This window comes from Protopterus annectens, chromosome 2.part1, assembly GCF_019279795.1.
Source record: "Protopterus annectens isolate FY-2018-M chromosome 2.part1, PAN1.0, whole genome shotgun sequence".
In the NCBI taxonomy this organism is placed as follows: Eukaryota; Metazoa; Chordata; order Ceratodontiformes; family Protopteridae; genus Protopterus; species Protopterus annectens.
The window spans coordinates 1,601,232,473-1,601,304,561 of NC_056729.1; positions in this window are offsets into that span (position 1 = coordinate 1,601,232,473).

Here is a 72,089-nt window from a genome sequence, read left to right on the forward strand (position 1 = left end):
TTTTGGGTTTAGGATGGGAAGGGAGACTTTAGGGTTAGGAAGGGGATGTTGATTTTAGGTTTAAGGAGAGATGGGGACTTTTTGGGTTAGAAAGGGGGATGGGGATTTTAGGTTTATGGAGCGATGAGGATTTTAAGTTTATGGAGGGATAGGGGACTTTAGATTTAGGTACTTGGTGGGTATTTTTAGGGTTAGGATCAGGGTTTCAGTAGGAATTTTTAAGTTCTAGGATACATGTTACTAAGAGTTAGGGTACTTGCCAAAATGAGTGAGTGGCAATGAAGATGTGACATGAGCAAATGTTTCTGAAGCACATGCATTACACATCTGAGGAGCAAAGCCTGCAATAGTGCAGGGTGTGGAATACTAGACACCAGGGTTACTGTTTATAAAGTACCATAAGGCACTTAAAAGATAGTGGAATAATGTATTGCAAGAAATTGGATGGGGGACCACTAGACACCAAGGGTGCTTTAAAGGTTTGCAAAATGTAAATGCACAGTCAATAATTTTAACAGGTGAGACTAACATTGATTTTTCATCAGATTCTAGGGATTACATGAACAAAAATATATAAGGTTTTGCAGATAAATATTATCTTATAGGTTTGTGGAAATTTAAATTTCCATCTCATAAAGGCTTCACTCCTTTTGACTATAAAAATGAAAAAAAATCATCCAGCCTAGATGCTTTTTGGGTCTTAAATAAGATTGCAAAACTTTCAGAAATTATACTTTTTCTTCACAGCCTTTCTGATCATGATCCACTTGCAGCTAAATTCTCACCCAAAAAAGAAATCTTGCTTTTGGATTAATAAAAAAAATCACTCTACAAGCAGGATTAAAATGGCTATTAAATTATTTTGGGAGAAAATATAAAATTCTAACATATCTTCTACTTCTCTGTGTGCCTCATTTAAAGCTTTATTGTTAGTATTTAATTTCAGCTAACACCATGAGAAATAAAATTAAAAAAATTAAAAATGAACCCCACAATTAGATATCATAAATGATTTATTAAATGTTAATCATACAAAATATATAACCAAGAACATTTTTTCTGTGCTTACGTTTTTTAAATGATCAAGGCAAGCAAAGATTATATGAAAAGGTAAAGCCTGATATTATAATGCAGAGACAAATTGGTCTTTTTAAAATACCTTTTTAATGAAAGAAACAAAAATTAAATTGTTTTAACTTGAATAGAACCCAAAATAAAGTTTCATAAAGAGATTAATGAAATAGAATTAATTCTTTGGCATTTTATAAAATAATTTCACAATATCTTCTTTTATTTTTTGAGAAATTATATAATCACACTCTCTTTATAATTTAATAAAAGTGCTGTTTGTTCAAACAAAATACTTTATCCAGAGCAATGCAACTGACTCTACAATTATGTCCTAATACTCAGGTGTCCATCAATGATGCCTCTTATCACCCACCCTTTTAATTGACTATAAAATGCGTTGTATGAGGTATTGATCTACCAAATTAATTCATCTGATTATAAATAATCAGTGAGTCAGATGGGTGGCATATATAGACAATCTGCTGCTAATAACAAGTGCTTACCTTTATTATGGCATTTATTTTTTTTCAACAGATAAATTATTTCACTGGCTCTAATATTAATTTTAATAAGTCAAAATTAATGGTTATTTCAGCCCCCAAGTGGGATGTTATCCTATTATGCTAATTCACCTGCTGAGTTTTTAGGGAGGCTGCATACTAACACCCAACAATATATTACAGAAGACCAAATTAATATAAATTGTATCACATGGAAGGCATAGCTAATAAAGAAGATAAATCAAAGTCCTAAATAACCTCTGAATTTCCTTCAAAGAAATGGGGTTTACTTTATAATGAATTTTTATACAATGAAAAACCTGATTGCACATATATAAGTTTGTTTGGACTAAGACCAAAATATAACAGGCCACACTCATCAGGTGAAAAAAATTAGTGGATATATTCACCGCAACTCAGGTCCCACTGTTCATACAACCATCACTTCCAGGCCAAAAATAAAACATTCACCTAATACCTCTCAACAAAAAACAGAACTTAAACTCACCTTACTCAATATGAGCCTAAGAATTATGTGCAATAACATCCATGACATACATGGCTACCTTGTCACATACACTCCTGATGGAGTCATAGCTACTGAAGCCTGGTTAAAAAAAGAAACAAAGGGTAATGAGATCACCCCCCAGGATACAATATGTTCAGGTATGACAGACAAAACAAGCATGCAGGTGGTGTAGCAATCATCTATAAAAATCCCTAACCATCACCTTAATTCCACAGAAAATTACCAAATTTAACGATGCTGAACTTCTAATAGCACTCCTAAAAGTCAACAATAGGAAAACTATATGTTTAACAGCAATTTATATACTACTATGGAATAAGATTGATATTGGTGAAAGCATCCTGTATTGGATAGCCCTACAAATTAACCATGAAAGTATCGTACTTGGAGACTTAAATATAGAATGGCAACTTATAATTTCCAGTACACCCACTGAATCCATATATTTGTACAACTTCAGACAATTAATATCCATATCTACTAGATTCAATAAAACTTCAGGGAGACACTCAACATTAGATTGGATTCTTACAAACAAACCAGATGAACTGACAAAAGTAGGCTGCCTCACAGATAGCATAAGTGATCACATATCAACATATGCTATTAGAACTCACCATAACTTAGATAAACATATTATTTGTAGTCAAATATGAAATATAATCAATTTCAGCAAATATATTTTCAATGAAACACTAAAACAATATAGCTGGAATGTACTTAACCATGTCACTAGATAATGCTGTAGAAGATTTTAATAACATATTCTTACAGACCTAAAATGATCTAGCACTAGTACGTAATAAAAGAGTAAAGTCTGACCCCGCACAATGGCTGATAAAAGAAACAATAAATCAAGATAAAAAGGTATAAAGCCTTGAAAAATTGGTATACAAGTAGAACTTAAAATCCTTTCCGGAAATTTAGACATCTTAGATACATTGCAAACTACATGTCAAACACAATAAGCAAAGATACTGTACCAACCTACAAGACAAATTTAAAAACAGCCCAAAAATTTTGGTCATCACTAAATAAACTACTCCACCCTGGCAGGACCGCCACTCCCTCTCCAAAAACAGACAATATGACAGATTCTATCCCCACACAGTTTAATTCCTACTTTATACAATCAATATTATCTCTCTTAGTTAGACACTAGTACATCTCCCCCCTCTCACTACACTGTCCAACAAAAAACACGCACAACTCTTCAGTTTTAGTCCAGTACCTACTTAGCTCATAAGGAAGTTGTTCCTTAAACCAAAAACTACTTCTGTAGCTGTAGACCAACTTCCATCAGACTATCTAAAAATGGCTGCAGAAGTCATAGCCTGTCCTGTACCCATACTAATTAATAGGTTCACAGCAGAAAGATATGCCCCATCACTGTGGAAAAAAAACTGCATCTTACCACTGCACAGAGGTGGCACATTTACAGAGGTTAATAACTACAGATCAATAGCAATTCTATCCCCCTCTCCAAAATATTAGAGAAATGTATCTATATGCAGCAGATGCAATACCTAACCTCAAATAACTTGCTGTCAGAAACACAACATGGCTTTAGGCCCCAGCACAGCACCACTACTGCTCTACTACATTTTACCAATATAATAAACCAACACAGAAACAATGGTCTGCTTGTGTCCACCATGTTCTTAGACTTGTCAAAGGCATTTGATACTGTCTCACACCAACAACTGCTTGTTTGACTCCCATCAATAGGACTTTCACAATACTCCTTGTTGTGGTTAGTTTAGTTCATTATGCAGATGACTTAACATTAATATGTGCAGCCTCAACAATAAATAAGCTCTAAGACATTACCCAAAATCTTTCTCTTTCAATGAAACCTGGCTCAAAGACTTAAACCTCCTACTGACCCTCAAAAAAAACTAAGTTAATGCTTTTTACCTCAAAATGTTGCCAAAATCAAAAGCAACATTTTACCATAAAGTCAGCAAATAATAATGTCATTGAAACTATAACTCACAGTAAACTTCTAGGTGTTATAATAGATGACAGTCTCAAATATGACCAGCATATATTGCACACCATTAAATCTGCACACCAGAAACTAGTCCCTTTATAGGATCAATGGATTCTTTACCGATTCTGCAAGAAAAACTCTAGCCACCACCTTCTTATTGATGACTCTCTTATACAACACTCCGATCCTATCAAACTAAAATACTACTCAGAGAAAGAAACTTGCCTCCTGCTACAATAAAATAGCTAAATATGCCACTAATCTCCCTCATAGCATCCACAATTGTCATTGCTTAAAGCAATTAAACTGGCTTGAGCTACAAAACCACCTAACATATTCACAACTAAGTGCAGCACACAGACTCAGTCATCATCCAGAAAAAATGCCCTGCACTACAAAACTTACCACTGGCCTACTGTCCATCAATGGACTTTCATTCTAGTAACAAATTCTCATTATTTATAAATAAGTCAAATAATTTTGCAGGAGACTTGCTCTACTCCCAATATATTGCTAAATGATGGAGTAGTATTCCTACACAAATAAAACTCTCTGACAAACTCAATATTTTAAACCACTGTTTAAGCAATATGTTAACCAGTCCTGGTCCTGCACATGCTCATCACCAGGTTAAGACTTTGTGTTCACCATATAATACTCTCTAAATACTCTCCTTACACAGAATACTCTCAACCTCTCACTGAAATGACAAAACAATTTTGATACATAACTGCTGCCTGTACAATCCATTAAATTGCACATGGGCTTACTCTTTAACTTGCACCTTTGTAAAATCTTATACTATATAAATGTATAAATATACTGTTTGTGTATAAATGTAAATAGAAATGTAACTACTCTGTGTTTAACTGGAATGCAATGTAAACAAATGGAGCTTTTTCCCCTGGGCGTCTGCTGAAAATGGGTATCAGCCCGTTGGACTTTCCAAGTAAACAAACAAATAAATAAATAAAGAACTTTTGATGGCTAAGGGTGATTATGATAATGAAGCATTTTGTCATTCTAATTAACATGTCTGTGAATCACATTTTCCTGTTTCATGGAAACAATCCACTTTGGCTTTAGCTCTTACTGCTAGCAGTATAGTTTGTTTGGAATCTGTGAATCCACTTCTTTAATGAAGGATGACTAAAAATAAAGGTCCAGATTCTATAATGTTTCTAGATTAGGCCTGTAATATGCAAATATACTGCAATGATCCTAGTAGCAAAACAGAATTGTCGAGCAGTATCGTCAAATTGTCTTGCAGTCAGAACAAATCCGTAATTCAAGAAAAGTATTTCATAAACCATGAAATGCAGTACCAAAACTACCCAAATTATGCAAGTCCAATGCAAGCTACAAGACATTTAAAGGAATATATATCTGCAGCAATCTGTCTAGTAGGTCTACAAACAACTATGGCTGTCTCTGTAAGTTGTGTACTAATAAAATACATTCACCCAAAAATACAAAATCTGACAGAATCCATAACATTTCTGATAAAAATGTAATAAAGGAGAAGGGCTATCACAGTCACTTCACCAGGGTAATAGTAGCTAACAAGGCGGTATTGTACTTGAAGGCCTCACCTTGCGTTTCGCGCAGAAGTGGGTGTGTCGCGAATGATTGACGAACAGGTCTGCATATGTAATGAGCCATGATTGACATGGTCTTCAAACAATGCAAACAAATGGACTTTTTTTTGCTAAAAATAAAAGCCCACTCTTGAAGAATTTTAGTTGGTTGATAAGCAATTCAAATACAAAAATAATAGCTTTAGTCAACTAATAAAGGGAACTTAGAAAAAAAAGGACACTTGGCATTTTCATATCCCCCTCCCAGACAAGGACCCACCTGCCCAAATAAGGGACTGCCCAGCCTAAAGGAAAACTGGTAGTAACCCTAAGTCAGGACAAGAATAAGAAGTGAGCTTATATACTTTATTTTGAACAAAAAATGTATCTCCCGATTAAATCATCAGCTAAAAAGTGACTATGTAGTTTACCGTTTAATTTAAAAGAAAATACACTTTGCAGACGGCCAGCTGCAGGAATAAAACAAAGTTTCTGAAATATGTCTTTTATTTAATAAATACGAATTTCTTTGTTTATATTAAAATAAGAAACAAGCAATTGTTCTTGAAGACATCACAAGACATGTACTAAAAGCCAGACAGTGTATTAGGATTCTTCGAGGGAATACATATTCATTAGTGCCCGATTACGAAACAGTATGGGGGCGGGTTTTGGGCAGGGCTTGCCACTGCACATCTGGTGAGGCCCTAAAGTACAATATCGCCGCTAACAATAGCTAACTTCTTCGTATACCTTCCTTCCTAGTATACTTACTGTATATATGCTACAGTACCACAGCTCTAGTTTCTTTATCTCTAGCATGAAATTTCCCATGGTAACCATATTGTTGTTTTATTACTTCACACATTGTTGATATTCTCTTTGACTGGTTTACATTTCTATCTCATGTTTTTGTTTGATTGTTATGTAAATGTCGAGCTTTTCTCCCCAGGCCTCCTCTGTAAATGGACCTGGTCCAGTTGGACTATCCGGGTAAACAAATGTAAAATAAATAAATAAAATAAATAAACAATGGGTGCAGGACAAGTGTGGGGAACACAAGTAATGTTCACACCCAAGGAAATAGGGAGATAGAAAACCAGATGTAGGGTAGAAGAGGGACCCACAAGACGTTTGTTGGAATAGGAAAATCTGAGGGACAGTCAAATGGGCAAGGACAAAGGCCCTATTTTTTTATTTTTTGGAGAATGGAAGGAAAAGAAAAGTCAGGAAAGATGAGGGCAATAGCAAAACAGCATGTATTAGCATATAACAAATACCACAAGAAATGACAGATAAAGGTCAGAAATAAACATAAAGGAAACACAGGGTACACAGACAGCACACTCTACAACATGGGCAATGGAAAATTGACAAATAGGGTAGGAAGGCATACCAACTATTGTGAAATGCAGAAATACATATGTACCTTTGATGTTCCGACATGTTGCAAACTGTGTGACAGTCATACTTGAATGTGTATGACTGATGGCAGGTGTGTGGTATAGGGGTTGAAATTGGTATGACAGTACAAATTGGATATTGAATCCAATACCCAAGTAGTCTGTCAGCATGCAACAGCACTGATGAGAAAATGCAGCCAATTAAATGTTGGGGAAGATGAGTAGAGGACAGAATTGAACTTTCAACCATGCACGCAAAAGGCAAACAACCAAACACAGTGCCAAACAGCAGCAGTGTAGCAAAGCACCATATTGGCTGTTCATTACATAAGTAGTCTACACAACCCAAACTGACATGAAATGGAATGCATATGTCACAGACATATGTCATGTCAGTGGCAATACAGAGGGGTAGATATATATGTGTGAACTTTATTGGCCTAACAGGAACATATTATAGGTTCATAGGTAGGTACTAGCTATTGGCCCTAGGGCCTATACAAGATTAGTCAAAAATGTACCCTGGCTTTCGCCACCCAAGAAAATTATTTTCCTGTGCCCCTGTCAAGCAGAACCACAGAAGTGATCCCCGGGGTAAATTTCCTATTACCCATCCAATCATCTAGATTTTTCTTGAAGAGTGCTAATGAGGAGCTCTGTTTGACATAGATAGGTAGTCTGTTCCAGAGTATGGGAAGTCTCTGGGACAGGAATCTATCCCTCCAGCATGTTCTGTTTATTGTGGTGACAAGGTTTAGGTCCCTAGAGCATGTAGCTCGGAGGGATTGGGATTTCTTTAAGTGGAGCATGTCCAACAGCTCTGGATTTGACATAGCTTTGTATGTTAGGCAGAGATCACCTCTGTGTAGGCGATATGTGACAGAGTGAAGCTGGAGTTTTTTGAGACGGCCTGCAAAAGGCATCTGTTTGAGGCCAGTAATCCTCTTTGTGAGGTATTTTTGCAGTCTTTCCAGTTGTTGTAGATGTCTTGTGAGGTACATACCAAAAGGGGTGTTGTACTCTATAATGGGTCTAATGAGTGATGAGTAGAGGGAAACAATGACCTCTTTTTCTCTGGATGAGAAACCTTTTGTGATGAGGTTTGCCATGTAGAAGGATTTCCTGACCACTTTGGCAATGTGATTATCAAAGTTGAGACTACTGTCCACCTGTGTCCCAAGGTCTCTTATCACACTTTCAGTGTTAAGTAGACTACCACCGATGTGGTAGTTCACGGGTACAGAATTTTTGCCAAAGGAGATGACAATGCACTTTTTGGCATTGAGCTTGAGACTATGTCTTTGACATCAGGCATCTGTCTCAGTGAGGCCCTTTTTTAGCATGTCCACATCATTAGGAGTTTCAATTATGGCTCCTAGTTTGCAGTCATCTGTGAATTTAGTTAGCCAAAGACCTTCTGTGTTAGCCTGTACTTCAGAGAAGTAGATACTAAACAGGAGAGGACCAAGGACTGAACCCTGTGGTACTCCACTTGTCACTGGTCTGAAGTCTGAGTTGGAATCTGCTACTTTCACAGCGTGGGTTCCTTCAGTAAGCCAGTTGGCAACCCATCTTGTGACATAGGGATTTATACCTAGTTTAGTGAGTTTATCTATAATTCCAGAGTGGGGGATGGTGTTGAACGCCTTGGCGAGATCTAGATAGGCTGTGTGAACCACCTTACCCTCATCTATGGCTTTGGTGACTACTTCAAAGAAGTCTATCAGGTTTAGGAGACATGATCTGCCTTTTACAAACCCAAACTGTGTGGGGTCCAGGGTTTGGAGATCTCCAATGTCTTTGTTTATGAGTTCCATGATGATACGTTCCATGGCCTTGCAGACGAGACTCGTCAGGCTAATGGGGCGGTAGTTCCCAGGGTCTGTTGTGGCCCCCCCATTGTGGAGTGGGATAACTGTCTCGGTATGCCATTCAATGGGCACAAAGCCTGAGGTGAGGCTATGATTGAACATTGTACTTAGGTGGGGTGCCAGTTCATTCTGTAATTCATGTAGAAGGCAGTCTGGGATGTTGTCAGGTCCCATGGATGCTGTGTTCTTGGCTTTGGAGAGTGAAGTTTTTACCTGTGCAGCCATGATTACAGGAACTTTGCATTCTTCCGGTATAAAGATGGGCCCTTTAGGGGGTGAGTGGGGGGGGGGTAAAGTTAACACTGAACCTATCTGCCAGGATGTTGGCAATATCAGTTGGTTCTGTATATTTAGTGTCATTGTGCTGTAACTCAGAGCAGATCTGAGTGTTGCCATTGAGATTTTTGACATATCTATAGAATGCTTTGTGATTGTCTTTAGAATCAGTGGCGATTTTGTTTTCATAACTAGCTTTGGAGGATTTTATGAGGGATCTCAGCTTCTTACTGAGGCTGACTATGAAGTTCCTCCAATCATGGGATTTTACTCTTTTTTGCAACAGTTTCTTTCTTCTGTTGTAGAGTTTGTTTATGGCAGAAGACCACCAGATTGGCTTCCTTTTTTTGGAGGATAGCATCTTGGTTCTGTTAGGGATAGCACGATCCATGCACTCGTGTAAGTGCTTATAAAGTGCATTTGTGTAGGATTCAGCAGTCGTACCTCTATTGTCCATCTGCATGGGTATCGTGAAGTTTGCCACTTCTGTCTTGAGAAGATATTAGAAAGATATTAGAAAGCAATGTCAATACACATACGCACACCAATGTCATGGAATAATAAATGGTACGAAATCGACGTTCTCCATACCGAGGAGTGCTTCGAGCATGTGCATTTTGAGATTTAAACTCCTGGCATTGAGTAGCATAACCCTCATTTTTTTATTTGTGCTGTTTACGGAGGTGGGTTTGACTTTTGAGCCTTGCCTAAAAAAGGCACTATGGGGACAGCAAGAGCCTTGGAGAGTATTTGAAAGCCCAGGGGTGACAGGTGCAAGCCATCTTTTGAGAAGCAATGAGGCTTGTCAAGCATGTCAGCCCAGGCTGACAGACACTGGATCCCTTTTGAATGACACCAGAAGCTTAGCCAATTGTTGAAATTGATAATTTTTTCTTTATACTGCAGTATCATTCTTGGTGAGGGTAGGATGCTACTCAGGGTCAGGGTCATACCCGCCTGGGCTACATGATCAGAGAGCTCTTCTATGTCTCTTTTCATGTTGTCCAGGGAGATACATCTCAGGTCATTCACACCAACATGAACAATGACAGAGTCATATTTGTACTTGTTCTAGAGTGACCTGAGTGCTTGTGTTATGTGGCGGATTCTGGCTTCCTTGTCCAGCCTTATGAGTGGGATGTCAGTGTGCCAGACTATAGAGTCGCCTATTACTAGTGTGTAGGTATGTTATTTCGCTTTAAGAGCTGTGATTGTGCGGCACACTGATTTTGTGTTTTATGTGTTGTATGGTTTGTGACGGGAGGTGCAGGTGTTTTGGGTGTCTGCTTTGGAGGTCTGTGATGGTTTTGCAGGTTTTTATTTAGAGCCTCCGAGTATGATTTTGTGTATTTATGTGTATTTTTTGCCAGTGCTGGTTTAGTATGTCTATATGAGGCTGGAGGTGTGGTGCAAGTGTTAACCTTCTCCTCATGACTGCCTGTTCCAGTCTTGGGTGGAGAGAGCTTAGCTTCCAATTTAGCTATATAATTGCATCTCTCACATATGTTAATGTTTTGTGGTTGGAGGAGAGGGTTGTCTGTGTACATGAGGCAGATGTAACATTGCCTCAGGATACCCAGGTTCACCAGCTGGACTAGAGAGTATACCTGAAATTGCCCTTTGGTCATGCCTGAATAGTAGGGTGAGCTGCTTATTCGCTTGGTTAGTGAGGGGTGAATAATGAGCCTTGCCCTACTGGGCAGTCAAGTGTTGGGGTATATTAGTGCTTGCTATTAGGTCTGAGCAAGTGCTGAACTGTAGGATGCTTTTTAAGTGCTTAGGTTGAGAGTTAGACTACTTTCAAGGGGAAAAACTGAAGAGGAGACTTGGTGGAGCCAGGAATAATTTAGCCCTAGCTAACCGGTGCTGCCTGCATGTGCAAAACTGTGCAAATGCGTTTTTCACAGCAGGGAAATGAAAGAGATAGAAATTAATCCAAAATAGCCTATAAATTGCTAACCTCTGGTGATGTTCATAGGTATATAAGTATTTATTAGGGTAATGACCACAAAGGGTCTTTTTAAGCCTGGCCATGCATCCTAAATCTCTGACAAGTTCTGATACTCTTGATAAGTGCAAGCAGGGGCCTGAGAGTTTAACCATTTATAGGTTGCCTGTGTTAAAAGCTGATGTTTTGATTATTATTTATAAAGGGTTTATGCCAACTAAATTTATATTTACCAATCATAGATGGAGTTACAGTTTAGTTTAATAATATTGCTTATGTCTTTTTATTATTATATATCAATTTAGAAATATTTTATAATAGATTAATACTGTTGTGAATAGTGTGGTGTTGTTTGTTTATATGGCCTATTGTTAATAAATCTTTTTCAAATGATTGCATTATTGAGTGGCATTATTCAGTAATGTTAAAAGCCTGCTATTTCAGAATGTTGCCTAATGTAATTCACAAATGGTACAATTGCAATAGCAAGCAGTAATGGAAAAAGGGACAGCCTTGCTTTCTGTCTTTATTAATTAATAGATTGGGAGAAGAAGGATTTAATATTAACACATGCTTTATAGTCCAAATATAAATTATTAAGTAATTTTATAAACTGATCTGGAAAGTCATGTATTGTTAAATACTTTAAATGGTTAGTCCAAATTCATTAAGTTGATTACTTTCTCTAAGTTTTAAAAAAGGCCAAATGAAATGTATAATGGCTTCCGCTGTTCTTTTTTTTCATGTTTGCTGAGCACAGTTAATGCTCTAGTGTGAGACTAGTGATTAATAGCACTGAGGAAGTGCACAACAATAGCTTGTTAAGCACCTTCATGATGTCAAAAAGGTGCTTATCTAGTGTACTCAAATTACTCCATGCAAAACAAGTTATTTATACACAATTCAGTACCAACATAACAACTGCCAGATTTATTCTTCAACTAATATCCCTATCTCTTCAACTATCTGCATATTAATTGCTTATGAATTACCTAATTTTGAAATTCATGATCCTGTTTTCTATCTTAAAGAAAAACTCCACCTTAGAACTAAAAAAATCTATTTTTTCACTTTGACTTTTTTTCCTGAGCTATAGTAACATCTCATAATCATTCTGTCTGCTTCTTATAGAATGTTAATGCTTTCTGGAAAGTGGCTGCTAATGGGGCTTGACATACCAATGTGATCTTGTTTTTTTTTTCAACCCTTTCTCTTTCCCATAATCTGTATCAAGTCTGCTTTATATGAGTCTTGCTAAACATAAGGAAGTTGTGGTGTATTTCCATCCCATTGACATACAATGGAATTAGTATAGCAATAACCCACACCTGGGTGTGGTAATGATGCTACCACGGTTGGCGTGGTTTGGTCCCCGCGGCCGGCCCCAAAAGAAAAAAACCATGTCAAACATGCAAACCACAGATTGAGTCAGCAGATGTCTGGCATCCGCGGCAGTTCTGATGTACTATGGCATACGCAGTACATCAGGAGCTGTGGGCAAATGCAAAAGCAAAAGCAAGATCTCTTCTTCTTTTTTTTTTTTTTTTGTTTTGCTTGTTTTAACATGGGTTTAAGTGAAAAAATAAGCAAAAAATAAGCCCGTTGTTTTTGTAACTGTCTCCATGTTAAACCTAATTTTTAACGCGAAAAACAGTAAAAAAAAACGGAGATTCTTGTTTTGCTTTTTTTTAAAACTCTTGCTATGCAATGTGCACGCTGGCCAATCATAGTGCACGTTTTGGGGGGGGTCATGGTATAATATCAGTAACTGTCATCTCATATACCTTTTATAACAGGACTACTTATTTTATTTCTTGGATGGTCCTCAGTTGTGTGGGTGTCTCAAAGCTTGTTTTATAGTACACTAAGAAGTTATACAGCTGCAACCAGAAAAGTAGCTGAATTGCAGGCCTTTGTTCAAAGTAACTTTTTGCAGCCCAGAATAAATTGACTGCCCCCTCCCCCCAAACACTTTTCCCTTAGCTGCCAAACCTGCCACTGCCCTAAGGAATCATTGCAATTTCACGTATAATTGACAGGTGCTAAAGGAAAATAAAGGATTTGAAGGTAATTCTGTTCCCCAGTGCCAGCACTGAAATGATTGTTAGTTTCATTCATTCATTTATTTATATAGATAAATAGTCTAAGTACTTCAGATTTCCCTTTCCTAATGTTTTAATGAAAGGACACATAACACATGTAAGCTAAAGTAAATTCAGCTGTATCTCATGGTTACTGTCAACTATTACATTTCCTTTGCTGAACAGAAAATGCTCATGCACTCCACTTGTGTAAGGACTGAATCAAAGTCATTGGAAGATAACTTTTTCCATGTATCTGTGCAATGGATATGCATCCTTCTTTGGAAGAATGTCACAATAAAGCATAAAAGACCTTCTTATAAACAGTATCAGTGCACCTAGTTGAGAGGATTGCCACCATTCTCACTTATTTCAGAGGTGTCCTGATTTGGGCAGTTTTGTCCATTTGTGGTGGGAGAGCATGAAAATCATAAATATGTTATACTTTGCAAGACTTAAAAGAAAAAAAAAAACATTTTATGACTTTTCTCCAAATGTCACAGATGTCTTTGATATTACATGTAAGTTGTCTTAAATGTAAAGTAGTATAAACAGCAAACATTTTAAGTTTGGTTAGATAAACTTTCGTTTATCTAATATAGTCCCCACTGAATCCATATCGTAGGGAGAAAAGCAACTGAAGAGTTGATTTAAACTGAAGGAGAAGCTGGAGTTTTCCTTTAATCCTGAGACTATGGACACAACTTTAGCTTCTCAAAAACAGAGAACTAATGGCATTCTGCAGTGACCACTGAGAGAGCATAACATTTCAGAGTATGTGGTTATATCTCTTCTCTCAGTTCACAAGAACATGTGCATTGTACTGACAAACTCCCACAATCCCTACAGTGTCTGCAAGGACAGCGAGCAGGTCCAGTGCTGTACAGTGAGGATGGAACTGCCATTGCACCCTGTCAATTAAATGCTCCTTAACTGCACACCAATTTAGCCTTCTGGATAAGGCAAATGAGTATGATGCCTCTACAAAAGGGGCACATCCTTCTGTTTCCTTTTGTGGAAATTAGGACCATTATCCCACTTTTCTAATCCAGAGGTACTGTCACATAAAGTACACAATATGGTTTGTTAACCATTACCTAACAATAATGTTCATCATCTTCTGATTTACCAGCCAGATCTCATTTTCACCTGCATCCTTTCCACAGAGGAAAAATGTAATTGTCATAGTGATCTCACCTACAAAAATGGATCCATTTCCACCAAAAGCTTCTGACACTGCATCCTAAGAGAAGGAAATGTCCAACAGACTCAGAATCTCCTCAGGGAGTTTCTATGACCTCTCAACCATGCTCCTAGTTGATGTCAGCATTTCTCCAGCCTTACTGTGAACCTCATAGTCAATGCTATCCTGCCCTCCTGAGCCACTGGATGGTTAGACAAAACCTCTTTGAGACATCTGACAATCACTTTATGACATACCTGAACTCCTCCCATACCCGGGCCTTCACTTCAATTAATATTATAGCTATGACCATCCGTATCTGTTGCTAGCTACTGTTAACAACTGGAGATCCCCTAAAAGACTTTCACCATTAAGTCAGATATATTCATTTAGGTGCAGAACACCACTAACAGTGTGTCATGTCTCTCTTGTTTGAGATTTTAATGGACAAAATATCAATACACTGCCAATGTCTAGATAGTGTCCAGTTCAGGAATGTGAAGGTTGCATCTTCTTTATGATCACATTATGCTTCTTAACTTTGGTTACTGTGCTGTCCAGTATGCACAAGAGGAATTCATCATTGAGTTGACAATGGCTAGGATTATAATCAGCACATTTATTGTAAATGTTCACTATTTTTAACTGTATCTTTGAGTGAAACACTTCTAACCTTGATGTTTTTTAATTCATTTTATTTATTTATTTCACGTTTCTTTAGCAGGAAAGTCAAACTGGGCCAGTGGCCTATTTTCAGTGGATGTCCTGGCAGAAAAGCTCTGTGACATACTAAAAAGAAAAAAAAAATTACAGTGGTAAACTAAGACAGTGGAGAAAAGCTCCAATACATGGATACAATAAGTAAAATAATGGTGGTAAAATGAGTACAGTACAACATTTAAGCTATTGAAAACAATAAAATGTTAAGAAAGATGACCTACTGAAACAATTAGGTATATAAATTTAACATGACATAGAAAATGATTGTCTGCTAATCCATTAATTAAACGTGTCATTAGAAGTCCTTTGCAAGTGACTTAAAATGAGAGTAGGCAACAACACATCAGAGTAATGCATCAGTATGTGTAAGTTTAGTTTATAATGTTTGAATTCACATAGGCATCAATTGAAGTAAAAGTGCAAGAAAGGGAAGATAGGCAGAAAGGGAGAAGCTAAGTAGTGGCTGGTAGATCAAGAACTCAGAGATGGAAGGCTTAGCGTAGAAGTAAGATGAAGAGGGGAACAAAGTTTAGCCATGCTTAGTGCAATAGCAAAGTCAAGTGTTGGCTATGTGTCCTTAAGTAGCAGTTTGAATCTGGGTGTGTTAGTAGTATTAAGTATAGTCTGAGGCAGAGACTTGCAGGACTTTGCTAGTTTGTTGGAGAACAGAGAATCATCATGACTATTATTGGATTTAGTTACTTTTCGTAAGAGTTAGTTGGAGTGTGGTTAAACTAAGTCCTTGAGTGCTGGGCAGTTGTCAGGATGGCTAAGGAGGGTATGAGTGAAAGTTTGGCTAAAGGATTGAAGATTAGGCAGTTCCAACCATTTTAGTTGGTGTAGTGCTGAGCAGTGGTGTGATTTCTAGAGAAGATTAGTAGCAAATCTGGCTATTTTCTTATCATAGGATAACAGTTTACTTAGGTCTGTTTTTCTCAGATTGGTGTATATTGGAGAAGCGTATAAGAGGGTAGAGAATATGCGTGTTCTGGAAATGGACTGTCTAGTGATAACAGTTATGAATGGCTTGAGTCTGTAGACTGAGCCTAATTTATTGTGGACCTTTTTGATAGTTAGAGCTAGGTGTTTGTCGAATCTGAGACTGAAGTCAATTGTGACTCCAAGGTGCTTAGTGTGGTCGACAGTTTTAATTGCAGTTTTATTGGAAGAGTAGATAATGAAAGGGGAAGGTGGTCAGGGGTTTTGCTCCTGGTGAAGCGCATGAGTTTTGTTTTGTTTGGGTTGAGTATAAGTTGGGAGTCTGAAAGGTATTTTTTGATGTCTAAGAAGGATTATTGGGTTCTTTGCTGTAGTTCTGGTAGGAAGGGAGCTGAACAAATGAGGGAGGAGTCATTGATGTATTGAACTAAGGTTGCATGTTGAGTGGCCAGGCAGAGTTTGTTTGTGAAAACGATGAAGAGTAGTGGACAAAGAATTGAGCCTTGAGGTACACTGACTGAGACAGGTAGTAGGGTGGAGTGTTCATTTTGCCACTTAACTGCCTGTTGGAGCTCAGAGAAGTAGCTGATGATCCATGAGAGGGCTGAGTTTAAGGAAGCTAGCTCATTGAGAAGTTTTTGGTGTGATACAGTGTAGAAAGCCTTTGACATATCAGGGAATATAGAAGTAATCATTTGGTCATTGTTTCTAAGCTAGTTGATTGAGTTACTAAAACTAATAAGAGCAGTGGTAGTGCTGTATTTTGGATGAAAACCATGCTGGGATGTAGATATGAGGTTGCTGCTTAGAAGATAGGAGTTGAGTATGTATGCATTCTTCAAGGATCTTAGCTATGGCAGGGAGAATAGCGATTGGTCTGTAATTTGTGAAATCAGTGGAGGTATCACCTTTGTGCAGAGAGATAATATAAGAGACCTTCTAGAGTTTCGGGATATATTGGTCAGTAATGGTCAAGTTAATCAGTATAGATATTGAGTTAGGAGATGACATCTGTTGCAAGTCTAAGAAATTCACTGGGTAGTTAGTCAGCAGCAAGGGAAAAGGGCTTTAGTTTGGAAAGAAGTTTTTTAATGGTGTTAGTTTTTATTATTTTTATAGTGAAGGGTTTATGGTTAGCTTGAGATCTTGTGGGAACAGATGGAGGGAGTTGATGTTGTTATTCACTAGGGACAGTATAGAGTTAATAAAGTGTGAGTTAAATTGAGAGGCTTTTACAAGATAGTTGTACAGTGAAGCTTTTTGTCATTTTTAATTTGTTTCTTGGCAAGGTTTTGTAGTTGGTGGTTGGTATGAAGGGAAGTTTGGCTTTTGGTCTCTTGATAATGGAACCAGGCTCTATCTCTCTCTGAAGAATTTTTTTATGTCGTTAGTAAGCTATGGTATGTGTTTAGATTTTGCACAAATCTTCCTAATGGGAGCTAGATTGTTTAGGATGGTGAGGAATTTTTCATTAAAATATTGAACAGCCAGGTTTATGTGAAGGTATTTTAAAGGGAACCAGTCACTTTGATGCAGGAAAGTTTTCAAGGGTTTTGGGGAGAAGTTTCTTTTGTTGTGGATGTGTTTGTAAAGGATGTTTTTGGGGGACATTTGCGGTACCTAAGAAGGAAGATGGTTAGGTGGTTGCTTAGACTATCTGGGGACAGCCTGACTGGTGACAGAGAGTGACTTTATTTGTAAGGGTCTAGTCTAGGATTGTTAGTTTTTTCCTGTGTTTGTCAAACCTCATGGGAGAATGTATTATAGGTTCATAGGTTCATAGGTAGGTACTAGGCTATCAGCCCAAAGGCATTTATAAGCCTAACTGTAATGTGTTGGCTTTTGCTGCCCCCTTAGATTAGTTCCCTGTGCCTCTGTCCAGCAGAGCCATTGAAGTGATCCCTGGGTAAACTTTTTGTTTCCCATCCACTCGTCAAGGTTTTTCTTGAAGAGGGTTAGCGAGGAGCTCTGCCTAATGTAGATTTGAATCTTGTTCCAGAGTAGGGGAAGTCTCTGGGACAGGAATCTATCCCTCCAGCACGTCCTATTTATTGTTGTTGTGATGTTTAGATCTCTGGAGCGTGTGGCTTGAGGGGATATGGTTTTTGTTAGGTGGAGCATGTCCATCAATTCTGGGTTGGACATGGCCTTGTATGTCAGGCAGAGATCACCTCTGAGTAGGCGATATGCAACCAAGTACAGCTGGAGTTTCTACAGTCGAGCTGTATAGGGCATCTGCTTGAGGCCAGTGATCCTCTTGGTGAGGTACTTCTGTGGTCTTTCCAGTTGTTGCAGGTGTCTTGTAAGGTACATCCCAAATGGGGCATTGTACTCTATGATGGGTCTGATGAGTGATGCGTACAGGGGCCCAATGACCTCTTTTGATCTGGATGCAAACCCTTTTGTGATTAGGTGGGCCACATAGAAGGATTTTCTAACCACTTTGACAATGTGATTATCAAAGGAGAGGTTACTGTCTACTTGGGTCCCCAGATCCCTTATTACATCTTCCATATTTAGGGGGCTACCACCTATGTGGTAATTTGTGGGTACTTTGTTTTTTCCAGAGGGGATGACTATGCACTTTTTGGCATTTAGCTTGAGGCCATGGTTTTGACACCAGGTATCCGTCTCAGTGAGACCCTTTTGGAGGATGTCTGTGTCAGCCAGAGAGTCAATTATAGCCCCTAGTTTGTAGTCGTCTGCGAACTTGGTCAGCCATAGCCCTCCTGTGCTTGCCTGTACCTCTGAGAAGTATATTCCAAACAGGAGGTGGTACTAGGACTGAGGCCTGGGGAATGCCACTTGGTCATAGGTTCATAGGTTCATAGATTAGTACTAGGCTAGCTGCCCTTGTGGGCCATTTTCAGCCTAGCCAATTACCCCATGTGAGAATCAAACCCTGCACCTTATGTTTGTAAGTTAAACACCTTAACCATTATGCCAACCTCCCACCATAACCGGTTTAGAGTCAGACCTAGCTCCCGCAATTCTTACCATGTGGGTTCTGTCCTGAGCCAGTTGGCAACCCATCTCGTGACATAGGGGTTTATGTTCAGGTTGGTGAGCTTGTCTATAATACCTGAGTGAAGAATGGTGTCAAAGGCCTTTGCGATGTCTAGGTAGGGTGTGTGAACCACCTTTCCCTCATCCCTCATGTCTTGTCTCAAAGAAGTCCACCAGGTTTAGGAAGCATGATCTGCCCTTAACAAAGCCGAACTGGGTAGGGTCCAGTGTTTGGAGGTTCCCGATGTCTCTGTTAATGAGATCCATGATGATGTGCTCCATAGCTTTGCAGACCAAGCTAGTCAGGCTGTTAGAGCAATAGTTCCTGGGGTCCACTGTGGCTCCACCTTTGTGGAGTGGAATAACCATTGCTGTGCGCCACTCTGTGGGCACGTAGCCTGTGGAGAGGCTGAGTTTAAACAGTCTGTTTAGGTGAGGGGTTAGTTCATCTTTGAGCTCATGTAGGATGCAGCCTGGGACACCATCTGGTCCCATTGATGCTGTGTTTTTGGCTTTGGAGAGGGCTGTTATAACCTGAGTGTCTATGATTTCAGGGGCACTACATTCTTCTGGTATAGTTATGGGCCCCTTTAGGGGTGAAAGGGGGGGTGGAGTTTGCACTGAAGCTGTCTGCCAGGATGCTGGATATATCAGTTGGTTCAGTTTATTTTGTGCCATTCTGCACTAACTCTGAGCAGATCTGAGAATTGCCACTTAGATTCTTGACATAACTAAAGAATGCCTTGTGGTTATCTTTGGAGTCCATGGCAATTTTTCTTTCAAAACTAGCCTTGGATGATTTTATGAGGGAACATAGTTTCTTGCTGATACTGATCAGGGATGTCTTCCCTTCTTGGGATTTTACTCTTTTCTGTACTAGTTTCCTCCTTCTATTGTATAGCTTGTTTATGGCAGGGATCCACCAGACTGATTTCCTTTTCTTGCAGGAGTGAGCCTTGGTTTTGTTTGGGATAGCATGATCCATGCTTTCTTGTAGGTGCTCATAGAGTGTATTAGTAAAGGACAGCATTATCCTTTAGCAAGGGGGCTTTGAAACTTCTCGGTCTTAAGTAATGTGAAGTTTGCTTTTGAAAAGTTTTTCACAGTGGTTTCTTTGACCAGGGGTAGTGGCGAAACGTGGATATCCAGAGTGATTTGTTTATGGTCAGATTTAACCAGCAAGGGTTTGACCTCTGTTGTGAAACACCGGTCGCCTATGTTGGTAATGGCCAGGTCCAATATGTTGTCACCTCTGGTGGGGGTGTTTACCAGGTGATCCAGGCGTTAGAGTATAAATTCTAGGAAATGTTAGACAAGGGAGTTTTGTACATGAGTAGTTCTCCCAGTTAATGTTTGGGTAATTGAAATCACCCAATATCATTGTGTTTGGTAGGACCTTTATGTTTCCCAGTGTTTCCAGGAATGCGGAGTGGGGAGCCTGGAACATGGTGGGTGAGCTGTAGCAAGCTATAATTTGAATAGCAGTTTTCCCTGTTGTTAGTTGCACGTGGATGATCTCTGAAGCATCGTGCTGTGCTACTAACCTGGAGGTGTGGGTATCCTTGATGAATATGGATACTCCCCTGCCTTTTGTATTTCGGTCTGGGTTTTGTGGCCGAAATGTATGGTATGAGTTGTAGCCTGGTAGTGCTGGGGTGCTCTCTGGAGCCTTAAACCAAATTTCTGTTACTGCACATATATCGATTTTCTCCATACTGAGGAGTGCCTCAAGTGCATGTATTTTGAGGATTAGACTTCTGGCATTGAGTAGCATTACCCTCAGTTTTCTGTTACTTGTGCTATTTAAAGCAGTGGGTTTATCTTTTGAGCCTTGCCTAAAAAAAGCATTATGGGGGTGGCAAGAGCTTTGACCAGTATTCGAAAGCCTAAGGGTGACAGGTGCAAGCCATCTCTAGCAAAGCAGAATGGCTTGTCGAGCATGTCATCCCAGGCTGACAGACACTGGATCCCCTTTGAACGACACCAGAAGCTTAGCCAATTGTTGAAAATTATAATTTTTTCTCTATACCATGGCATCATTCTTGGTGAGGGCAGGATGCTACTCAGGGTCAGTGTGATACCGGCCTGGGCTACATGATTAGAGAGCTCCTCCATGTCTCTTTTCATGTAGTCCAGGGAGGTACGGCTCAGGTCATTCACACCAACATGGACAATGACAGAGTCATATTTGTACTTGTTCTGGAGTGACCTGAGTGCTTGTGTTATGTAGTGGATCCTGGCACCTGACAGGCAGCTAACAGTAACCTTCTCCTTGTTCAGTCTAGTGAGTGGGACGTCAGTGTGCCTGACTATAGAGTCACCTAGTACTAGTGTGTTGGGTATGTTATTTTGCCTTAAGGGCTGTGATTGCGTGGCACACTGGTTTTGTGAAGTATGTGTTTCATGGTTTGTGTTGGGGCGGTGGAGGTTACTTGGATGTCTACTTTGGAGGTCTGTATTACTTTTGTAGATTTTTATTTAGAGCCTCTGAGTATGTTTTTGTGTATTTATATATATATATATATTTTTTGCCGGTGCTGGTTTCATAGCTCTATGTGAGACTGGTGGTGTGATGCAAGTAATTCCCTTATCCTCTTGACTGCCTAGTCCAGTCTTGGGTTGATAGAGCTTAGCCTCCAGTCTGTATAATTGCATCTTTCACATGTATTAGTCTTTGGTGGAAGAAGGAGAGGGTTGTCTGTGCACATGAGGCAATTGTAACATTGTCTCAAAATGCCCAGATTCACCAGTTGAACCAGAGAGTACACCTGAAACTGCCCTTTGGACATGCCTGGATAGGTACAGTGAACTGTTTTACTGATTGGCTGGTAAGGTTGAATAGAGAGCCTTGTCCTTCTCTACAGTATAGGTGGGTCTAGTGCTATGGTTTATTAGTGCTTGCTATGAGTTTTGAGCAAGTGCCAGGATGAGAAGTAAATGGTTTGAGTGCTTAAGTTGAAAGGTTGTCTAGTTCCAAGGGAAAAATTGAAGAGTAGACTTTGTGGAGCTGGGAATAGTTATACCCTAGCTAACCGGTGCTGCCTGGCACACAAAACCACACAAATGTGGGTTTTATAGCAGGGAAATGAAAGATTTATAAAGTTGGAGGGATTGTCTGAAGTACATGTGGACCAATTTATATTGGACCAATCTATTTTGAAGTCACCCATTATTATGGTTTCCTGACTAAAAGTTGAGGCACCCCAACAAAGGAGGTCTTCAATAATAGTGGGGTTGTTACCTGGTGGGATGTAAATGGCTATAATAATGATGTGTTTGTTAGGGTTAATTTGGAGGTGGGAGATTAATATTTCAGACTTCATGAGGTCGGGGGGGGTTCAAGTCATTCAAGTTTGAGGTTATCTTTGTATATTATTTCTGTGCCACCACTGCACTTATGGGTCCAATTATGCCTGTGGATATAATAACGATGAGTTAGGATTTCATTATCTTTTATATGGAGTTTTAGCCATGTTTCTGTTAGGATTGCTATTTATGGAGAACATTGCATGAGGGCTGCATGAAATTCATGAGTTTTGTTTAGTAAGCTTCTCAGGTTCATGTTTAAGATTAGGAGATCAGAGTTTTGATGTTGGAGGTTATTGATGTTAATAGGGAGTGGTATGTTAGGAGAGGGGGTTATTTGATTTAGGAAATGGGGGCCTGGATTAGGATGCATGTCACCACTTAGTTTAATGAGGGTTTAGTTGATTGGGAATAGGTGAGAGAGTTTGATAAGTAGTCTAGCATATTTATGCAGTACGTTTGGGTTGGCTTGTGATTGTACATATTTAAGTGAGAAGAGTTCAGTGTGAGAGCTGTTGTAGAGGTCTAGTGGTATGCTAATATTATTTAAAAGGGTATAGTGTGGAATGTTGATTGAATTGGTGGGACAGTAGATATGAATGACATGCATATTTAGATAGGATGTGGAGAGGAAGGTAGTGATAAGTAAATTAAGTAATGCTGCATTTGCAGTAGCATGATGTTTGTATTTAATCTATGGCTATGCAATGTAATGGAGATAGAGTATAACAGAGTTAAAGGAGGCGTACATGTAGTGGGGTGGGATTATAATAATAATTAGTGAGCAAACTCTGATAAGATATATGACTACTACTGAGGGTTTCATTGCTGTGGTTGATGGATAAAGAAAGAAGGAATGCACACTGGTTGGGTATAAATGTAGGGGTAGTGGGGGTGGGTGGAATTTGGAGGTAGGGTAGGGGAGTGGAGTGAACCCGAGCAAGTGAGGGCAAACAGAGCGGGTAGAACCAGTATGAGACTTGCAGGATCCCAGAAAGAATCAGTTCTGTTTGGTATAAAGTTTCTGTTTTTTGTATATTTTGTTACTGTTTAACAATTTTCTTGGTTGGAGGAATAGTGCCTTGAGAATGATTAAATGGGAAGGATTAAGGTGTTTTAGAGCAACTAGTATACTGTAACACACCTTCTAGAATGACAATATCACATTTAACTTTAACTGGGCTTTTTACATCAGGAGGGGAGATGGACTCCCTGCTGCTTACAAACACTTAAATACCCAGAAGGGATTCAAACAGTAATTAAGTGGACAGTGTTCATATCATACACTGCCAACAGTAAATTTAAAATATTTTGACTAAAATGAAGTTTAATGGCATAATCTAGAGGACTAAACTGTAAAACACCAGAACTGCTTTGAAGTGGGAAACAAACTAGTTGAGGTGCGTAAGGGGGAGAAAGATTTCTGAATATAATGAACTAATGACATTAATTTAAACTGTCTGGTAATGCACTGAATCTGTGATTCTCAGATTCATAGATATTCCAAGGCTATGGAGTCTTATGGCCATTTATATTTTACCTGTACCCTTCCTGAGACCCTACTTCATGTCTCAAGGAGGGCCATCTCAGTCAATCTTGGAAAAATCTTGTGAATACCCGTCATCTAGGTTATGTTATAAGGAAGATAGTGAGTCACACTACTTAATGTGCAGAGGAATTTTATTGCAGCTGTTTGGGTTTGAAAGGCACTTGCTATAAATTTGTCCATTCACCATGTTCCTCTTTTGTTGAAGATTTTAGTCCTTGGTTCTAGTATTGATGGAATCATTGGACATAGAGATACAGGAGGTTCAAAAAAACAGGATCTCTTATGGCACAGTAAGCAAGACAGAGATCTCCTCTCAAAGGCCTAGAAGACAGTTAATAAATGGCTTGAATCTTTTTGCTGAGGAAACATTGGGATCTTTCTTATTGTTTGTCATGTTTAGTGAGATACATTCTGAAGGGTTAGTTGTACTCAATCATTGGTCTGAACAGTGCTGAGCATAAGGGAGAGATCACCTCTTTAGACCTTGATGACATTCCTTTGGTAATTAACTGAGATGAATACAATGATTTCTTGATAACCACTGTCAGATGATGCTGAAAAGAAAGGAAATGATTAGCCAAGTTCCCAGGTCCCTGACTACATTTTTGTTATATTGTGATGTGCTATCTATTCAGTATGATGAGGGGAGGTGTTGCTCAGCATAGGTGATGATATTACACATTTGCTTTTCAGTAATTTGATATGGACCCAGAAATATATCTATATATAGACATATGTGTTACTTACTATGATCAAAACACCCAAATGCTGAAGTCAATAATGTCAACCACAAAAGGTCAACATAGCAAGCATTGACAGATCACCACTTGTGCATGGGGAAAATTCTCTCTGCATGCAACTTAAAATTCAAAAAAAAAAAAAAGAGAGAGACAAAACATCATTTTTTGGGAGGAATGCACCCCCCTGCTAATTATATATATTAATTCCGGGTTCACACAATCCCTAGAGAAGGAGCATATTCCTCAACCATGGAGATTGTCAATCTCATACAGCTGTTGATCATCAAAAAGTTGACCAAAGTTTGTTGACATAACAGGTGTTGACATTTGGAAGTTTCAACTAAAGTCACAGCTCCCATATATCTATATCTATATCTATATCTATATCTATACCTATGTATTGTGCTGTATGTGAATGGGGTGTCTGGATTACAATGTCACAAAAATTTTTTCAAAAAGTACTGGGATACTGGTCAGTAACGCCTGCAAAGTGCATTAAAGCAACTGCTATATGAATGGAACTGTGAAATAGACTGTATCATCATCATCATCTTCTTTCGGCTGTTCCCATTAGGGGTCGCCACAGCGGATCATCTGTTTCCATTTCTTCCTGTCCTCTGCATCATGCTCTTTTACACCAACCACCTGCATGACCTCTCTCACCACATCCATAAACCTCATCTTAGGCTTTCCTCTTTTCCTCTTACCTAGCAGGTCCATCCTTAGCATCCTTTTCCCAATATACCCAGCATCCCTCCTCAGCACATGTCCAAACCAATGCAATCTTGCCTCTCTTGCTTTGTCTCCAAACTGTCCAACCTGAGCTGACCCTCTAATATACTGATTCCTAATCCTGTCCATCCTAGTCACACCCAGTGCAGATCTTAACATCTTTAACTCTGCCACATCCAGCTCTGACTCCTGCCTTTTCAACAATGCTACTGTCTCCAACCCATATAACATAGCTGGTCTCACTACCCTCTTGTAGACCTTCCCTTTCACTCTTATTGGTACCCGTCTGTCACATTTCACTCCTGACACTCTTCTCCACCCATTCCACCCTGCCTGTACTCTCTTCTTCACCTCTCTTCCACACTCACCATTACTCTGAACTGTTGATCCCAAGTACTTAAACTCATCCACCTTTACCAACCCTACTCCTTGCATCCTCACCATTCCTCTATCCTCCCTCTCATTTACACACATATATTCTGTTTTAGCCCTGCTGACCTTCATTCCTCTCCTCTCTAAAGCATATCTCCACCTCTCCAGGGTCTCCTCAACCTGGTCCCTACTCTCACTACATATCACAATGTCATCTGCAAACATCATAGTCCACGAGGCCTCCTGTCTAATCTCATCTGTCAACCTGTCCATCACCACTGCAAATAAGAAAGGGCTCAGAGCTGATCCTTGATGTAATTCCACCTCCACCTTAAACGTATCTGTCACTCTCACTGCAGTCCTCACCAATGTCATACTACCCTTGTACATATCCTGTACCACTCTTACATACTTCTCTGCCACTCCCGACTTCCTCATACAATACCACAACTCCTTTTTAGGCACCCTGTCATATGCTTTCTCTAAGTCCACAAAGACACAATGCAACTCCTTATGACCTTCTCTGTATTTCTCTAACAACACTCTCAGAGCAAATACTGTATCTGTAGTGCTCTTTCCTGGCATGAAACCATACTGCTGATCACTAATCATCACCTCCCTTCTTAACCTAGCTTCCACCACTCTTTCCCATAACTTCAAGCTGTGACTGATCAATTTTATCCCTCTGTAGTTACTGCAGCTCTGTACATCACCCTTATTCTTGAGGATAGGTACCAAAACATTTTTTCTCCACTCCTCAGGAATCCTTTGACTTTCCAAAATTTCATTAAACAATCTGGTTAAAAATTCCACTACCATTTCTCCTAAGCACCTCCATGCTTCCACTGGTATGTCATCTGGGCCAACAGCCTTTCCATTCTTCATCCTCTTCATAGCTGTCCTTACTTCCTCCTTGCTAATCTGCTTCACTTCCTGATTCACTATCCCCACATCATCCAACCTTCTCTCTCTCTCATTCTCTTCATTCATCAGCCCTTCAAAGTACTCTTTCCATCTACTCAACACACTCTCCTCACTTGTGAGTACGTTTCCCTCACTGTCCTTTATCACCCTTACCTGCTGCACATCTTTCCCAGCTCTGTCTCTCTGTCTAGCCAATTGGTACAGGTCCTTTTCTCCCTCTTTAGTGTCCAGTCTCTCATACAACTCTCTATATGCCTTATCCTTAGCCTTTGCCACGTCTCACTTTGCCATGCGCCTCATCTCCTTATACTCATGTCTACTTTCTTCATCTCTTTGACAATCCCACTTCTTCTTCGCCAGCCTTCCTCTGTATACTCTCCTGTACTTTCTCATTCCACCACCATGTCTCCTTGTCCTCCTTCCTCTGTCCAGATGTCACACCAAGCACCTTCCTAGCAGTCTCCCTTACTAGCTCTGCTGTAGTTACCCAGCTATTCGGTAACTCTTCATTGCCTCCCAGTGTCTGTCTTAACTCTTCCCTGAACTCCACCTCACAATCACCCTTTTTTAACTTCCACCATTTAATCCTTGGCACTGCTTTCACACTCCTCCTCTGCTTCTTGATCACCAACATCATCCTGCAGATCACCATTCTATGCTGCTTAACTACACTTTCCCCAGTCACCACTTTACAGTCCCCAATCTCCTTCAGACTGGCCCTCCTACATAGGATATAATCCACCTGTGTGCATCTTCCTCCACTCTTGTATGTCACCCTGAAACAGATTGTATGACAGGTGATAATTCCATGCAAGGGTTGACCTGCTGTTTTCAAATTAAGCTGGACACGTTGTGCACTGCAGTATGCTGGACACTCAGCTCTGCCTCTTATATTACTGCCACTGCTGTAGGGGCAGAGCTATTAGGCAGGATGAGATGCAGGTGGTAGTTATGGCAGGGGCATACATGATACATGGTGTTTTAACATCCTTTGATGTGTCCGCTAATTGAATCAACACTGCTGGTGGTGGGTTTATGTGTAGCAATACATGTGAATGTGTTGCTACCTTTAGATTTAAGTGTGCCTGTATTCATGGCACATCATGAAGTACACTGCTTAAGCACACACACAATATATTAAATTAATATAGAATTTAAATATGTATAATTTTTCTGTGGGTACAGGTATCAGCATATATATTTTTCATATTTGTTAGTGACATAATTATACGTTGCAGGCAGTGCTACTACTCACGTTGCATATGATGCTGCTTTGATGTATTGTTTCATAGTTGAAATCTCTGAGAGAATGACTCATTTCTTATGCAGCTGTACCTTGTTTTGTACACTTGGTACAAGATGTTCATGTTTATGACTGCACTCCTTTCATTGTTGCATTTTTAAAAGAGCCAAGCTAGTGCAATACTGTACAGTATGCAAAACTGAGAGTATGTGCCAGTGTGGTAAGCAGTTTGAGTAAGATCACGTCACATCTTGCATGGAATATTCTTGGAGTCATCTGAAGTTATAAACAACATCACGTAGAAATGATAATGCTTGTGTGAGGTAATTAACCTTCTGTCTCTACCTGGATCAAGGTTCTTTCTGCTGATATAATCACACTACACAGTAGTGCCTTTTAATATACAATGTGCCAAACTAATAGTGTCCAGCTGGCAAACTGATAGTATCCTTCTGAAGATTTGTTTGAAATTTAGAATAATTTTAATCAGAGTAACTGTCATACAGTTTGATGAAGCAACATTGTGTACTAACACTCAGCCGGCTAGTTACTGAACTGTCAGAGATTAGTAACATATAACATGGGTGGCATATTGATCATTGTCATTAAAGCAGTGAGCTAGAGAATATGGACAAATGAAATTCAAGCATCAGTGCCCAGTACTGTTGAGACGTATGTGCAGATTGGGCAGTTCAGGGATTTCTTATTATATTTTTTGGTATATCTCTATCATGCTGTAATCCTTATTACATATCTTCCATGTGCTTCTTTTTGGGACTAATAAAGATTCACTTGATGGATCTCAAAATTATTTAGCAAAAAATAGACATTATCAGTGTTCAAATAAAAGTACATTGCTTTGACATGTTTATTTTCTCTTTTTTAACTACACATGGAGTTCCCTTTTGTATCCAGTCTAATTGTTATTCATTTGGAGTGTTAGATCCAAGTTACAAGAACTGAATTCTGAAGAAAAAACAAGGCATTTGCTTTTGTTTGAATTTCTGGCAAAGACAACTATGGACAAATCATGACCTGGTATAGTTCAAACATAGCTGGTATAATTTAAATTCTGCCAATGGAAATCACTGAAAGGGGACACTTATTCAAAGACTGGAAGCCACAGCCAAATTAAAAATAAATAAATAAACCAGCAAAAATTAAATAGCTTAAGCAGGTTTAAAGGTTCAGAAAGCATTGTTTAGGTATGTTGCCTGAAACGTAACTCCTGAATTTAAAATTATTAACTTTTCATTGTAGTGTTAGCAAAATAGTTAACCATTATGTGACATATTTATTTATGTGACATTTGTTTACTGGGAAAGTCCGACTGGAACAGAGCCCATTTTCAGCGGAGGCCTGGGGAGAAAGGCTCCAGAAACGTGCTTGAAAAGTGAGAGGAAACCCACTCGAATGCAGGAAAAACATGCAGACTCCACACAGAAAGCACTCCAGACAAGAAGTAATCTGGAGAACCTCTTGCTGTGAGGTGACAACACTAGCCACTGCACCACTCTGCTGCCTGCGTAGAATTAGTGAATGCACACTTTCACTGTTTTTGATAAAGCATTGCTCTTTGCTTGGTCACAAATTTCATTGCAAGATGGGTTTACTCTACCTTAATATGAAGTCGGGCTTTCCTGTTAAGTACCTTATCTTATAGAATATGCTGCTATACAGTAAAATATGGCATTGAATATATTCATAATAATAGCAACTAAGGCCTGGAACTATTTTCATGGAATTTCTCTTAGTAAAGTTTTCCTTATATTAGGAATTGCTATATAAATGTATTGATACCATCTAAGATTATATTTATTTTTATATGGTGCAGACTCATTTAAAAGTGTGTTAAAAATGAATGCATGTACAATTGCTAGTTGCTTCTTCCTTTTTATCTCCTCTATACATCCACTATAACCCTATTTTTCTTTAATTTTTGAGGGATTTTAAGCCTTATGACCATGTAGATGATTGCTGTAGCCCTGCTAATTTGTTCCCAATTGGGTGAAAGCTAGTTATGGCAAGGCCTTCACCCAGGCAACCATAAGGGAATTTCTGCTTGATTTACTATCACATCCTCTACATGGTATGTAAGTATTCCAGAGATAGTTGTGCAGCAGAGTGCAGTATGTCTGCCTTCCTTTTGAATGGATGGTTCCCACTAAGTCTTGGGTCTTGAGTCGGGATTCATTAAGGAGAGACATGCCACAAGACACACCACTCACATGCCACAAGGCACGATACTCACATGCCACAAGTCATGCCACTAACATGCCACTTACATTCCACAAATCATGCCACTCACATGTCATAAGGCATGCCACTCCGTCTTTCCTTAGCAAGATGAGCTGATGTTGCTTCCATTGTCTCTCTTTTTGGTGGGGTTGTATAGCTCACAGGACACTAACTGAAAAATAAGAGTGATGGGTCATAGTCAGGGCTCTGTTTCTGTACACCTCAAAGTCAGGCCTATTTCACAATTGATTCTTACAACATCCCTTTCTTCTGCTACAGCATGCTTTAGCCACACTGAGCTAGCTCCACTGACACAGATGGCTAAAGCTCTGAATATGACCCAGGCAATCCCAGTTCTGTTGACAACTCAGGCACCTGTTGGAGCTGAAATAGGGTATGAGAGGAATGATGTGATTTATTTTGATCACCTCTTTCTGGAGGTGGGGGTGGGGACAAGGACATGTACTCAAGGCACACTCCTGGGGGTAGAATTCCCAGTGTACATCAAAGGTAACATGAAGCTACTCTTCAAAGGGGAAGAGGACAGTCAATCACAGCACATGCAAAGGTGTGGACATGCAGTGCAAACTCATTGCATGCCAACACCTCAGATGAGCATGTACAAGGACAGTGGGCTTTAACGTAAAACTTAACAGGTGATGGCTACTGTTACAGGTTTTCTCTATTATCATAGAAAATTTCTGTTTTTCTGTGCACACTGTATTGTGTTAGAGATCAGGCATCTTATGAAGTTTTTCTTGCTTAGTTATCACCCCTAGGAATGAATGTGCCATAGACCTCTCACTGCAGGAAATGAATGGGTCCACTGGGTGGTGGGGAGTGGGGAACTCAAAGGTCTGTTACAGGACTGAGGGTGAAAAAATGGCTAGTTTACATGCAATTGCACTTGCCTCTTCCCAAACTATGGTATTATCATATCCTAAATATCCATCTCATTATTATTTTTTGGCTAATAACACCTGAAAGACAAGAATCAGAACTGTAGTTTAGCTGTAAATATGCTAAATTATCTATGTAAATGAAAATGTATTGTTCAGTTATACTATTGCATATTCTGTCAGTTATCATGTTCTTCATGTATCTTGCATCCACTGTGAAGTTTTTCTTCCCATGCCTCCAATAAAAAGGGTTTAGGCCTAGACTCATAGCTCTCACCCTCTTAGCACAAAAAATCTGGACAAACATAAAAATAATGGGGGGACAAAGCCCAAAAAATAAGAACAAATTTTAAATATTGCTCTTAGAAACTTGGAAAGTTGCTAGAATAAAAAGTCTTGTGTTGCCATGTATTTTCTGAAGGATATGGAGTCTGAATTTAAAATGCCCATCATCATTTAATGAATTCAGTTTTAATTGATTTTCCAAAAAAAAATAAGGAACACCACAAATTTTATGGGGAACAGACCCAAAATATGAGACAAAAATTTGGACATTCTGCAAAAGTCTGGACAGTTGAGAGGTATGGCATAGAAGGATTATTTTGGTCTAACACTGCAATAAAAAAATCCAGCATTTGTATTTAACTGACTGTTTTTTATTCATTTGACTTGTTATTTAGCTAGTGGTAAACAGAACAAGTTCACTTTTATACATAATGCTTAAAAATAAACACAATGCAGATGGTATTGTAGATAACAGAATGTCAGTGGATAGTAATGGACACTGGCAGCAATATCAGATAACAGCACAGGGGTACATTAAGTGACCATAGAATACATAATGATTATACATAGATGGGGGTGGTGCTGGACCCTCTGTGGAGGAACACAAGCCAATGTAAGAATACTGGTAGTGCGAGGCATAGCAAAGTTTAAAGAATGACTATAGAGCAAGCAGCCTTACTCACAAAAGGAACACATAGCAGGATAAAATGAGATAAAAGGGTAAAAGACAACAGATATATTTTGAGACCAGCCAACCATTTACTTATATTTGTTCACTAGGATAGTGTGCTAATCAAAACTGACCAACTGGAGGCACATCAGAGCTAAATTTACCAGATGAATACAAAAATGTAATTAACACTTTTTTTTGTAAGGGACAGCTCATCCTTCCATCACTGACACGTAGGGTGTGTCCTTCCCCATATGCCCCTGATCTCTAACTATACCACTTCTGAGGTTGCACCAGTTCAGAGAAAATGTATTTCCTTTCCTCCAAATTCTCAGAGATAGCATATTTAGAAATTAGAGATGTGTGGATGGAACACCCACTTCAGGGAATATAGCTTCACACACAGTAACTATTTGAAGTTGACTAGTTCAGTGTTCCATTTGCTGATTCAGATAAGGCAGCTGGACTCTCTACCTGACAGGTGTCCAGAGACTGTTCTTGGTCCAGGTTTGGTGATGGCAGCGTGGCATGCTGGAAGACGTGGGTCTGAGTCCCAAATGAGGTCTAGCATTATTTTTTCACTTCTATGATTCTTGGTGAAAGGTGTGGCAGTTTATATATATATATATATATATATATATATATATATATATATATATATATTTACATTTGTTAACTGGGAAATTCCACTGGGCCTGGTATTAGCCCATTTTCAGTGAAGGCCTGGGGAGAAAAGCTCCACAAAATTACATACAAAGAAAAATATTAATCACATAACAGAAAAAAAATCATACAGTACTATTACATTGAATGAAACTGGTTCATAGGTTCATAGGTATTTACTAGGCTAACAACCACAAGGACCTTTTTAAGCCTAGCCATGCATCCCAAATCTCTGACAAGTTCTGATATCCTTGATAAGTGTAAGCATGGGCCTGGGAGAAGAACCATTTACAGGTTACCTGTGTCCATTAGAGACACAGGTGCCAAACCTGGGATGAATTTCCTGTTTCCCATCCAATTGTCCAAGTTGCAGTTGAATTGGGTTAGGGAGGAACTCGGCTTCACATGGATGGGGAGCCTGTTCCATAGACTTGGTAGTCTCTGTGATACATAGTTATCTCTCCAGATACATACTTATCTCTCCAGCAGGTCCTATTTATATCACAGGCAAGGTTTAAGTCTTTAGAATGGTTACTTCTGGTGCTGTTTGTTTTGGGGAGGGATAGGGCCTTAAGGCAGTCTGCAAAGGGCATATTACTTATGCCCTGTATTATTTTAGTGAGGAGCCTCTGTGGACGTTACAGTTGTTGGATATGCCTGGTTAGGTACATACCAAAGGGAGCATTGTACTCAATGATAGGTCTGATGAATGCCAAATAGAGTGGAACAATAACTTCCTTGGACTTAGATGCCATATCTTTGTTTATAATTTGCACAACTTAGAATGATTTCCTCACCACTGTAGACACGTGATGATCAGTGGCTATATTACTCAGTATGTGTGTCTCTAAGTCCCTGACTACTGGGCCAACTCTAAGGGGTGTGTTTTCAATATGATAATTAATAGGGAAGGATGACTTCCCAAAGGATACTATTATGCATTTCTTGGCATTTAGTTTTAGTCCATAGCTCTGACATCATTTATTTTATTTATTTATTTATTTTATTTTACATTTGTTGACTGGGCTAGTCTAACTTGATATATGCCCATTTTCAGTAGAGGCCCGAGGAGAAAAGCTCCGAGAAAAGAACAGTTTATACAAAATGCAAATAGATAACCATACATTCAAAAACAATTAGATAACTATACATTCATATACACTTGTTATTTCAGCAGCATTAAGCAAATAGGTTAACACTATGAAGATTTTTGTTTCAGTCATTTGGAGCAACAGTTAGCATAGACAAATATAAGCATTAGTCAGTTAACATATTGTGTTGAGGAAGTTGACACAGCACAGTGATGGGTATGAAGAGAGCAAATGATTTATATTTTTAGAAGAGAGAGCAGTAGCAAAGGTAAAATGATGTAAAAAAGGCTAAAGGCAAGGGAAGATAGTATCAGTTGGGCTTGGTGCATGGGCAAAGCCACTGGGACTTTAAGAAAATGCTTAATTGGTTCCTGAAAAGATGGGTGGATGTAGTAGAAGTTAATTCATTTGGGAGTTTGTTCCAAGTTTTACCAACAGAGTTAAAAAACAGACAGTCCCCTGATTTGTTTTTAGATTTTAAGGTGGCTACTTGTAACCTATTTGCAGAATGTAGGGTTGGAAGGTTTTGATAAGAATTGAGGAGGTTACTGAGTATATGTGTGTTTGTGGGATGATGTATGATCTTGTGGATAAAGGTGAGTTGCTGGTAGAATAGCTGATTTTGTATTTCCAGCCATCCTAGCAGTTTTAGATTTTGGCAGTGGTGGGTTCTAAATGGGGTACCTGTGGCAAATCTGGCTATGTTGTTGTAAGAAGTTGCCAGTTTATTTAAATTGCTTTTGGTTAGGTTTGTTCTCTAACTCTGTCGGAAAAGTATGGAATCAACTACCACCCGACCTTACATCTCAGACCTCACTCCCACTTTTTAAAAGGAATCTAAAACTATTTCTCAATAACCACTGGTTATGCTCCTGTACCAATCCTGACTAACATTTCCTTTACTCTTATTTTCAGCCTACATCCACTACAATCTTCCCTACAATACCTCTATATACTATGTTCTGCATACAAATCTATCTTTATGAGTATATTATTGTTATTGTTTACTTTTAGTAATGTAACTATGTACAACTATTGAAAAAAAATGATTTAATTAATTTTTGTTATTTTGTTATAATGTTTATGTAACAATGGTTGCTTCTTACTTTGTAAAGCTTATTAATTTTTTGTAAGTTTTCCTGGAGCTTTTCTCCCCGGGCCTCTATTGAAAATGGACATGTATCCAGTTAGACTAGCCCGGTCAATAAATGTAAAATAAATAAATAAATAAATAAATATGGGGAGGCATAGAGAAGGGTCGAAATCAGGTGAGTTTGAACAATAGTAATCTTGGCTGAGGCTGCGAGAAATAGTTTGAGTTTATACAGGAAACCAAGTTTTCTATTCACAGATTTAATAGTTAGGTTAATGTGTGTGTCAAAGTTGAGATTATTATCTATTGTTACACCTAGGAGGTTAGTGGTAGTGGCGGGAGTGATGACAGTACCATTATTAGAGTTAAGTAAGAGACTGAGTGGAGGGGTCTTCTGTGTGGGCATAAACAGTAGTAGTTTTGGGTTTTTTTTGAGTTTAAGAGGAGACACAGTTGGTGGAACCATTTTTTCCACTAAGGTGAATACAGTTTGCATCCTGTTTTGGAGTTCAGTTGGAGAGGAAGCAGCACAGATTAGAATTGAATCGTTGGCATTTCGTATGCAGGTAGTTTGGGGAAGGGAGGTTTTCAGATCATTAATGAAAATACTAAAGAGGAGTGGACCCAAAATAGATCCTTGTGGGACTCCAAGAGTGATCGGGAGCTGGGAGGATAAGTTGTTCTCCCAGTGCACTGCTTGTTGTCTATTTTCAAGGTATGAATGAAACCATTTAACTGCTTGAGTATCAATTGAAAGAGATTTGAGAATATTTGATAGTAATTGGTAGTTCACCATATCAAAGGCCTTGAAGAGGTCTATAAAGAGAGCTGAAGAGAGCAGGTTACTATTTCTATTTTTATTAATGCAGTCAGTAAAGGGTAGGAGTGCAGTGGTAGTGCTGTGGAAAGGCCTGAAACTATGTTGGCAGTCCACTAATAGGTTATTTTCAAGGAGGTGATGCAGTAGTTGATGGTGAATACATCTCTCCATAACTTTTGCTAGGGGTGAGAGGAGGGCTATAGTGTGGAAGTTTGAGAGTTCATTTCAGTTGCCTCCCTTATGCAAGGGGATAATATGTGAGATTTTCCAGAGATACCCCAGTTGTTTGTCTGGGTCAGCCCCTCCTGGAGAATATTTGTGTCAGTGGGAGATTCAATGACAGCTCCTAATTTGCAATCATCTGCAATTTAGTCAGCCAGAGACCACTGACATTGACCTTGACTTCAGAGAGGTAAATGCCAAAAAGAAGCGGTCCAGAATACTGATCCTTGAGAACTTCACTTGTGACTGGCCTCTTTGTAGAGGTGGACTCCCCAATTCTAACTTCCTGGGTCCTGTCTGTGAGCCAGTTGGCTAGCCACTGGGTGACATAAGGATTTTTACCTAACCTCTTGAGTTTGTCAACAATGCCCTAGAGGGGTATTGTGTCAAATGCCTTGGCCAGGTCAAGGTAGGCAGTGTGAATGATTTTGCTCTCATCCATTGCTTTGATGACCTTCTCAAAGATGTCCACCAGGTTGAGTAGGCATGATCTGCCCTTGACAAAACCAAACTGGGTTGAGTCCAGTGTCTGTAGGTTTACTATATCTCTATTGATCACCTCCATGATAATTCTTTCCATGACTTTACATATAAGACTGGTGAGACTTATGGGTCTGTAGTTTCCAGGGTCTATAGATGGGCTACCTTTGTGCAAAGGAATGACTCTTGCCTTTCTCCATTCATGAGGCGTGAATCCTGTTTGGAGGCTACACTTAAACAGTAATTCCAGAGGCCCTGATAGATCATGTTTTATGTTATTTAGAAGGCATCCTGGGATGTTGTTTAGACCCATTGATGCCGTGTTCTTGGTGTTAGAGAGAGCATTAAGGATCTGTTCCCTAGTGATAGTGTGGGGAGTTATATCTGATGATATTTCCTCAGGGAAGGTTGGAAAAGTTGGAGCTGAATTTATCAGCCACAAGGTTTGCTATATCTTTTGGCTCAGTATAAGTAGCTCCATTTACAATGAGCTCTGCATACAATTGTGTATTACCTTTGAGGTTACGGACATAGCTAAGAATGCTTTGTGATTGTCCTTGGCCTGGGAGGCCAAACGCACCTCAAATTTGGCTTTGGTAGACTTTATTTGTCCCCTGAGTTGTTTGTTTAGTTTGATGAGAGTGCTTTTATCCTGCTGGGTGCTGCACCTCCCAATTTTTGCCATGATTTTCTTCCTCCTGTTATACAGCTGATTGATTTTGTCATTCCACCAGGGTGGTTTATTTTTTTACTTAGTTCTGTACTTGTTCCTGGTGGGTACAGCTGTCTCTATGCAGCTATTAACGTGCTTGTACAGGGTTTCTGTGAACAGTTCTGCATAGACAGAAGTATTCTCCGGGTTTATGGGGGCTTGAAATTTTGCCAGGTTCTCACTTAATAGCCAGAGGTTAGCCTTAGAATAGTTCCTGAATATTCCAGGTTTAGCTGGGGGTCCAGGTTTGATTTTTACTTCAAAGGAGATGATTTTGTCGTCTGACCTTACCAGGGAAGGCATCGCAGTAGGGGGTGTGCAGCAGTCCCCACATATTAGTGAGGACCAGATCCAGTATGGTTGCACCCCTAGTTGGTGTACTGACTATCTGGTCCATGGAGTTTGTGTTTACAAAATTCAGGAATCTCTGTGTCTGTGCATTTGGTATTGTACAGGATTCCCAATTAATAGTGGTGTAATTAAAGTCACCCATGAATATGGTATTGGGTTGAATGGTTAGTGTTTATAATAAGTTTAAATACATGGCATGAGTTTTCTGGGTCATAGAGGGGGACCTATAGCTTGCAAGGAAGTGGCAATGAAATTTACCTATGGTGATTTGAACATGTGCAAGCTCAAGTGCATTGTCCTGTTTGACCAGCCTTGAAGTATATTTATTTTTTATGTAAATAGAGACACCTACACCTTTATTTCCTGCCTGTGAAGTAGCTGGCCTAAATGTGTGGAAGGCATTATAACCTTGCACTGTTGGTGTGCTCTCCGCAGCTTTAAACCATGTCTCAATGACTGCACAGACATCAGCATTCTCTAGGTAAAGAGAGCTTCTATGGAGTGTAATTTTTTGTTTAAACTCCTGAAAACATTTATTTATTTGTATTTATTTGCAGTTTGTTTGCCAGGATAGTCCAGTTGGGCCCCAAGGAGCCCATTTTCAATGGAGTCCTGTGGAGAAAAGCTCCAGAAAAATACAAATACATAGTACACATTGCACATTTACATTACAGATTATCTCATAGGAATACAAAGTAAATATAATAAGAACAGATTAACAATGACAGAAATAATCAGTATAGTTTGTAAAACAGCAATACAATTTTATATTTTTTACACAAAAGTAGTAGCATAGGGTAACTATTAAATGGTCAAATAGTTCAATAGATCTGTGGAATTATAGGAGGCAGTGATGATGCATTTAGTTCTAAGAGAGTAGGAAGTGGTATTAGAAGGATTAGGTAGAATGGGAACAGGAACACTTCCATTGTGGAGTTAGGTGTGAATGCAGCAAGGTTTTAAATGAGGAGAGACTGCTGGTGATGTGGATAGGAGATGGTAGAGAATTCCAGAGGTGTTCAAGAGAGAAGGACATTAGATGATTTCCAGCTGAACGTGTGGGTTTGTGCAATTTAATTAGTTTTTGGGAATTAGATCTTAGAAGTCATTCCGGTTCATACATTTCAATGATAGTGGCTAGGGAGGGACAAAGAGAGGAGTTGTAAATTAATTTTTGTGCTTGGATGAGTTGGGTATAAGTGAGGAGGTTAGGTAGCTAAAGCCAGTTTAGTTGGTGAAGAGAATTACAATGGTGAGAAATGGCTCTGTGACCTGCTGCAAATTTTGATATATTGTTATAGCAAGAGGAGAGTTTTGTTTTGAGGGAGGATTGCAGGTTGGTGAGGATAGATGCACCATATAGGAGGGAAGGGATGAGATAAGTATTGGCTAGTGTCAGCCTAGTGGAAAGAGAGATATAACAATTATGGCAGTATAGCATACCAAGTTTTTTGTGGGTTTTTTTGATATTTACTTGTAAATGTTTGTCGAATTTTAGTTGATCATCTATGAGTACTCCTAGTAGTTTAGTGTCAGAGGCTATTTCTGAGAGAACTGAATAAACTATTGAAAAACAAAAAACAGGCAACCTTATGTCCGTGAAGCAAGGCTTAGACCAACAGTAAGCCAAAAACCAGAATAAATCCTTTAACGCAGAAGTTTAATTTCACAGAAACAAGCGTTTTCGCCGTGACTCCTGTCACAGCTTCATCAGAAGGATACATTAGAACAGTTAAAAACACTTATTTAAATGAAAAAACAGGAAGTGAACAAATAATTACATTTCCTGTGATAGCTCATTAATACAAATGAAATGTAAAACCAAGGAGTCTTATCCTTGCTTAAATACATACTAAAAAGAATATATATTTCAAAATACACATAAAAAACCTCTATATTAAGCAATAAAAAATACATAAATATATATGCACACTTTAAATATGTATACAACCAAGAACATAAACAGTCACCTTTAGTAACTCTTTAATTTTAAAACAGTTGATATGTTGCAGTTTTCATTAAGGCCAGGCGGCCTAAATGCATCCAAATTTAACTGCCATAACAATTCTACATTTTCAAGAATCACAGGGATTGGGCCACCACGAATAGTTGGAACAATCTGGTCAATACCCATAAAACTAAAGTTATGACCTGGGTTAGTGTCTACGTGTTTGGCCAATGCATTTTCTAACAAGGATTTTTTCATTGCATATACATGTTGGTAAATCCTCTCTTTTAGCTTCCGGTTAGTCTTCCCTATGTAAAAGGATGAACAGCAGTTACATAAAGCAATATAAACAACCGATTTAGATTCACAGGTAATTTTATGACGAATGAAAAACTTTTTCTTCCTTACTGTAAACGAATTGCCTGTCTTCATGAATTTACACATATTACAAAAACCACATTTAAAAGAACCCCTGGTTCTAGTGAAGTCATGAGAACATGCTGTATGTTGCAATAACTCTTTTAGATTACTGCCTCTTCTGTAAATAACAGACGGGCGAACTCCCAACTTTTCAATTAAAGATGGAGAGTTTATAGCTAAGGGCCAATTTTTTAAGATAATAGCCCAAATGCTTGATGAATTTAAGTTATATTGAGTAATGAAACTCAAAGAGAAATTTGGTTCTACACAAACAATACAGTTGTCATATTCAATAGATTCAGTATCAGAAGTTGGAACAACAAGATTATATTGGTCAAGCAGAGGTTTATATACACCTTTCACCCTTTTAAAATCAACTTCATAAATAAGTTCATCAATTAGTGGTAAGGGGTAACCTCTGTTAACAAATAAATTTTTTAGGAATTGACATTCAAGTCTAAAGTCTTCTAAAGTACTGCACATCCTTCCTGCACGTACCAGCTGTCCCTTAACAATGGACTTTTTTTGTTTAGGTGGATGAAAACTAGTATAGTGCAGGAAGGAATTGCAGTAAGTTGGCTTTCTAAAGATCGTAGAGTAGTAAACCCTTCCGCTAAAGTCCTTGGCCAGTCTCACATCTAAATAATCTACCTCAGTTGTTGAAAATTTGTAAGTGAAATTCAAAAATTCAGTTGTAGCATTCAAAGAATCTACAAAAGTTCTTGCATCATCTACACTGCCTCTAAAGAGAACAAATATATCGTCCAGAAATCTAGTGTAGTAAACAACATACTGCAAAAGATTCTCATTGGACATTATAAAATGTTTTTCCCAAAGGCCACAAACAAATTAGCCACAGACGCCCACATGGCGAACCCATGGCTATTCCACACTTTTGTAAGTAGAACTGCTGATCGAATATGAAAAATTAGAAGAAAGCACTATACCCAAAAGTTCAGTAACTACATCTATCTCAACCTGAGGAGCATTTAGATCTTTAAGCATAAGTTGAATCCATTCAACTGCCTCATTATGAGGAATAGATGTGTATAAATCGACAACATCTATTGTCAAAAAATTCAAATCAGAGTTGAATTTAATGCTATTAATGTCACGCAGGAAAGACCATGAGTCTTTACAAATAGAAGAAATTTTCTTTACGTATTTTGACAAGATGTTATCGATTAGTTTTGAACAAGGGTAGGTCATAGATGACCTACCATCAATAAGTGCCCTCATAGGGGGGTTGGTTTTATCTTTATGTATCTTCGGTATACCGAACATTACAGGTAATTTTGGTGGTATAATATCAATTTAATTATACGTATCAAGGTCTATTTTGCCGGAAAGAAACAGATCATGGAAATAGCCCCAGATACGACCGTGTGACACGTGAAACTCATTAAGAGAAGATAGATCATAGGCAGGTGAATCAAGCACTTGAAACATTTTCTCTTTATATTGGTAATCATCGAAGACCACAAGTCCACCCCCTTTATCTGGTCTTAAAAATCTGACAGGCATGGAACCAAGATTATTAAGCCATTGGCATTGTTCTGTAGAGATGTTCATGCCACCTACATTTGTGTCTATCTTGTGGGCAGTAAAATGGTGTCTAATATCCACCTCGCACATTTGTTCAAAAAGTAACAAATTTGGCTGGGTAGGTGGATTAAACACACTAGGTAACCTAAGCTTGTTGTCATCCCTTGTTAACTCATTGTTGAAAAACATCCTTAAATTTAACTTACGGATGAAACATTTTAAATCAATTAGAACTCTAGCTACACTCCCATAAGTACTAGGAACAAAAGAATAACCTAAAGCTAAGAGTTCTACAAGATCAGAATCCAATTCCAGAGATGAAAAATTGTAGATTGTAAAGTCTTTCTTCTGATTAGTGCACACAACAGGGAGGGGTGATTGTTCAATCAATTTGGGGGAAACATCCAATCCTACTTCTGTTTCTTCGGTTCATATTCAATACCCTCTCTGTTGTTGTTGTCCTAAAAAACCTTTTTCATTAGAAACATTTGAAGGACCTTGATTGGAATGACCTGTTTTTTCAGTTAATTTTTTGTTGTTGTTATATTTCCCTGTGGTAGCATACTTAATTCTATTACTTCTTCTCACACCCTGATTTTGGGGGGTCCCTTGCTGTTCAACATTCCCTTCTCCGTCAGATATATAATCATCTTCAGATACAGTTAGGGGTTTGTTAGAACCTGTAGAATTAGAAACCACAGTACGAAGCTGTAAGTTAGGGTATGCCTTGTCCCCATGGTAGGCAGCCCTATCCCTTACTAACTTTTTGTTTTTGTTAGTTTTTAATTTAGACAACAAAACATCTATGCTAGAAAAAATTCTATCATAGTCAAATTTAAATTGCAGAAAAAACATATCAGTTTTAATTTCATTGTCCAAAATGTTAACTTCAGAAATGAGAGAAAGTATGTGTACATCATAATGTTTCACAATTGTTTTAAGTAGTTGGAATCCTTGCTCCTGAAATAAATCTTTTAAATCAAGAAAATAAGCGTGATCAACCAAAAGGCCGGAAGGTGTAAAAGCATTCCGTAAACCTTTTGGGATTAATTTTTCTTGTAAACATTGCCTAAAATAAGCAGCTTCAAGCTGCAGTTTTTTAAGTCTGAGTAGCTTTAAATCAAGTACCTTTAGGCGTTCGTTAATTCGATTTGTACCAGTCGAAGAAACAGGAGCATTGCTGGCATTAGAACAATCCGCTTCGGTGGGAAGGAAAGAAAAAGGATTTTCTTTATTAATCCATGCTGACAGTGACAAGCCTTCTCCTTCCGAAGTTGTATCTTGGCCTCTTAACGTATTAGAAACAAGTAGAGGTTGCGCATTAGTCATAGTTACTAAAGCGTAACTCAAAACGGCTTCATTTTCTGTAGGTAAAGGCAATGGAGCCACAACGGACCCAACAGACCCACTCGTAGTTAATGGAGAAAAATTAGATGGAAGCGGAGCAGCAGCGGCTTGCTTTTGGCCACGAGGGGGCAAACCTTGAAGAGGTTGGGCTGCTGGAATGGAAAAACCACTCCCTTCTGAACTGGAAGCTGCATGCCGATCCGAAGAACCAACCAAAGCACCAGCTGAAGCGTGAAAGGAACGCTGTTCCATACGATCCATACGGGCGTACAAAACTTCAATCTTTTGAGAAATTGAAGTTAATAACAAATGAATGTCACCATTATTAGAGCTTTTCTGTTGTTGAGTAACTGTCCCAAATAGGTTTGGGCTAGACGGACTAACAGGAGTGCCTGTATCCATAAAGACCAACGAACTGAGAGAACTGAATAAACTATTGAAAAACAAAAAACAGGCAACCTTATGTCCGTGAAGCAAGGCTTAGACCAACAGTAAGCCAAAAACCAGAATAAATCCTTTAACGCAGAAGTTTAATTTCACAGAAACAAGCGTTTTCGCCGTGACTCCTGTCACAGCTTCATCAGAAGGATACATTAGAACAGTTAAAAACACTTATTTAAATGAAAAAACAGGAAGTGAACAAATAATTACATTTCCTGTGATAGCTCATTAATACAAATGAAATGTAAAACCAAGGAGTCTTATCCTTGCTTAAATACATACTAAAAAGAATATATATTTCAAAATACACATAAAAAACCTCTATATTAAGCAATAAAAAATACATAAATATATATGCACACTTTAAATATGTGTACAACCAAGAACATAAACAGTCACCTATAGTAACTCTTTAATTTTAAAACAGTTGATATGTTGCAGTTTTCATTAAGGCCAGGCGGCCTAAATGCATCCAAATTTAACTGCCATAACAATTCTACATTTTCAAGAATCACAGGGATTGGGCCACCACGAATAGTTGGAACAATCTGGTCAATACCCATAAAACTAAAGTTATGACCTGGGTTAGTGTCTACGTGTTTGGCCAATGCATTTTCTAACAAGGATTTTTTCATTGCATATACATGTTGGTAAATCCTCTCTTTTAGCTTCCGGTTAGTCTTCCCTATGTAAAAGGATGAACAGCAGTTACATAAAGCAATATAAACAACCGATTTAGATTCACAGGAAATGTGAGTCACGGCGAAAACGCTTGTTTCTGTGAAATTAAACTTCTGCGTTAAAGGATTTATTCTGGTTTTTGGCTTACTGTTGGTCTAAGCCTTGCTTCACGGACATAAGGTTGCCTGTTTTTTGTTTTTCAATAGTTTATTCAGTTCTCTCAGTTCGTTGGTCTTTATGGATACAGGCACTCCTGTTAGTCCGTCTAGCCCAAACCTATTTGGGACAGTTACTCAACAACAGAAAAGCTCTAATAATGGTGACATTCATTTGTTATTAACTTCAATTTCTCAAAAGATTGAAGTTTTGTACGCCCGTATGGATCGTATGGAACAGCGTTCCTTTCACGCTTCAGCTGGTGCTTTGGTTGGTTCTTCGGATCGGCATGCAGCTTCCAGTTCAGAAGGGAGTGGTTTTTCCATTCCGGCAGCCCAACCTCTTCAAGGTTTGCCCCCTCGTGGCCAAAAGCAAGCCGCTGCTGCTCCGCTTCCATCTAATGTTTCTCCATTAACTACGAGTGGGTCTGTTGGGTCCGTTGTGGCTCCATTGCCTTTACCTACAGAAAATGAAGCCGTTTTGAGTTACGCTTCAGTAACTATGACTAATGCGCAACCTCTACTTGTTTCTAATACGTTAAGAGGCCAAGATACAAATTCGGAAGGAGAAGGCTTGTCACTGTCGGCATGGATTAATAAAGAAAATCCTTTTTCTTTCCTTCCCACCGAAGCGGATTGTTCTAATGCCAGCAATGCTCCTGTTTCTTTGACTGGTACAAATCGAATTAACGAACGCCTAAAGGTACTTGATTTAAAGCTACTCAGACTTAAAAAACTGCAGCTTGAAGCTGCTTATTTTAGGCAATGTTTACAAGAAAAATTAATCCCAAAAGGTTTACGGAATGCTTTTACACCTTCCAGCCTTTTGGTTGATCACGCTTATTTTCTTGATTTAAAAGATTTATTTCAGGAGCAAGGATTCCAACTACTTAAAACAATTGTGAAACATTATGATGTACACATACTTTCTCTCATTTCTGAAGTTAACATTTTGGACAATGAAATTAAAACTGATATGTTTTTTCTGCAATTTAAATTTGACTATGATAGAATTTTTTCTAGCATAGATGTTTTGTTGTCTAAATTAAAAACTAACAAAAACAAAAAGTTAGTAAGGGATAGGGCTGCCTACCATGGGGACAAGGCATACCCTAACTTACAGCTTCGTACTGTGGTTTCTAATTCTACAGGTTCTAACAAACCCCTAACTGTATCTGAAGATGATTATATATCTGACGGAGAAGGGAATGTTGAACAGCAAGGGACCCCCCAAAATCAGGGTGTGAGAAGAAGTAATAGAATTAAGTATGCTACCACAGGGAAATATAACAACAACAAAAAATTAACTGAAAAAACAGGTCATTCCAATCAAGGTCCTTCAAATGTTTCTAATGAAAAAGGTTTTTTAGGACAACAACAACAGAGAGGGGTATTGAATATGAACCGGAAGAAACAGAAGTAGGATTGGATGTTTCCCCCAAATTGATTGAACAATCACCCCTCCCTGTTGTGTGCACTAATCAGAAGAAAGACTTTACAATCTACAATTTTTCATCTCTGGAATTGGATTCTGATCTTGTAGAACTCTTAGCTTTAGGTTATTCTTTTGTTCCTAGTACTTATGGGAGTGTAGCTAGAGTTCTAATTGATTTAAAATGTTTCATCCGTAAGTTAAATTTAAGGATGTTTTTCAACAATGAGTTAACAAGGGATGACAACAAGCTTAGGTTACCTAGTGTGTTTAATCCACCTACCCAGCCGAATTTGTTACTTTTTGAACAAATGTGCGAGGTGGATATTAGACACCTTTTTACTGCCCACAAGATAGACACAAATGTAGGTGGCATGAACATCTTTACAGAACAACACCAATGGCTTAATAATCTTGGTTCCATGCCTGTCAGATTTTTAAGACCAGATAAAGGGGGTGGACTTGTGGTCTTCGATGATTACCAATATAAAGAGAAAATGTTTCAAGTGCTTGATTCACCTGCCTATGATCTATCTTCTCTTAATGAGTTTCACGTGTCACACGGTCGTATCCGGGGCTATTTCCGTGATCTGTTTCTTTCCGGCAAAATAGACCTTGATACGTATAATTATATTGATATTATACCACCAAAATTACCTGTAATGTTCGGTATACCGAAGATACATAAAGATAAAACCAACCCCCCTATGAGGGCACTTATTGATGGTAGGTCATCTATGACCTACCCTTGTTCAAAACTAATCGATAACATCTTGTCAAAATACGTAAAGAAAATTTCTTCTATTTGTAAAGACTCATGGTCTTTCCTGCGTGACATTAATAGCATTAAATTCAACTCTGATTTGAATTTTTTGACAATAGATGTTGTCGATTTATACACATCTATTCCTCATAATGAGGCAGTTGAATGGATTCAACTTATGCTTAAAGATCTAAATGCTCCTCAGGTTGAGATAGATGTAGTTACTGAACTTTTGGGTATAGTGCTTTCTTCTAATTTTTTCATATTCGATCAGCAGTTCTACTTACAAAAGTGTGGAATAGCCATGGGTTCGCCATGTGGGGCGTCTGTGGCTAATTTGTTTGTGGCCTTTTGGGAAAAACATTTTATAATGTCCAATGAGAATCTTTTGCAGTATGTTGTTTACTACACTAGATTTCTGGACGATATATTTGTTCTCTTTAGAGGCAGTGTAGATGATGCAAGAACTTTTGTAGATTCTTTGAATGCTACAACTGAATTTTTGAATTTCACTTACAAATTTTCAACAACTGAGGTAGATTATTTAGATGTGAGACTGGCCAAGGACTTTAGCGGAAGGGTTTACTACTCTACGATCTTTAGAAAGCCAACTTACTGCAATTCCTTCCTGCACTATACTAGTTTTCATCCACCTAAACAAAAAAAGTCCATTGTTAAGGGACAGCTGGTACGTGCAGGAAGGATGTGCAGTACTTTAGAAGACTTTAGACTTGAATGTCAATTCCTAAAAAATTTATTTGTTAACAGAGGTTACCCCTTACCACTAATTGATGAGCTTATTTATGAAGTTGATTTTAAAAGGGTGAAAGGTGTATATAAACCTCTGCTTGACCAATATAATCTTGTTGTTCCAACTTCTGATACTGAATCTATTGAATATGACAACTGTATTGTTTGTGTAGAACCAAATTTCTCTTTGAGTTTCATTACTCAATATAACTTAAATTCATCAAGCATTTGGGCTATTATCTTAAAAAATTGGCCCTTAGCTATAAACTCTCCATCTTTAATTGAAAAGTTGGGAGTTCGCCCGTCTGTTATTTACAGAAGAGGCAGTAATCTAAAAGAGTTATTGCAACATACAGCATGTTCTCATGACTTCACTAGAACCAGGGGTTCTTTTAAATGTGGTTTTTGTAATATGTGTAAATTCATGAAGACAGGCAATTCGTTTACAGTAAGGAAGAAAAAGTTTTTCATTCATCATAAAATTACCTGTGAATCTAAATCGGTTGTTTATATTGCTTTATGTAACTGCTGTTCATCCTTTTACATAGGGAAGACTAACCGGAAGCTAAAAGAGAGGATTTACCAACATGTATATGCAATGAAAAAATCCTTGTTAGAAAATGCATTGGCCAATCACGTAGACACTAACCCAGGTCATAACTTTAGTTTTATGGGTATTGACCAGATTGTTCCAACTATTCGTGGTGGCCCAATCCCTGTGATTCTTGAAAATGTAGAATTGTTATGGCAGTTAAATTTGGATGCATTTAGGCCGCCTGGCCTTAATGAAAACTGCAGCATATCAACTGTTTTAAAATTAAAGAGTTACTATAGGTGACTGTTTATGTTCTTGGTTGTATACATATTTAAAGTGTGCATATATATTTATGTATTTTTTATTGCTTAATATAGAGGTTTTTTATGTGTATTTTGAAATATATATTCTTTTTAGTATGTATTTAAGCAAGGATAAGACTCCTTGGTTTTACATTTCATTTGTATTAATGAGCTATCACAGGAAATGTAATTATTTGTTCACTTCCTGTTTTTTCATTTAAATAAGTGTTTTTAACTGTTCTAATGTATCCTTCTGATGAAGCTGTGACAGGAGTAATGGCGAAAATGCTTGTTTCTGTGAAATTAAACTTCTGCGTTAAAGGATTTATTCTGGTTTTTGGCTTACTGTTGGTCTAAGCCTTGCTTCACGGACATAAGGTTGCCTGTTTTTTGTTTTTCAGAGGCTATTTCTAGGAGGGTATTATTTTTGCTGGTGATTATAAATGAGTGTTTCTCTAGGGAGGAGGACAGTGAAAAGATTACAATCACTGACATACAGAAGTAATAGGGTCATAGGTTCATAGGTTGGTAATAGGCTATCGGCCCTAGGGCCTATACAATCCTAGCCATAACAGTTCCCTGGCTATTTCTTTCCAGAATATTTACTTCCCTGGTTCCCTGTCTAGCAGGGTAACTGACATGATCCCCGGTGAGAATTTCCTATCTCCCATCCAATCATCGAGGTTCCTTTTGAAGAGGACCAAAGAGGCAGTCTACTTGACATGTACGGGCAGTCTATTCCAGAGTATGGGGAGTCTCTGGGACAGGAATCTATCCTTCCAGCATGTTTTTTTCATTGTGATGGGCAGGTTTAGATCCCTGGAGTGTGTGGCTCTGAGAGATTGGGATTTCTTTAGGTGTAGCATGTCCAATGGCTCTGGGTTTGACATGGCCTTGTATGTTGTATGTTAAGCAGAAATCGCCTCTAAGTAGACGATATGCAACAGAGTATAGCTGGAGTTTTTTTAGATGGTTAGCATAGGGCATCTGCTTTAGGCCTATGATTCTTTTAGTGAGGTATTTAAGAGCACACAAGGAACACACTCAGCCCAGGGTCTGGATTTCTCTATATCTGTCTTCCTGCAGGTCCCCATAAGAATCCCCATTGGTACAGGTGTAGAGTTAGACCCTCAGCCATGTGTCCAAGCCAAGGCCTGCAGCACCCTCTCTGTAAGCCCAGTGCTTGGTGTCACTATACACACACACCTGAGAAAACCTGGCACAGATATCCCTGCTGTGGCCCCTTCTGCCCAGAGTATAAGGTAGTCAGTGCCACCAGACACTCCATAATCCAATACTCTAATGCCCTTAACAAAGGGTGTTCAATTATACTGTGTAATATTAATACTAATACAAATGGTAGTAGCTGACCAAGATGGCTAGGCCTTCTGGAGTGGCCCACACAGTGTCACCAAATAAATATAAGCACTCTCAAAAGTTAAGTACTTTCTACAAGGACCAACCACAATAAAAGTTTTAAATATATTTAATAATAAATAATAAAAGAACAAGAAATACTAAATATATATTTACAGTAAACCACAGAGCTGAAATTATAGGAGACATTGAAAACAACATTGATGTATAGGTTCAAACAAATAAAGAAAAGCAATATCTAAACTAAGCTTCATTATATTTTCCTGACTGAAGCTAAAGAAATTACTGTTCCCTAATAACTTACGTGGACAAGGCAAGATAAAATACATGAGCAGTACTTCTAGGCAGGTTCCCCAAAACAGAATACTCCCTCCTCAGAGATTACTTCCTGTAAAATATAATATGCAAGATGGCTTGCAGAATGCTTTCATCTGGTCATCAGACTCTAAGTGTCACAGTAACCCCCTTTGAAGCTGGGATAGGAATTTAGCATAGACAGCTACAATACACATCTTAAATGCTTATGGCAGTCCCTGGGGCTTCCCCTCTTTTTATTCAACTAATGAACAAGGGTGACTTCCAGAGCTAACATCTCCTGTCCTTTCAGCACTGTGGGGTACAATTTTAACGGTTTAACAGCTCATTTACATTTCTCTTGTTTTTCTTAAAATAAGCTAGTCAGTTAATCCTTGCTGTCCCAGTATACTCTATTAAAACATATGCATTTAATTCAGTTACAATAATACATGTACATTTCTTTTTATTCCAATAGGGTGCACTGTTGATACATTTTAACAGAAGCAATCTTCCCAAATACATTTTTAGCACAAGCATCTGTACAAATCAGATTGATATACAAATGACATATAATTATTTACAAAATTCCAGCTATCTGTGTTGGCACAAGTCATACATCCACTGCTTTACTTCTCCTGGCATAGCTGGCAGTAGCTCTTATCATCACACCTCTCCCTCTTTGAAGATTCAAGCTAGTTTTTCAAGTGACCCTTGAGAAACACAGTTTGAGGGAAATAAGCCGGGTCTGTATCATAACATTGAAGTTCTCTAACATCGAATGTTATTATATCGAACCCTAAACACCAAAGTCTGAAAACATCGAACAGTCAGAATAGCAAATTTTTTTCCCTGGGAAAAAATTTGCTATTCTGAGAAACATACACACAGCACAAACACACACAAAAACAGCCATCCACACACATACACTTAAAATCCTACACCTAAACCTAAACTAAACTTTACATACACTACTAGCTATCCACTTACCTTAACCTGACCCTAACCCTAAGGTCCGTCACTATCGCACACTAACCTCACCCGTGCCCTAACCCTAACTCACCTAACACGCCCCCTAACCCTAACCTACACACAACCGCACACTTACCTGACCCATGCCCTAACCTTAACTCACCTAACCCGCCCCCTACCCTAACCTACACACAATCGCACACTTACCTGAACCCGACCCCTAACGCTCCAACATATCGAATGCTGAAAACAGTGAAGCCACAGTAATGGCCCACCAAATTCTTTCCCTGGGAAAGAATTCGATGTCCTGCACCTTCATGGTTTTCAGCATTCGACATTACAGGTTCGATATTGTAACACTCGATCTTTGTAAGATCCGATGTTAATATAGACCCAATAAGCCTATCTGGGAATACATTGCCCCCATACCCTCTCTTGAGATCTCATCTGAATTGGCATCCTCCCTGGGTTGGAGTTTATGGCTGAGATATATAACTGGGTGTTCTTCTCCCTCTAAGGAAACCGAGCTAAATATAGCCCCATCCCATGGTTTGAAACATCCACCTGCACAACAAAGTATTTGCTGTAACTTAGACTGGCTAACACAGGTGTCCTCCCAAAGCTCCTTTAAGCTTCTGGAATGCCTGCTCACATGCTGGGGTCCACACTACCTTATTTGGCCTGCTTTTCCTTGTCAGGTCTGTGAAGGGAGCAGCTATTGTACTATAATTAGGAGCAAACAACAAACTTTCTATAGCACCCCACTGTCCCTAAGAATGCCCTTACCTGCTTTTTGGTAACAAGTGCAGGCCATGCCTGAATGGCTTCCCCTTTGGCAGGTTCTGGCCTGATCTTACACTGCCCAACATCTCCCTGACATGCTGAAGTTGCTTTTGGCAGGAATGGATGTAGATGGCAATATCATCCAGATAAGCAAGGGCATAATCTCCTGCTCTTGCTAGGATACAATCTGCCAGCCTCTGGAAAGTCACTGGGGCAATTTTTATCCCAAAAGGCATCTTTCTAAACTCATGCAAGCTGAAAGGAGTCACAAAGGCTGAATTCTCCCTAGCTTTGGGAGTCAAGGGCACCTGCCAGTAGCCCTTGGTCAAATCAGTAGTGGTCAGATACTCAGCACCACCCAACATCTCTTAGGCTTCATCTGTCCTAGGCATGGGGTAGGCATCTGACTCTGTGTGACTGTTTAGTTTTCTGTAGTCCACACAGAACCTGGTGTTGTCGTCCTTCTTTGGTATCAGCACCACTCGAGAGGCCCAGGGAATGCTGGACTCCTGGATTACTCCCAGTTTCAACATCTCCTGTATCTCCTCCCTCAGAGACTGACTCACTCAGGCACCATATAAGGGACCTGCTTGTTAGGTCTTTGGGGCCATGTATCCATACGGTGCTGGACCAGGTGGGTGCACCCTGGTTTCTCAGTGAACATGTTCCCAAACTCCTCTAATACTACTCAGATTTCTCAAACTTGGGTAGGGGATAGCAGCTGGGGCATTGCTACCCCTTCCACTGAGGTGTCAGTCTGAGCATCACTGAAGAGATCAGTCACTAGATCCCACTCAGCCTCCTCCTACCATCCATTGCAAATACTCAGCATCAGGGCCTCCCTAACATGGTAAGACTTCATCATGTTAACATGGCAAAGTTTGTGTCTCTGCCTCCTACCTAGCAGTTCTACCATGTAGTTAACATCACTGACTTTCCTTACCACTTTGAAGGATCCCTCCCAAGCTGTCTGCAGTTTATTGGGTCTGACAGGAATGAGCACCATCACCTGCTGTCTCACAGCATACTCTCTGGCTTGAGCATTCCTGTCATACCAGACCTTTTTCTGCTGTTGGGCTCCTGCCAGGTTCTCCTGAGGCAAGCCTATGAGCTTCCTAAGCATTCTCTTGAGATTTAGGAAATATGCCACTACAGACTCCTTGTGAGATTCACACTCACCCTCCCACTTATCATGAGTCAAATCTAGAGGTCCTCTTACCCTATGCCCATACAGCAACTCAAAGAGTGAAAAAAAAATGTGGATTTCTGTGGAAAAATATGCTGGGCAAAATTAGAGTAGTGGTATTTTAAGCTAACATGATGGACTTCCTTATTAAATGAAAGCAGTCCCATTTTCAAACTGTATCTAAGTCCTAATAATGACTGGACGTGCCTTTTGACCACATAAAATAACAAGTCATAGCTTCTTCCAGCAGAGTAAAATGTAAGCACTACTGAGCCTTAAGTCTGAATTTCTTCACCCCCATAAGCAACAAGCTTTGCACACCTTGCCAAATCAAGACTTTCACCATGTCACACTTTAACAAGTGTTGCTGCTGACATAACATTGCACTTGGAAGCTGTGTCAGCTTTGAGCTCTGTGGGTTTGCTTATCTGAACAGTACAAAATACTTCATTCTTTGCCCTTAAATCTACTGCATTGACTATTTCATGAAGCACTGACACACCATCAACATAAAAAGTAGCCTGCAACCGTACATCATAGCTTTCTAATAGATTAACTAGTTTTTTAAAATGTTCCCTTTTATTAAAAGAATGTGGGCCTTTTGATTTACAAAATCTTTTAAAATGATTCCATTTATTGCATTTGTGGCATTGTTGACCAAAAGCTAAACACTTTTCCTTTTTAGACTCATTGACTTCCACTACAATCACGACAGTTGACAATGAAACTGGGTTTGGGCTCATGCTTTCAGTTTGCTAACTCACTCTTATGTTTCACTGAGACTGTGCAAACTCTGGAATTTGCTAGAAAGTTCTGGGGTTTACCAGTGAGTGCTGCAGGGGCTACAGTTGCTGCCATGTGCTTGGGCCTGTTTGTTTTAACCGCGTGCTGCATAGTATCAACAAGAACTTTATCACTGTGCCTTCTAGAGATATTCTCATTTGTAAACATATTTGTGTGCTTTTCTGTGAACTCATATATCTGACAAACCTCAATGGCCTTATTCAAAGTTAAATCACGGCCACAAAGCAAAATCTTTCTCACTGCAATATCTTAAATACCACACACAAGTCTGTCCTTTATCAACTCATCCCTTAAATCACCAAATCTGCACGTTTTAGCCTTATTTCTCAGGTCAGTTAAATATGCTACAAAAATTTCACCAGGCTTTTGATCCCTTGTGTACAATAAGTGCCTTTCCATAGCAACATTTGTCTGGGGTTACATATTTCTCTAAATTTACATTTTAAGCACTCTGTGTCCTCCCTTGACTCAGACAGTACAACAATATGATGGTTTCCCCCTCTCTTGTATAGACTGCAGGTGCATACACAAATGAACATTCCCTTTCTATGGCTTCTGACCAGCTAAATTAAGCAGAATGAATGCCTTTGTATGGTCTTCTTTATCAGAAAATACAGCTTGTATGAAAATGTTGTACTCTTGCTCAAACACTCTCCAGTTTTCAGCAATATTCTGTCAAACACAAGTGCACTGGGTTTTCGAAATCCATCTGTCATGCCCACAAAGTATACACAAACACACTAAAAATATGGCCCTTGTAATTATGTATGATCAAACTGTTTTGTAAGCTTGTAATAACATTCAAATACACTATAAACTCTTTGAAATACTGAACTTTGTGAAATATACTCTGTAATGGCCGTATTCTGTGAAATATGCCCTGTAATGGATGTGCTTTGTGAAATATGCCTTGTAATGGTTGCATTTTGTGAAATAGCTTTACTGTAACACAGCATAAACATGTGAACACCTTATACACTTCTGATAACTCGGATATCTTTGCTTAATAAGAAAAATACATGCTTTGTAAAATGCGGTTGTTTCCCCTTATTTTATTTGTTTTATGCAATTTAGACTGTATTTCAAATATTTTCCATAGTAATTCAAATATATCTATCTATATCATACATATTGGTTTATGTGACCTTCCAGTGTCTGCTGTTTATCGCTGAACTGAGGATATTGCTTAGCCGATGTTGTCTACATTGAGCATATATACTTGGATAATTGTTGAGCTGTACTAATTGGAGCCTGGTTGGTGGAGTTTAGTGTCGATGTTTTTAACTTATTTCTCGAGCCACTTTAGGCTGTTGTTATAGCGCGTAGTGTCTCTTTAGTAGCATTTAAAGTTAACAGCTATCCTTGCATTGGTGTCGCTACTGCTTGGGGATGTGTGTAGCTAGTTTATTATATTTTGCTCATGTTTATTAGTAGTTTTTCTCTGTCTCTGGTTAACTTTGTCTCTTACTTGGTTCTCCTACTTACTTTCTTCTGTGCTTTCTGGGATTTGCTTGGTTCTTGGCCTGGTACTACGTGCTAGGGGATCTGGAATCAGTACTGCGTATCTTCATAAATCCCGCGCTTTTTATATAAGGCTAATTTCTTAGGTTTCTTGCTATTTTATTTTTGGTTTGAATATGAGTAGTATTTGTGTTACTTAACTCAGCGGGTAGGGATAACGTTTGTCTCTCTTGGCTACTACTCCTGTTGTGGCCATGTTTTTGTGAGTTTAATGTACGCTTGCTTTTGTAATATTGGCAATGTCGTGTGTTCCCTGAACTCTGTAGATAGCATTCTCTGGCCTTATTAGACTGTGCTATTCCTTGGGTGAATACTATACTTGCCTACCATATTTTGATTTGATATTGTTATTTTTTCTGCCTTGGCGATATTGGTTATTGTAAATATAAGAGTAATCACTATTCTGTGCTGGGTATCTTGTTTTACCCTCAAAGTGTTTTCTGTTATATCGACTCATATGCTTGCTGCTAACTTATGTCTAGAGATATAGACCTTAGCCTGATTCTACACTGCTTACTTGTGCATTCGAAGGTTATATTTCTCATCTGTATTTTAAACTGCCTATTTATCGTGCCTTTTTGCTACCTAGATGTCTTGTCATGCATTGGAATATTTCTGTGTAGATTAGTGTAACTGTTTTTTTGCACCTTATAATCACATTGTTCTTGTTTCTTTTATTTATCCTTTTTAGCTGGTTTAGGATCTTTTCCCCTCTCAACTCCAGGAAGAGCTTGGTTTGGACTCCAAAGACTACAATTGTCCACCCACCACTACCTGCCTGGGTTTCCTTAATACCCTTGGATAACATTAATCTGGAAATCACCAAACTAAAGCTATATTGTATGTTTTTATTATATATATCTCTCCTATGAGCTGCCTTTGTTATTGTCTGGTTATTCTCTCCTGATACACTTACCAGACTTCTACCAGTCTCCGCCAGCAGCCATACCCCCCCCTGCCTGCTATACTGCCTTCCCCCTACTCTGTCTCCTCTCTTTTGTTGTTTACTAGTTGAACTGTATTACCCTTACATTACTTACTATTGTAGTACTTACTTCTATTCCTTTCCTGGTAATAGCCTAAGTTCTCCTCCTTCTTTACCTGCTGTAGGGTTTGCACTTTCTCCCCTGACTGTTTCTTCTCCTTTTCTAGTATTGCCTGCCTACAACCATTTCCTAGTTGTAGCTCACTTTGTCCCAGTTTTCTCTGTTTCCTTTCTCACCCCTTTCTTTTAGTTCTAGCCTTCCTGTAACTAGACTGAAACTGGTGTCTCGAACATCTTTTACTCTACTCTCCTTGCTTCTAGTATACCTAACCACCTTCTTGCTTCCAGCCTATTCCCTGGGTAGCTCCTGCTGATTGTTCTCCTCTCCTCTGCTCTCGCACAAGGTTTTTGTTTGTGCCCCGCTCCGCTCCTCACCCTACCCCCATATCCCACCCACCCCTAGGGGTCCTTAACTTATACCTCACTAGTCACACCCCTGTACTCCTACCTATCCTCTCCTCTTTACTTGACCACTCCCCTATCCATTTCATCTCCCCACCCTAGCTGTATTTTGTCATCTACTATACCACTATTAATAATTTCTTACCTATCTATCGCTATTCCTCTCCCTCCTATCTTCCATACACTATATTATCACTCTAGCTATTCCTCTCCTACTACTGTTTATCCCACTCATCCTTAACTACTGAGACCTTAACTAATACTTTTAGCTTTTCTGTTTAACTCCTCGCTACCATGTCTTCAACTATCATTGCCTTTCTCACCTATGCCCTTCTCTCAACTACTGTTATAACTTCTCTATCCTTATCATACTATATTACCTCTCTACAAATTAACACTTTATACGAACATAACCTTCATCTAAAGCAAACTTTACCTTCCTCTTTCCAAAGCACCCTTAAACATAGTAACATTACCTATTCTTCCAACTATATACTACCAAAATATCATAGGCCATCTCACATAACCCTCCATTTTAACAAGAAAATCTCTAATATTTGCCTCAAACTTGTAAAATACTATCTCATTACCATATTCAACTCCTCTCACATGGCGACATTCATCCTAATCCTGGACCCTCTAACCTAAGCAACGTTTCCCATAATATTAATTCTTCTCCCTCTATTGTACAAAATACTAAAGCAACCAATTCCCTTCTTGTAGCTCATATTAACATCAGAAGTATTAACAACAAATTTCACCATCTTCATGCTCTCCTAGACTTGCATTCATTTGATATATTATGTATAACAGAAACATGGCTAAAACCCTCTACTACTGACCAGGAAATCACACCTCCTGGCTATAATATACTTAGAAAAGACCGAACTAAGAAAAAAGGTGGCGGGATAGCCATTCTCTATAAATCTCACTTACAAGTTACACTTTTCAAGGAACTTCCATTAACAGGCCCCAAGTCTGAAATTCTATCAGTCAAACTTCAAATTAATGACAACAAAGCTATCTATCTTATTTGTATGTATCTTCCCCCTGGAAATAATACCCTAATCCTAGAAAACTTACTCGGTTCTCTTACTAACCAACTACCCCAAGAAACCATTATACTTGGTGATTTTAACATTGATTGGAATACCTGCAAAGCCCAAAAACCTACAAACCATATTAACCTCCATGGTTACTCTCAATTGATTACAACAACAACTAGAATCCACAAACCCAACATGAAAGAAACAATACTAGATTGGATTCTAATAAATAATTCCCCTGACAACTATACTCCTGGGACTCTTCCTGATAGTATTAGTGATCATATTATTACTTATGTTATCAGACAAAAATTGTATATTCCTAATGAGCATAAGCTAAGAACTTGCCGCTCAAAAAGATTTTTCAACCCGGATAACTTCCTTAACGAATTACAAGCTTGTGACTGGTCTCCTTTATCAAACCTTGAACTCAATGAAGCAGTTTCCTATTTTAACACTAAATTCTTGCAGATCCTTGACTATCACGCTCCTTTTCACACCACCAGGATAAGAGCCAAAACTGCCCCATGGCTATCTAAGCAAACAAAAGAAAGAATGATACAGAGAAACAAAATCTGGTCTAAATGGAGAGCTACTAAATCTCCAGCTGATCATCTCCTCTATAAACAGTTAAGAAATTCTACCAAGAAATCTACTCTTAGCGATAAAAAGGAATATTATCTTAATCTACAAAATACTACTCAGAATACCCCACAAAAATTTTGGGCAGGCATTAATAAACTTCTAAAACCTGGGCATTCTCCTACTCCTACTCCTACAGGATTGAACCCTAACTCCTCTACACAAATCCCAGATGCCTTTAATAACTACTTTATAGAAGCTATTCTAACCCTAGCCAACTCCCTACCAACACCCATAGCCTCCACACATAATAACTCAACTGCCTCTACTAATGCCTTTCAAATCCAACCTGTTTCATCATCTATCATATATAAACTTCTATTAAAACTAAAGCCTTGCACTCCATCTGCGGACAAACTCCCATCCGAATTCTTACAAATAGCTGCAAAAGCTATTTATCTCCCAATATCTACACTGATAAACAGGACCATCTCTGAAAGGAAAATCCCTACCATGTGGAAAATTTCTCACATAATTCCCCTTCATAAAGGTGGCCCTTCTTCCGAAATATCCAACTATCGACCTATTGCCTTACTCTCCCCATTAGCGAAAATAATGGAAAGGTGCATACACAAACAATTTCTTGACTACCTTCTTCAAAACAAACTTCTAGCCAACTGTCAACATGGCTTCAGGCCCCACCACAGTACTACATCTGCCCTACTTTCCTTTGCTGACTCTATCAATAAAAATCGTAATATGAACCAATTCTCTGCTGCACTATTTTTAGACCTATCAAAAGCCTTTGATATGGTTAACCATAACATACTTCTTGAAAAACTTAACAACCTCCCTCTAAGCTTACATTCTTTACAGTGGTTTAGAAGCTATCTCGAGAACAGGCAACAAGCAGTACGTTGGGAAAATAACCTATCATCCTTACTCCCTGTAAATATCGGAGTTCCACAAGGCTCTATCCTTGGACCCCTTCTTTTTTCATTATTTATCAATGATCTTAATTTGAATGTGCCACAAGCAACCTGTATCCAATATGCAGATGACTCAACTTTGATCTGCTCAGCTACAGATATTCCCTCTCTCCAGTCCATCACCCAAACAACCTTTCATAATGTTGAAATATGGTTTATGCAGCACTGTCTCCTCCTTAACCCCAAAAAAACAAAGCTATTGCTCTTTACTCCTACAAATAAATCTCCTACACCTTTCTTTACTATCTCCTCTAATAATGCCACCTGTATTAACCCTGATAATACCACTCGACTATTAGGTGTAACCATTGATAACCATCTGAACTTTGAAGAACAAATTAACACTTCTATTAAAGCAGTTTACAAAAAACTTGGGACACTCTATAGAATTAAATCCTTCTTGAACCCTGTAACCAGAAAAACTATTGCACAGACCCACCTGCTTTCCACCCTTTTTTATGCATCAGCTATATTTACCACACTGTCTAAAAATAACATCAACAAACTCTCTACCTGTTATAACAGTATAGCTAGATTCATTAATGCTACACCCCTTAGAACTCATCACTGTAACAACCTTAAACAACTAAACTGGCTAGAACTAAAGAACCACCTATTGTATCAACAATTACTCATCATACACAAAACTCTTCATCTCCCCGAAAATACTCCCAGCCTTGTAGACTTCATTTCTCCATATAAGAACCTAACCACACTTCGTTCTGCAAATAAGTTCCTTGTATCAATAACTAAATCATACAATAAAGCTGGGGATGCTTTATTTTCTAATTCTATAGGTAAAGTATGGAATCAACTTCCTCAAACTTTAACTTGTCTTGAATCTACCTCTCTATTTAAAAAACAAATCAAAGAACATCTTATTTCACTTTGGCTATGTCCCTGTACCAATCCTGACTGAAATATAGTCGAAATACAACTAATTTTTGTCTTCTCACTAAGCCCCTACCTGATGCCTTCTGGAGATGAGATTTATTCTTAACTTAGGCCACAAACTATTTTATCCTTAGTTTTTTTTTTTTTTTTTTTTACATCCTTCTATGTTACTAATAGAACTAGACATTGTACATTTTAAATGTTTTTGTTATCCTCTCTTATAATGTAAGACTGATAAGTTTCTGAAATGTTATTGCTCTGCCTCTCTTGTACCTATTAGAAATCTTTGTTGAAAAATTGTTAAATATTTGCTTTAATCATATTCATTACTGTAATTTGAACTGAACTGGAGCTTTTCTCCCCGGGCCTCTACTGTAAACGGATATGTATCCAGCTAGACTAGCCCGGTCAACAAATGTAAAATAAAAATAAATAAATAAATAAATAATTTAGAATGTTCTGTATGCCTCATTTCATATTATGCGAATAAGAAATAGTGCTGAACAAGTTCTATCTAAAATTCATTTCTGACCTCTTTTGCGAAGTATGCACATTTTAGGGATGATCCACTCATCTATATTCTACCATTTCTAGTCAGCTGCCTCATGGCTGTAATTCTGGATCCCATTCTGACACCATGTTGCTCGTTCATCTCTAGCACATATGACAAGAAGGCTTGGGTTTCATTTAGATGCTTTAATATATAGAAACACATCAGGATGGATAGCAGCATCATAAAATATGAATGAACTAGTTAACAGACAGACCATACATACATACATACCTGCTTAAATCTCAACAGCTAACTACAAAATGGCAGTCTAGTTTGCACGTGCTCAATATTTATACACTTTTGCAAGTCCTTGGATAGCTTCTTGAAGGTATATACACACATATTTATCTACAGTGAAAGTGTTGCCATTCTCTATGACCAACACCTTAATCTGACCTCAGTAACAGATCCCACCCCTTCATCCACCCAGTTGAACTACTAGCCACAAACTGTAAGATTAACAACTATAAGATTATCACTATATTAGCAATCTATATACCCTCTGGCGACAACATCCCACTCTTAGAACAAACCTTTGCCTGACTGTCCAATAACATAACAAACGAAATTGCTCTGCTAGGAGATGTTAATATCAATTGATCAGCTCTATGCTCTAAATCACCAAACTCCTCCATCAATCTTCAAGGCCATTCTCAGCATATCTCTGCACCCACACACCTTAATAAGGCAACCAACTCAGCTTCTGTCATAGATTGCATTTTAGTCTCCAATCCCAACCTCTACCACCACCCAGAAACTCTTCCTGACTCTGTCAGTGACCATTCTCCTATTAGTGTCAAGACATACACCTCCCATCTACCCAAACCTCAAAAAAATCAAAGAATGATGTAATCTCTCAAATTTCCACCCTGCATTTTTCAACAATTAGTTATCTGCCATCAACTGATCTTTCCTATCTCAGCTGCCCTTAGATAAAAGCAGGTCTCAAATTAAATTCCATATTACTTAACATACTAAACTCCCTTGGCCTCCTCTGCAAAGTTAGAATAAAATCTGATAACTCCCCCAGCTATCTCAGGCTACATGAGCTCTTATGCAAAAGAGAGATAAAGCTTGGAAACTTTGGGCCAAAACTAAATTACACACTCATCTCCAAACCTACAGAGAACTTTGTACCCTCTCCAAAAAACAGGTCTACCTTGATAAAAATATTTTTTACCTGAAACCACAAACAGCATATAAACATAATCCCAAGAAATTCTGGAGCACCATCAACCATATCCTCCACTCTGGAAACCTCAACATTCTGAATCCTTGCCCCAACAACACTCCCCTAGAAACTGCTTTCCTGCTCAACTCATACTTTATAGATACTATCAGTAAGCTAATCCCCAACTCAAACTCTACTAACCCCACATACCTCCTTTCAAATAACAATGAAAACAGCTCCTTACCCCTCAAACCTGTACCAACAAACTACATTAAACAACTCCTTAGCAAACTTAAACCCCGCTAACCTTCTGTAGATAACTTAGCTCCCCCCTTCCTCAAATTTGCTACAAATTCCATATCTCTCCCAGTTTCCATTCTTGTCAACCACTCTCTATCTGAATCCACTGCCCCCTCACTATGGAAATAGTTCTTTACTATACCTGTTCATAAAGGGGGTAACTCTACAGAACTCACCAACTACTGCCCCATAGCTATTCTATCCCTACTATCAAAAATATTTGAAAAGTGTGCACACAAACAAATCATGGGCTATCCACTCCTAGAAGCCCTGCTCACTCCCACCCAGCATGGTTTTCCTCTAACCACAGTAACTCCACTGCTCTGATCTCCTTCTCTGACTCTGTCTCCCTCACTAGAAATAACAATGAACTGGTCTCCTGCTTCTTCCTCGATCTCTTCAAAGCTTTTGACACCGTCTCCCACCCCATCCTCCTCTCTAAACTAAGCAACCTCAACCTCTCTCCCTCCACAATCTCCTGGTGTTCCAGCTACCTCTCCAACTGTCAACAATCTGTGAAATGGCAATCCACTCTATCCCCCTTCCTACCCATCCAAATGGGAGTCCCTCAAGGATCAATCCTTGACCCCCTACTTTTCAACATCTTCACTAACCAGCTCTATACATCTTGTTCTCTCTCCACCCTAATTTGATACTCAGATGACTCCACCATAATCATCACTGCTGATACTTTCGCTGACCTTCTCAGACTCACCCAAAATTCCTTTAACTCAATTGAAAAAAGGCTCATAGACAACCATCTCATCCTTAATCCCAAAAAGACCAAACTTCTTCTATTTCTTCCTAAATCTCTCCCACCACTCAAACTAAACTTTTCTATCACTTCCTCTAACAATACAACTATTTATGCTGAACCCCAAACAAAAATCCTTGGGGACAGCCAACTTAAATTTGACCTACATGTCAACCACTGCATCAAAAACACCCACTAAAAACTTGGACTGCTATACAGAAATAAAAGGTTCCTTATAAACAACTCCCAAGTCTCTCTTGCTCAGGTTTTTCTACTCCCTAGTCTCCTCTACAGATCATACATTCTAACTAACTTACAAACCTCCCTACAAACTAAACTTGAAAGCACATACAACAAAATTGCTCAGTTTGCTGCCAATCTGTCCCCCAACTCTCACTACTGTCTGTCTTTCTCTCTCTACATTAAACTGGTTTAATTTCCCCCACCAGCGCATTCTCTCTCAATTAACTATAATTTACTCCAGTCCCTACAAACCCTTGGTCTCCCCTACCATCTCCACATTAGTCACACCCTATGCCCCTACAAGAAACATCAGGAGCTTTAACCAACAACACCTGAAAATCTCTAAGCCCAAAAAAAACATTGGTCAAAATTTATAAAGCTATTACCCAGCCCTAAAATGGAATAACCTCCCTCTGACATTAGAAAAATAACAACTACACACAAATTCAAATCTGCACTCGTTACATCTACTTAACAAGTCTACCTGTAACTGTACCACTTAATTCTTTCTCTGTCACTGCACTCCTCTCTATTTAGACCCTACTTACTAACAGTTTCTATGACTCTCTTATACTGACTCTACACTGCTCAAACTCTGTATTAACGTTTGGCAACTGCTTACCATCCCACTAATGCCCAAATCTTTACTCACTCTACTGTTTACTTGCCAGCTGCTGATCCTCTATCTCAAGAAACCAATTCATTTTATTTGGACCTGTAATTCACTAATCCAGTGCTCTCTAGTAGGAGTTACTAGTCTTGGCTAATGTTATACTTTTATTACTAAAATGTAGTTAGAATATTTCATGCTTCAAGGAAATATGAAATGGTTGACATACTGTACTGTACTGACACACATATGTACTTCTTTGTTAGTGTAGTCATTTTTTATATGTTATTTACTCTTGTGTTTCTATGGAGCTTTTCTCCCCGGGCCTCCACTGAGAAAAGGCTTTTGCTCAGTCAGACACTCCCAGTTAACACATCAAATAAATAAATAAATATTGCTGACATCTACCTCCACTGTATGCTGCTACTACATAATAAGCCACCTTCCTCAGATCAGGTGCGCACAGACATTTATTCTGAAAGGTACAAGAGAGATTTGCACTTGTTCAGCACAGTTTTGAGTAACTAAAAGATAAACACATTTCTTCCAATTACTTACAGTATCATAGAGGTCTTACACAGTTCTTACGCAAGAAAATCAAAGATATAGTAGCAGTGTCCGGAGAGTTTAGATATAGATAAGGACATTGAATTTCAAATTTTTTTCTGAAAACAGAATACCACTGAATATTGGAAAAGCACAATATTTGATGGATTCTGACATTTTAGGCCAGACCAGTCATTCATCATTACATGCATTTCTTCTTAGATTTTTTGCCTCTAAAACTGTATCACTGCCACTGGTTTAGTATTTCATGTTAACTGTTCATTTTCTCATGGAGTACTCTTACTGTTTTTGATCTTCCAGTGTTCTGAAATTTTGAATGCGCTACAAAAGCTTTTCTTCGTGGACCAATAGGGAATTGCTCTCTTTCAGACATCCTCAGTAAGTAAACTAACTAAATAAATAAATATGTATCAAAATAAGTAATATTCAGTGCTCTGTTTGTTTTAAAAAATCTGTTTTATCTTTTACTTTATACAGATGTATTAAAATATTATGGAGTCAGTCTGGTAATTGAAATCTGTCCCATGGGGTTAATCTGTTGCAGGTTCCGTGCTGCGGCATGATTCTCCCTTACTTGTTTCAATCCATGGGCACTGCCACTGTTGTGTAAACTTGTATCCTGCTGGGGAATCATTACATCACACTCTCTCTCTGGTGATGCAAGTCTCCTATAGGACGTGAGAGAGGCTGGACAGCCAGCACTGGTGCTCACAGGGGCATATTTGAAGAGAAAATGGCTCTACCCCCTCACTTATTAGGCAGCCTGGGTTGATAATGAGATATGACTTTAGATGCATCCTTACCCAGGGCCATAGATAGGCATTTACTCTTGAGTCTGACAATTCGTCTTGTTCAGCTGCAATTCTGCATCTTGGTGTCCATCAGACATATGCAGACGTGACCTGCCCTCGCAACACATCATGCCCTTGTCTCCCCCCTGAGAGAAACTAATAAGCAAAGCCTCATCATTTCTGCCCCCTACAGCTCCAACAGGCAAATGTGCTATTAAGTCTTCTCTGGCCACCTAAGTCACAGTCAGATTTTACCCCTCTGCATCCCCAGTGATTGAAATTTACAGATAATTATGAATATAATTTCTGGAGTTTCAACTCATGAAAGAGGAATTTCATACCTTTAATTACTATTAATCAATGTATACACATGCAGCCCTACAGTATGTACTGCACACAAATGTGCTTGCTCACTACTTCCATAACACCTGTTTTGCAATCTGAATGAAGTTATCTGAAAGCTCATGAGATATTCACTGTTATGGCCTTCAGTAACAGAGTGCTACCACATACATGGTTAATAATTAGTACCAAATAAGGCCTGTGGTTCTCTCTGATGACCTTTGACCTTTAAAGTAGTACACCAAAAAGCAGCATTACTACTAGTAATTGGTCACAGACTGATGAAGTAGTCAATGTGATAAGTAGGGTGTTGGAAGGAACAAAGTAAACTAAGCAGCAGAAATGTATTACTTTTTGGGGGGAATGTGCTACCATGTATAGTGGATTGCTTTCTGGTAATATCAGATGTGGTCCTGCAGCATCAGATCTGCTCTACAAAATTATATTAAAGTCCTATAAAACCATTACATGAATAATGAAAGGGATAAATTCTGTACTCATTATATTTTCTTTTGCAAAGGAAAGTCGGTATTCATTAACTCTGAAATACTGATTTTTTTTGTTTGTTTTCTCTAAATGCAGTTTTTATCAAATTTTTCAAAACTGAATTTTAGCAATTAAAAGTTAAATATATATTTTATTGCACATACCAGGTTATTTAAATAGATAGGTTTATACGTATATACTAGGCTAACAACAGCCAGGACCTTTATAAGCCTTGCAATGTATATACTAGGCTAACAACAGACTGGACCTTTATAAGCCTTGCAATGCAATCCAACCCAGATGTGCCCATACGTATCATTGGTATTTATTAGGATGGGGTATGTTACTTGAGAAGTTTCTAGAGATTACGTGGGGAAGGGTGGGCATTACTGTCTGCCTCTATCAAAGACATGGGAGCCAGACCTAGGGTGAATTTGGAATTTCCCATCCATTGGTCAATGCTACACTTAATTAGGGTTGGACTCTGCCTCACATGGATGGGGAGCCTGTTCCAGAGCATGGGTATCCTCTGTGACACACATCTGTCTCACCCACGTCTTATTTATGTCACAAACAAAATTAAAATACTTAGATGCACTTGGTTCAGATGCTGTTCAATTAAGCTGGATCTGAGGATGTCTTGTATGCCAGGCATATGTGTTTAATTATGAGTGTTTTATTACACACACACACACACACACACACACACAAAATATGTACATGCATGTGTGCACATGTACACAAAAGCAGCAAAGGCAACTCTGTTTTTTAAAAGACGTGAGATTAGTACAAAACATTGTAAAGACAACATTGTCAAGACATTTTAAAATGTGGACGTAAAGAAATCTTTTCAGATAACAATGAAGTCTTTCATGCTGATGGGAAAACTATTTCTGTGTCTACCAGGCACCAGGAGAGATTATGCTTTTGAGGGGCTTTGTGTTATGTTTTGCATTTCTCCATTCAATGAGCACGTATGTATTGCAAATTAGTAATGAAAGCAAAGATTAGCTCTGTGGCATTTTCCAGTTACACTAAGTGACCCACTGAAGAGTTGTATAATAATTATGGCTCTTTGTAAGAAAAGCACCACTTAAAGTATGTTTTATTTAAGTGAGACAATAGCATTTTTACAAAACAACTGAAATGGCAAAGCAAGTTGTTTCTATGTCCAGTTTAACATGTCCTGCCCACCAGAAGATGTAATCTCAGGCCAATCTAAATTGTCATTATTTACCCTTGGAGCTGCCTCTGTGTAGTGCTTCTTCATAATGATTAAACTATTTGTTTACTAGCAAAAGTACTCTTCTTTGAAATGATTACTTAATATTATAGACACACAGTGAAATTAAAAACATGTTCAAACAGATGGCCTTGCTTGACCCTTAGTGGTAATGAGTCAAACAGTAAATCATTTGGAGTATGAACTAGCAATTTTTTTTTCTCAAGTCATAACAGTTACTCCAGCCATAATATATACTGCACTAATACAACCATCTTTGTTAATTTCTCTCAAGATAAATTCACCGGAATTTTTTTTTTAAATCCTAATTAGTTTATGTGTTAAGTACAGGCATAACATTAGCCATTTAGCCTGTCTTGCAGTTGGCTTAGGGTATTGATGAGCTGTTTCCTGTAGTCCGGTGGTGCAAGGTTTGATTCTCTCAGTCCCCCTGTGCCCAACTGTGTGACTCTAAACAAGTCACTTAACCAAATACTGCTATATGCTGAGTGTGAAAAGTGCTCTACCCCAGAAAACAAATAAAATAAAATCTTAGGGCCAATTAGGTTGTCAAGGAAGAGATTATGTCTTTATTTATTTGTCAGACTAGTAAATGAACTGGTCCAGGAACTATTTTCAGCAAAGACCAGGGCCAACTACATGCATAAAATGATGAATAACAGACTCTAATTACAATTTATACTGCAGTATTCTGGTAGCATGAAACAGCATTCCTACATCAGTCACAACAACAATAGATTCATCTTAGTTAAGAAATTTTGAGGGTGTTCACAAGACATTCTGCATTATAGCAACATCTGGATGATGTTTGTAGTCAGTGCATGAGCTGTTGATGTTTTTGTGTCCCACTAAGGCGTGAGGCTCAGAGAGGGTATTAGGAATGTCTGGAGCAAAAAGGGCAGGTATTAGGAAAGACAGAGTAAGTGGATGTGCAGGGAACAGGGAGTGACAGTTTGGTGGAATTCTCTAATGAGAGGAGTTATGAGTTGTTTTGATAAATGTTGCAATGAGTATATTAACCAATTCACTACTGTGTTTTTTGCCTGAGAACCTGCATGCTTAAAATACATACAGTTTACTCTTATATGTACTGTGTTGAATTAAGTGCAATGAGTCATGTGACTGAGCCTCGTGACTCACATTAAATGTGCATGATTTCAAGTGTCATATTGGAAATTCTCAAGCAAACTGTTAAGAAGCATTCTGGAAGTCATTCTAACTATAGACCTTGAAAATTCACCCAGACCAACTGACATAAAATACCTACATTTTATCATGAATTATGGCTACCTGCAAGAGATGCAAAATGTGGCATACTTAAAGGTTTATTAGGGGAGCATAAAGGATTGTTGATTGACCATAATTCTGATGGCCACAGTACATCCCCATGTGTTCCGCCATTACAGGAAAATTACAATACACATATTGAAAGCAATATTAATATATTTGTCACTCCCAAAGCCAGACACTACCTCCCATTGAAAATGGAAGCATCTTCTGAAAATGTTCCATATTAAAACTAAAGGGAATTTTCTCACAGAAGAGATGGAAGGTTGTATAGAAGAAAGAGTTTGGTAAGAGTAAAAGAAAGGGAGGACTGGTGGGTGAACTGTTGAAAGATGGGAGTAGAGGCTCATGGTTAGCTGAGCTTCCTAAAAATAATGTTGCTGAGGGGAAAAAAGAAGGAGTGGTTAAGCTAACATTCTATATGGGCAATCAAATGAAACTACCATCACTGACAAGTGGGTTAAGGACAGAATTAGAAGACGGTCTGTGCAGACTAGAGAAGTGGACAGCACCATGGCTCAGTGGTAGGATTTCTGCTAAGAAACTTAAGCATTAGGGGTGCGTTCTTGACTTCCAGTCACTGTCTGTGTGGTGTTTACATGTTCTTCTTGTGTCTGTGTGGATGTTCTTCATGTTGTCCACTTTCTCCCATCTTCCAAAACATGTTGGTTAATTTGATACCCTAAAATTCACACATGTATGTATTTTATTTCCCTCAGTTTAATTTCTCCAAGTCTTTTGGGTTTCTAATACCACTACAGGAATGGACCACATTTCTAAGTCAGGGTATGATTAAAGTTCATGAAATTAGCATTGTTTCAATATTTAATGTTAGCTAAAAGATCTCTTCGTAGTACCCATAACAAGGCCAAAATTAACTCCTTTTGCAGTTCATACAGACTGATATGTATTGGTAGCATATCCAAATATGGCTGTAAATTCTTATTTATGAGCTCCATTACTCCTACTACTATTAGAACTGCTTGGCATCTTTCTTCCACATTGCTCCATTTCTGCCTAAAATCCTGGTATTTCGTGACTTTGTGCCTCTCTGTACGTAAGATGCTGTAATCACTGGGTGTAGCAATTTCAATGATCAGTGATACTTCGGTCTTCTTTTCATGGACTGCTATATCCAGTTTTGTTTCATATATGATATAAACTTCATCAATCTTTATAATGCTTTGTGGCTCATGTTTCCAATGCTTCCCAGCTTCTTCAATATTATAATGTTTGCACAATCCCCAGTGCAACAGTCTTACCACATTATTATGCCTTTCAGTAAAAAAGCCCTCTGCCATTAGTGTATCACACCCAGCAACAAGATGTGCAACTGTTTCCATTTCTGTTTTACAGAACCTGAATTTCTGTTTCTTCGATATGCTCAATGGACTTTGTAAACAAAATGTATGTGGTCCACAGTCCTGGGCTGCCAATATTAGCCTTTCATCTTTTGGATTAAATTCACCTCTCCTTAACCATTCCTGCATCAAATCCTGATCAACATGAGGTCACTTAGGAGCTTTTTGTACTTAACCACAACATTTTTGCTTTTCCACATTTCTTGCCTTTGCCTTTAATCCTTCTTACATTCTTTCTTTTGTTTTTTTTTTGGCACATTCACTTGCTGCTTGAATTTTTTTAATTTGATTTCCATTCCTGCTTGACACTTAATATGCTTCTGCTAAAAACAGAGAAGTCATCTTAGACTTCTTTTAATCATGCTTTAATACTTTCACTATGTTTGGATCTGGTGAGGTCAACAGATATGTATGTGGTTCCATGATTGCAAATCTATGCTTGTATATATTTTATTTCCCTTTTTTTGCCTGGATGTTTGCTGAAAAGTGTCTGAGGAGCATTTTGTCTAGCCAGTTATAAAATGTTCCACTAATAGGATTCATTGGAATTTTAAGCCAATTCAGTTTAGTGACTATATACAGTAGTCATGCCCAGGTTCTACCCCTGTCTCTAAAAGGGCTAGGCCAGTCAAAGCTGGGTAAACTTATGGATCCCCATCTTATCATCCAGGTTCCATTTGAAGGATGCTAGTGTGTCACACTGCTTGATCTGCAGGAGGAGTTTGTTGCAGACATGGGGAATTACTGCAGGATGAATCTGTTGCTTCTTTTTCACATTTCTATCTGTTGCCTGAAGATTTAAGACCCTGTTTCTGGTATTGGTGGAATTACTTGGCATATGGAGATACAGAAAGTTCAGAAAAACTGAGCATCTCTAACAGCATTGAAGACTAGACATAGATTATCCCCTCAAGAGTCAGTAAAAAACTGAATATAGGAACAGTGTTTGCCTTTTAGTAGCTCAGGGTTTTCTTAGAAACCTCTGGGGTCTTTTTAGTTCTTTTAAGTGAAGTACATCCTGTATGGGAGTCTTGTATTTGATGATCGGCATTACCAATGCCGAATATAAGGGAATTGTGAGATAGGTATACATCCCAGAGAGTCCCTCCCTAATCCAATTCAAGTGCAACTTGGACAATTGGATGGGAAACCCGAAATTTATCCCTGATTTGGCACCTATGTTTCTGATGCAAACAGATAACCTGTAAATGGTTCATCTCCTAGGCTCACGCTTGCACTTATCAAGGGTATCAGAACTCGTCAGAGATTTGGGATGCATGGCTATGCTTAAAAAGGCCCTTGTGATTGTTAGCCTAGTAAACACCTATGAACTTATGAACCTATAACCTCTTTAGATCTGGATGATGTTTCCAGTCAATTAGCTACATTAAGTAGTAGGATCTTTCTGACTCATTCAATATGAGAAGGAACTATCATCCCGAGTTCAAAGATTCCTAATGATATTTTAATTTATAGTTGGGTTTTGTCAATATTGTATGTTGAAGGGAGTGGCTATCTACCAAATGTAATGATATTGCACTTTTTTACATTTAATTTGAGCCTATTTTCAGTGCAGTTGCTATTTATAAGTGTAAGTCCATGCTATATGGCATGAGTATCTGATTAACACTTGACAATAACTTCCAGTTTGCAGTCCTATGCAAATTTTGTTAGCCACATATTGGTTTTCAGTCTGGAGATTAGAAAAGGAACTGTTAAAAAGGTAGGGTCTCAATACTGATCCCTGAGGGTCTTCACTGGTTACCTTCATACATTCTAATGAGGTAATTGCCACTTGTATTATGTGGGTTCTGTCTTTTAGATAGCTTGCTATTCATTTTACCACATAGGATCTACCTCAAAGGCTGCACACATCAGTGTGTTGAGCTGGTGGTCAATGGTGCCACCTTCACTGAGCAGAGCAACATAGTCAATTTGCTTGCTGACAAATTTAGTACAAACTTTACCCCCAATCTCCCTGCCTCTCCCCATTAAATATCTACTAGAATAACCCCCTCCAACTATTCATAGGGAGCAGGTCCTGGAGGTGCTTCCTAAGGCCAAGAAAAAGATCCTCAGTGGGTCCAGACAATACCCTGGGATGCCTGCTAAATAGCCTTAAACATGACCTATCAGGACCCCTTGAGTCACTTTTTAGCTATTGCCTCAAAACAGGCTTTATCCCATAAGAATGGATGACTGAAATGGTTATCCCACTTCCAAGGGTAATCAACCAGCCTCAGAAACTACAGACCTATTAGTCTGACTAGTCTAATATGCAAAGCCATGGAACAAATTATCAGGGAAATGATCAACAAAGACATAGACAACTTTCAGACACTGGACCCAACCCAGTTTGGCTTTGTCTATCGAAGGTCATGCCTATTAAACTTGGTGGACTTCTTTGAGAAGTTCACCAAGGCAATGGATGAGGGGAAAATGGTGCAGACCGCCTACCTGGACCTTGCTAAGATGTTCAGTACAATACTCCACTCAATTATAGTTGACAAATTTACTGAAGTTGGTATAAACTCCTTCATTACTCACTGGATTGCCAGCTAGCTCACAGACAGGACCCAATAAGTCAGGATTGGTGAGACCACCTCTGCTAAGAGACTGGTCACTAGTGGGGTAGCTCAGGGCTCTATGATGGGACCGCTCCTATATGGCATCTACTTTT